Source organism: Myotis yumanensis, unplaced genomic scaffold (assembly GCF_028538775.1).
Source record: "Myotis yumanensis isolate MYYU_CA2020_CCGP unplaced genomic scaffold, mMyoYum1.0.hap1 SCAF_2, whole genome shotgun sequence".
In the NCBI taxonomy this organism is placed as follows: Eukaryota; Metazoa; Chordata; class Mammalia; order Chiroptera; family Vespertilionidae; genus Myotis; species Myotis yumanensis.
In genome coordinates, this window is record NW_027223753.1 from 9,313,375 (window position 1) to 9,375,175 (window position 61,801).

The following is a 61,801-nucleotide window of genomic DNA, read 5'->3' on the forward strand; positions in this document are numbered from 1 at the left end:
CTCAGGCCTGACCATGAACTGGATCTTCAGGACATAGTGACACTTGCCCAGGGGAGGCAGAGTTCTGGCCTGGACAGCAGAGGGGCAGGCGAGGAAGCTGGTCTCCCCGGAGCAGGTCCAGGCTGGCCCCGTGCATTGGGGGGTGGCTGGCGCTGGGCAGAACCTCAGCCGGGGGCCTGGATGCCAATCAGTGATTAGGGGAGCCAGCTGTGCAGCTTAAGGAAATGAAACAGGAAGGTAACTGGAAGAGAACATCCTGCCTGGATGGCAAGAAGTCTCCTGCATAGAAATAAGAAATGGAAATTTTTTTTTAAAAAGTCCCCTGCGATGGGGCCAGCTGCAGCCCTGAGCTTAGCTATGGGCCTTTGCAAGCTGCCGCACACCAGGCCACCATCCCACTTTGCCTCGCTCCTCTGCTCTCTGCTTCCCGGTCAGGGCACGTACCCCGTGGAACAAATATTTCCCAGCTTACCACGTGTCTCCCTTGTACTCTCTGGGCTCAGTTTTCTCATCTGTAAAATGGGTCTATAATGGTATTCCTCAGAGGTCCAATATTTTTCCATTGACTTTTAGAGAGAGGGAAGGGAGGGGGAGAGACACACAGAGAGAAACATCGATGTAAGAGAGACACATGGATTGGTTGCCTCCTGCACATGCCCCGACCAGGGAGATAGGGTCTGCAATTGAGCTAAGTGCCCTTGACCGGACTTGTACCTGGGACCCTTCAGTCCACAGGCTGACACTCTATCCACTGAGCCAAACCGTCTAGGGCCATGGTTGGCAAACCTCGGCTTGTGAGCCACATGCGGCTCTTTGGCCTCTTGAATGTGACTCTTCCACAAAATACGTGCGGGCGCACACGTACAGTGTGATTGAAACTTTGTGGCCCATGTGCAGAAGTCGGTATTTTGTGGAAGAGCCGGTATTTGAGTGTTGGCCTTCGGACTGAAGGGTCCTGGGTTCGATTCCAGTCAAGGGCACCTGCCTGGGTTGTGGGCTGGATCCCCAGTAGGGGGCAAGCACGAGGCAGCCGATCAATGAGTCTCTCTCATCATTGATGTATCTCTCTCTCCCTCTCCCTTCCTCTCTGAAATCAATAAAAAAATATTTAAAATAAAAATAAAAACAAGAGGTCACCACCCTGGCCGGGTCGGTCAGTTGGATGGAGCATCACCCTGTACACCAAAAGGTTGCGGTTTGATTGCCGGTCAGGGCACATACTTCTGTTTCAGGTTTGATCCCCAGTCTGGGCGTGTATGGGAGGCAACTGGTTAATGTCCCTCTCACATCAATCTCTCTCTCTCTTTCCCTTCCTGTCTCCCTAAAATCAATACAAACCTATCCTCAGGTGAGGATTAAAATTATTTTTTAAAAAAGAGAGAGAGAAGTCACCAACCTCCTCCGGGCACAGTCCTCTCTGGCCCAGAGGGGCTGCTGTGGGCCCAGGAGAGAAATCAGGCAGAGGAGGAAATCAGACGCCTGGTTCTGAGCAGGGGTCCAGAGCCCCCGTCCCCAGCGGTCCCTCCTGGTGCCCAAATCCAGCAGGGGGGCATCCGAGCACGGAATGCCCACTGGAGCCGGGCCGGGCCCGCCGGCTTCTCCTGGCGCACCTGGCCAGGCAGCAGGCAGCGCAGCCAAGAGCCAGCTCATCACTTGTGTGTAAACAGCAGCCCAGTGGGAAGTTGGCAGCGCCTCCTCGGCCCTCTCCCCTGCCCCCTCCCCAGGAGCCCTGCCCAGAGACAGAGGGTGTCCCAACTTGTTGGGGGAGAGTCCATCCCACACCTGTGCCCACTGGGTGAGCGTGTGCGTGTGGGGGTGACTGAAGGGGACCCACAGAGAATCTTTGTCTTTCAGACCCCCTCCCCCCCGCAGCCCCCACTGGTGCTGGGAAGGCGCCAGGGTTCTTGGAATGTGAGGCCCCCATCTCACCCTCCCCACCCAGATGCCTTTGCCACTCACTCCCAGGGCCCACGTCAGCAGAGCTGAGCCAGGGCAGCCTGGGAGCTGATCGTGCCCAGAAGGGGGCCCTCTTGGCTCTTCTTCCCACCAGCTCCAAGGTTTCCAGGAGGAAGAAAACCAATTTCCACCCAGCACTTAACCCCATGCCCTGCGCGCTCCAGTCATTATCCAGGAGGTGGGTATTGCCACCCCACTTTAAAGATGGGTAAACTAAGGCTAGACCAGCAGTTGAATGAGTGATTGGACCCTGTCTGTCTTGTCTGCCCCTGTCTCCTCAATGCCGGGCACACAGCGAGAGCTCAAGTTGCACTTGTGAAGTCGAGGAATGGGGTTCAGAGAGGGCGAGTGACCTGGCCCAGGTCACGCAGCCAGCAAGTCATCCGCCTGGGAAATGGCCCGGGCCCGTTTGAATCCTAGATGCAGGCCGTTTCTGAGACCCACCACCAAAGCTTAGGGGCATCCCACATGCACACGTGGATGTGTACCCACCTTGTTGTCGGGGTCCTGCCATGCTACACCCACCCACACACACAGCCCTCAGCCGAGAGCCCCCACCTGCCACACCACTCGGGCCCAGCAACCACCCCCAGCAGGTACACAAGCTTCTTTCTGTGCTGCTCTCACGCCCTCCTGTCACCATCCCTCCTCCACGCCAGGAGAAAGCAGGATGGTGCATGCCTCTGCCACCCCCACAGCCCTGGCACCCTGTCTGCCTCCCCTGGCCCCAGGAATCACATTGGCACCGCTCCTTTGGAGGCCAGGGAACCACAGGCTGCCAGTGCTGGGAGGGCACCCCACAGTGTCCAGATGGTCAGATTTGGGCCAAGGAATGGGCAGCACCCAGGCCACGGTGGTGGAGCGGGTACCTGGGCAGAGTCGGGGGGGGGGTTTGGCCACCTGCAGGGCAGCTCCAACATGTGGGGCCCCTCCCTGCTGTCACGTAGCTCAGCCACAGGAACAGCTGAAAGTCAGAGCAGGACCGCCGTGTGCTTTGTGCGACCGCGGAGGTGCCTGGGGGCCAGCTGGGTCTCAGGCCTCTGGGCAGGCGGGCGGGGACTCACCCTCCAATGCAGGCTGCACCCTCCTGCCTCCCCACTAATCAAGGGCCGCCAGGCAGGGCGGTCAGGGAGGCAGGGCCCCCTGGGACCTCTGGGTCAGCGATCCTGGGAGCTAGGCACGAATGTGTCTTAGGTACCCATATTACTCCCATTTTCCAGAGGAGTTAACTGAGTCCTGGAGAGTCCAGGCACTTGCCCAAGGCCCCCATCCCTAGCATGCGCTAGCTGTTTGCTTTGGGAATAAAGTTGCGGGGCGGGGGGCAGGGGGAGGGGTGTGTGTGTGACTTGTCCAAGAGCACGTGCGGCATCAGGATTTGCATCCAGGTCTGGCTCAGAGCCTCTCAGCTTCCCGGCCTCCGCTGAGCTTCCTCTGCGGCCTTGGGGCCGGCGGACAGGCCCGGTGGACGTGACCCTCATGGCGCCCTGTGTACGTGGCCAGCGCTCCAGGCGTGTGCTCCTGTTGGGCACAGCAGCTTCACGGGTCCCCAGCATCAGACAAGGCCACTCAGTGACCGTGACGGATCAGGGCAGAAAGCAAGACCACTGTGCGGTCCCGTCTGAACGCAGAGAAGAAATGAGCCTGTTCCAAACCACAGCGATGGCCGCACGGCCCTCTGTCCCGGCCAAGTGTGTGACAGCGGCTTCTTCGCCAATCACAGCTTCGGCTCCCATTTCTTCCTCTTCCCTTTCAGATTGAAATTAAGATATGCAATCACAGAATTACCCCTTTGTGACTGAGCGTCCAACCCAGGGCAAAGCTCCACTCCCAGCGCCTGCCCTATCGCCCAGAAGCAGCCCGAACCCTCCCCGGGCCCTTCCTAACCACCCTCACTGAGGCCACCGCTTGTCCCAGGCGTGCGCCGCCCCTCCCGCTCCGCTTGGCGCACCCGCTTTGCTCAGGTGTGTGCCTGGTGGTCTTTGGCTGGAAGGCGTTGACAAAGGCTTAGGACACCAAACAAGGCGTGCTTTGTTCAGCCCATTTTGCTGATGCCCCCGGAGCCGCAGGCCAGGAAAGTGTCAGCCTCCCTTGAAGCGTGACGGGTGGGAGAAGAGCTTTCATCTCCTCGGTTCCTAGGAGGCCGGGTTTCAGGCGCTGGGGCTGGAGAAGGGTGAACTCCTTGGTCAGCTCTCGGCACCTGGTGGCCCACCCACCACAGCCCAGTTGTGAGCCTTGAACCCCCACCGCCACCACGGCTGGGCATCAGGCTTCCTCGGGGAGGGGTCAGGAGACCTGGGTGCAGGTCTTGCCTCTCTCATTTGCCCTATGAGCTGAGCCTCAGTTTGTCCATTGGTTCCTGTATAGGAACAGGTGGGACTGAGTGGAATAAATGAGCAAAAGACACCGCCCCCCGCCTCCCCGCCCAAGCTAGAATGACCTACCCAGCTCCCTGCTAGTAACCCTTCAGGGGACAGAACAGAAATCAACTCCTGGTCTCCTGAGGATGAACTCACCTTCTCTTTTCCGGGTTGATGTTGGGGTGACCCGGGGAGCAGGTGAGGGGCCGGGGGTTCTGCCTGTCCCCAGTCACTGGAATCCTGGCTGGGTCGAGAGCAGCGCTACTTAGGACTCTGCCTGCGGGTTCAGGCCTCGGCGCCTCTGCACCCCATCCCACCCTGTTCCCTCGACCAGGGACCATGTCCAAGCCAAACAGGACGGGGAGGATGGCGCTGCAGGAAGGGCCTCGGGGCCTGGACGGTGGACACTCCGGCAGGGGCAGTTCAGAAAGGCAGTCTCTGTGGCTTTATTCAGCGCTACATCCTGCTTCTCCTGCGGCAAGGGGATGTGGCCATTCTCCACTCTGCCCCCGGAAGGACGGGAGGAAGGAGGTGAAGCTGAGGGATTGAGGCCGCCAAGGAGGGTGACCTTTACTGAGAGGAATTGTTTAGCGCCCAAGGGCAAGGAAGTTTGCTTTCCCTCCAGCGCAGGGTCCTCATTTCCGTGTGGCCTCACCTTTAGGAGGGGAAAGGGGACGAGGAGAACCCGTAAAGTCAGACAGGGGTGCTGGATCCACCTCCCAGCCTCGCCCCTCCACCCCCTCCTCCCTCGGAGCTCCATTCAGATCCACCAGCTCCACGCGGTGCCTTCACAGAGGATCTCCCCTCTGCCTGAAACGCCCTTCCCTCCCCCAGCCCTGTTTGCCGGGTTATTGCTACACATCCTTCAAGCCTTGGCTTAACGATGACTTCCTCTTGGAAGCCTCTTCTGTTGGGTCTCCTTGCAATGCTTCCCATGGCTCCCTCTGCTTCCCCCTCCCAACCTTGATCCCACTGGATTGCAACTGTCTATGACCCTTCTTGAGGGTAAGGGGCAGCCTCTGTGTTGTACACAGGTGGTCCCCAGTGCCCGGGGTGGACCTGGCATACTAAGGGAACCACGTAAATGTTTAATGGTGACTAAATGCAGCAACAGAGATGTGCACTCTAGGGACCAGGGCTGAGAGCAAGGGACCTGGAGTTGAGAGAGCTTCTGCTGGCAAATCGCTGTGAGTAGGGCTTTGAGTGTGTCTGAGATGAACAGAGAGGGGGTAGATCCTGGCCTGGGCACAGCCTGGGCAAAGGCAGGGAAATGCCAGTGGGAAATTATGGCTGTGCAGAGGCTTCCGCCTCCAGTGATGGTGGGATAGGTCATTTGGACCAACCCTCTTGCTGAAAACAATGAAGTCCCTAGATCCAATTTAAAAAGATCACCTTGGCACCAAGAGTGTCCACCTCAGGTAATTGGGGAGGCTGAGCCACTGGGCCCTATAGGACACCTACTACACAAAGCCACTCTACCAACACAGGGAAGCATAAAAAATGCGGAGACAAAGAAACAGGTCACAAATGACAGAAATGGAGGAAAGCAAATGACTGGATATAGAGTTCAAAACCATGGTTATAAGGTTTTTCAAGAATTTTCTGGAAACCGCCGATAAATTTAGTGAGACCCTGGAGGATATGAAAAAAGACCAACTAGAAATTAAGCATAAACTGACTGAAATAAAGAATAATATATAGAGATCCAACAGCAGACAAGAGGATCCCAAGAATCAAGTCAAAGATTTGAAATACGAAGAAGTAAAAAATACCCAACCGGAAAAGCAAAAAGAAAACAGAATCCAAAAATACGAAGACAGTGTAAGGAACCTCTGGGACAACTTCAAGCATACCAACATCCGAATTATAGGGGTGCCAGAAGAAGAGAGAGGGCAAGATATTGAAAACCTATTTGAAGAAATAATGACAGAAAACTTCCCCTACCTGGTGAAAGAAATAGACTTACAAGTCCAGGAAGTGCAGAGAACCCCAAACAAAAGGAATCCAAAGAGGACCACACCAAGACACATCATAATTAAAATGCCAAGAGCAAAAGACAAAGAGAGAATCTTAAAAGCAGCAAGAGAAAAAAAGTCAGTTACCTACAAGGGAGTACCCATATGACTGTCAGCTGAATTCTCAACAGAAACTATGCAGGCCAGAAGAGAGTAGCAAGAAATATTCAAAGTGATGAATAGCAAGATCCTACAACCAAGATTACTTTATCCAGCAAAGCTATCATTCAGAATTGAAGGTCAGATAAAGAGCTTCACAGATAAGAAAAAGCTAAAGGAGTTCATCACCACCAAACCAGCATTATATGAAATGCTGAAAGGTATTCTTTAAGAAGAGGAAGAAGAAAAAGGTAAAGATAAAAATTATGAACAGCAAATACATATCTATCAACAAGTGAATCTAAAAATCAAGTAAATAAAAAATCTGATGAACAGAGTAAAGTGGTGAATATAATAGAACCAGGGGCATGGAAAGGGAGTGGACTGACAATTCTTGCGGGGAAAGGGGTGTGGGGCTGCAGGAAGAAACTGGACAAAAATTGTACACCTATGGATGAGGACAGTGGGAGGGGTAAGGGCAGAGGGTGGGGTGGGAACTGGGTAGAGGAGAGCTATGGGGGGGGAAAAAAAGAGGAACACCTTAATAATCTGAACAATAAAGATTTAAGTTAAAAATAAAAAATAAAAAGATCATCTTGGGGTCGGCATGGCTCAGTGGTTGAGCATTGACCTATGAACCAGGAGGTCATAGTTTGATTCCCGGTCAGGGCACATGCTTGGGTTGCGGGCTCGATCCCCAGTGTGGAGTGTGCAGGAGGTAGCTAGTCAATGATTCTCTCTCATCATTGATGTTTATATCCTTCTGTCCCTCTCCCTTCCACTCTGAAATCAATAAAAATATATTAAAAAGAAAAAGATCATCTTAAGACAATCAAACAATTATTAAGGTGGTGAAGAATTCCCTAGCAAGAATGTAGGAGAAGGCCACATCCAGGGTGGAGAGCCTGTGTGGGAGGCCGCATTTGTCAAAGGGCATTTGTCAATCCGGAAGAAACAGCTTCCAGACTGAGCTGTGGTTTTGATGGCCTCATGGGGAGCTGGGGGGGAAGGAGGATAAAAGGTAAGCCCAGCCTTTTGTCCAAGATAGGGACAGGTCTTTGTCCAAGATACCTCAGATCTTTTTAAGCTAAGACATCCTCAGAGTAAGGTTGAACCAGAAGAAAACTAGGCCTTGAGCACAGGGACCTGGGTGACTCAAGAAACTCAAGCCTTGAACTTGAATTAAAGTATTTCTAGGTGCTTGGTAGATGCAAACAAAAAACACATCTGGAGGGAGGTGAGGTGTCATTATCTTAGGCCTTATATGCTTTTCACAAATAACTTTCAAATACAATGAGTAGAACACAGTCAAAAATAACCAGGCACCTAAGAAAACAAGACGCCATGGGCAAGAATCAGCACAAAACAAAAGACAACAGAAATAACAACTATGTAACCTAGCATATTGCAATATATGAATGTATTAAATCAACATGTGTACACTTTAAATTTACACAGTGTTATAATAGGTCAGTTATATTTCAATTTTTAAAAGATAACAGAAATAGACCACAGAAATAAACCACAATGACTTCAGGTATTGGAATGATCAAAGACTATGGCCTTAGAATCATAGGTTCAAAGATCCCCATGGACAAGCACATCCTAAAGTGCATATAGAAATGTAAGGAACCTAGAATACCCAAAACAATCTTGAAAAAGAAGAACAAAGTTGGAGGACTCACACTGCCTAATTTCAAAACCACAAAGCTATAGCAGTCAAGACAGGGTGGCACTGGCGTAAGGATAGACATAGATCAATGAAATAGAATGGAGAGTCCAGAAATAAACACACGCACTGTGGTTGAGTGATTTCTGACAAGGCTTTCAAGAAAATTCAATTGGGGGAAATAGTCTTTTCAACAAATACTGTCGGGAATAACTGGACTTTCACATGCAAATGAATGAAATTAGACCTTTATGGCACACCATTGTACACCACATATGCCACTAACTCAAAATGGATCAAAGTGCTAAATCTAAGAGCTAAAATTATAAAACCATTAGAAGAAAACAGGTAGATGGTTTTGTGATCTTGGATTAGGCAAGGGTATCTTTGATATGACATCGGAGCACAAGCAAAGAAAAAAATAGACAAATTCAAAAGTTCAAAACTTTTGTGTTTCAACAGACACTATAAAAAAGTAAAAAGTCACCCCACAGAATGGGGGAAACATTTGCAATTCAAATATCTGATGAGGGCCTAGAATTCAGAATCTATAAAGAGCTCTTTGCAGCCCTAACCGGTTTAGCTCAGTGGATAGAGCGTCGGCCTGCGGACTCAAGGGTCCCAGGTTTGATTCCAGTCAAGGGCATGTATCTTGGTTGCTGGCATATCCCCAGTAGGAGGTGTGCAGGAGGCGACTGATCGATGTTTCTCTCTCATCAATGTTTCTAACTCTCTATCCCTTTCCCTTCCTCTCTGTAAAAAATCAATAAAATATATATTTTTTAAAAAAAGAGCTCTTTGCAGCTCAATACTAAAATGGCAACTCAATTAAAAAATGGGCAAGAGATTTGAATAGACATTTATGCAAAGAAGATATATATGAATGGCCGACAAGCACAGGAAAAGATCCTCAACACCATTAGTCAATGGAAAATGCAAATCAAAACCACAATGAGATACCACTTCACACCCACAAGGATGGTTACAATAAAAAAGACACACATTAACAAGTGTTGGCAAGGGTGTGGAGAAATCGGAATCCTCATACCTTGCTGGTGGGAAGAGAAAATGGTGCAGCCACTTGGAAAAACACTTTGGCAGTTTCTCAAAGAGCTAAACCTGGTGGCGGGTCCCAGCCTGTGCCCTGCTGCCACGTCCCTGTGAGGGCTGCACAGAGTGGAATGGGTGCCTCTTGCTCTTGCTGCCCCTCCTCCGCCTGCCACTTGCCACCAGCATATGGGGTGCCAGGCTGCCCCCCTTGGGATCCCTGCCAGACCACCAGGCCTTTCAGGTCCTGACCCTTTGTGGCAGGACCTCTCAGAGTCCTCAAATTCCCTTGTGTGCCCCTGTTGGGCACAAAACTGCTGGCAGGTGTAGGAAGAAGTTTGGCTCTCTGGGTTTGATACTGGCCTGGCTCAACCCCGAGAGTGTGGCCCCGCATTCACATGACCCATGTCTGCCCCACTTGGAGGCCTGGGGGAGAAGAAGCAGCGATTAGCTTCTGAAGGAGGCCCCTGGCCTTTTGGGGTGACTTGTGGAGGCGCCCCTTTGCAGCCAGTATCTTCTGTCCAGTTCTCCTGGCCTCAGCCTCCTGTAACCTCTGATCCTTGTCGTATGGGACAGAGACTTCAAAGACCACGACTTATAATCAGGAGATTTTGTCCATTGGAGAAGACACCCTTTAAAAACTCTCTCCAACTTGGTTGGAAGGGACCTTATCAGGTGCCTGACCGGGAATGGACATTTGCCCTGGTCTCAGACACTCGCCTCCGCCTAAGGCAGCGGTTCTCAACCTGTGGGTCGCGACCCCTTTGGCGGTCGAACGACCCTTTCACAGGGGTCGCCTAAGACCATCCTGCATATCAGATAGTTACATGACGATTCATAACAGTAGCAACATTACAGTTATGAAGTAGCAACGAAAATAATTGTATGGTTGGGTCACAAGATGAGGAACTGTATTTAAAGGGCCAGAAGGTTGAGAACCACTGGCCTAAGGGGTCATCCAAGAGCCCTCGAGGTTGAGAAGCCACCAACATCAAGGTAAACAGCTTTCCCAAGACACCGAGAAGATCTGAACTTAAGAAACCATTTATTTTGTTGTCTTAACCTGACTAATACCATTAGTCATAATAGTTATACTTGCTCTTTGGGTTTTACTCAAAACTTGTTCTTATATAACCCAACTGTTAATGATTGCTGAAGGTGTATCAGATAACTTTTGTAATACCCATAATACTCTTTTTATGGTTTCTCTCTCTCTCTCTTTTTTTTATGGTTTCTCTTTTGAAGTTTAGAAAGAATGTTATTGCCGAAGAAAGGAAAGAGGGGTGTGTGTGTGTTTTTAGAGAAGTTAAAAGGAAGTAGTTTGTCCTCATAAATTGGCTATTTCTGAATGAGTGAAAAGAGACAAACTGAGAAGGACAAAGGAAGTTGTAGAAAGTTGGTGGAAAAGGAATCTTGAGAAATGAATTTGATGTACAAACGCCAGAACCCAATTATGGGAATGTGCTTACCCCCAGCCCAACAAGGATGACTGTTAATTCAGATGAAAGCCAAAGTGGCTGTAAATAAAAAATGGCTCTCTATTAGGCTGCTGAGGCACAGGACACTTACTTATGAAACTCTTACTGTCTTCCTGGCTTCTGGAAATGTTTTATGGTTATTATAATACTAATGGCCCGGTGCACAAAATTCATGCATGGGGGATGGGGTCCCTCAGCCTGCACCCTCTCCAATCTGGGACCCCTCGGGGGATGTCTGACTGCCAGTTTAGGCCCGATAAACCGGCAGTCGGACATCCCTCTCACAATCTGGGCCGCTGGCTCCTAACCGCTCACCTGCCTGCCTGCCTGATTGCCCCCTTACCGCTCCCCTGCCAGCCTGATTGACACCTAACTCCTCCCCTGCCAGCCCAATCGCCCCCAACTGCCAGCCTGATCGCCCCCAACTGCCCTCCCCTGCTGCTACCCGCCTCCTCTGCCAGGACCGGCCTCCTCTGTGCTGTGTGGAGCCGCGGGACTCCCACTATGTGGAGCAGCCCACAGGCCCCACCTCCACTGTGCGCGTGGCCATCTTGTGGTTGCCATCTTGTGGCGGCCATCTTATGATGACGTTGCATGTGAGGGTCACCTAGGCTTTAATTAGTATAGATACACCATTGTGTTCTTAAAGCTTTGGGCCTGACTAAACGTTGAAGTTACAGTTCCCAATTGTACAACTAGCAGGACTCAGATTAATAATGAGAGACACCTGAGTGCTTTCAGCAGGAAGTAGACGGGCCATAGTCCAGGGAACCCATCTCATGGTCAGATTGTGAAACCCGAAGAGGTGTACGGTTGTGCCCTCAAACTGCAGATGCAAAATACAGAAAAGTGACGCCGAAACCAGTTTGGCTCAGTGGATAGAGTGTCGGCCTGCGGACTGAAAGGTCCCGGGTTCGATTCCGGTCAAGGGCACGTACCTGGGTTGCGGGCACATCCCCAGTAGGAGATGTGCAGGAGGCAGCTGATCGATGTTTCTCTCTCATCGATGTTTCTAACTCTCTATCTCTCTCCCTTCCTCTCTGTAAAAAATCAATAAAATATATTTAAAAAAAAAAAAGAGAAAAAAAAATACAGAAAAGTGAGACGGACAGTGAAACGTGGATCCTGACAGCTTGCAGGTTAGAACGATCCAGTGTTTTTCTTAATGAAGGCCCGGAAGACCCGCCTGCCTCCCATGTGCCTGCCTTTCCTTTTTGAGAAAAGTTCAGCGTTGTCTCCCTCCCAAGGCCACGGTCTTGCCCCATCCCCAGCGGCCCACCCTTTCAGCAAGATAAACGCCGACACTGAGACTTCCTAGGAATGGGCCTTCCTAGCGCCGTGGGACCGCATTATCCAACCAAGCGGTTGGTCATCAATGCATCCTTCGGAAAGATTTATGACCAAAAAGGGGCCACCTCCTAAGTCCGACAAACTTAGGGGAGGCCTGCGTGGTGGTGTCTACAAACTCAGATTGAAAGTAACCACATTGGATGGTCTGGACGTAACAATTCTCAACTGAAAGTGGGTCATGGAGGCCTGTAGCTCCCTTGACAAAGGCCAGTCTTTAACTTAAGTGAACCTGTCTATGGTCTTTTTGCATCTAGGATAACAGACCTTTGAAACGTCAGAGGAATCCCCTTTCCCACACCCCTCAGGGCACAACCTCTGAGCCAGGGCAGGAGACCACAGACCCCCACATACCATCTCTATGTGCTGTAGAGTAACTGTCCTGTAAAAACCACTGATGTGAAAGAAGTATGTGTTTCTCTATTTTGCCTTTTTATCCAATTCAAGAATTTTCCTTGCGTTGTTTTCTCCCACCCCCACAACCTACCACCCATGGATTTCATGAACCCTCCTTTGATTCTAATGTATAAAGTAAGCTGCAAAACTGCTGTTCTCCAGGGCCTTCCTTCAATCCATTTAGATTGTGCTTCTGAGCAATTGTCATCCGTTTGGCTCAAATAAACTCATAAAAATTCTCCAAAAAAAAAAGAAAAAGAAAAAATTTAACCCTGAAAAAACCCTATGAGAAGGTACTATTATATCATTCACATTTTACAGATGTGAATAATGGAAACTCAGGCAGTCTACTCCAGAACCTAGGGTCTTAACCACTGTGTTAGAGCACTCTCTATACAATATAATTAGCAGGTCTATCTAAAATATATGTAAAGACTCATATAGCCAATAAGCAGAGAATACTCATGTTTTCCAAACACACTCAAAATATTTAGAAATATATTAACTGGCAAACTAGTACACCAAAAAAACTAACCATTTTTTTTTTTTTAAAAGAAGGAAACCATATGTTTGGAAACTAAAAACCAGTCTTAAATGACAGATGGTTAAAGCAGAAATCACAATAAAAATTACAAAGTATTTAGAATTGAATGACAACATAATACAACAGATCAACATCGTTGAGATGCAACTAAAGTGCTCATGAAAATAAATGTATGAATTCAAGTGAAAAGCCTTACATATCTGCATTTTAAATAACAAAGGTAAAAATAAACACTTAAATTTAGACATTGAAAGGAACAACAGAACAAAACTAAGAAATATTTAAAAGTAGAAGCTAAGTTCTGGCCCATGTAGCTCAGCAGTAGAGCATCGGCCCGTGCACCAAAGGGTCTCGGGTTTGATTCCAGGTCAAGGGCATGTACCTGGGTTGCAGCTTCGTTCCCTGGCCCAGGTGGGGCATGTGCACGAGACAACCAATCAATGTGTCTCTCTCATATTGATGTTTATCCCCCACCCCCCCACCCCTTCCTCCCTTCCACTCTCTCTGAAGGTCAGTGGGAAAAAAAAATCCTCAGGTGAGGATTAAAAAAAAAGTAGAAGCCAAGAAATATTTAAAATAGGGCCAGAAATTAATTAATAAAATAGAAGACAAAAAACTAGAAATGATCAAAACACCAGAGGCTGTTTCCTTGAAACAGACAAACTCATCTGAACAGATCATGAGAAAAAGAGAAGATACAGTATAGTACATAACATTGGAAATGAAAAATGAGTCATTGGTACAGAAACACTAGAGTAAAACGTTCGTTATGTCGTACACTAGAGTTAAATTTCTTTTATGTCATCTTTACCTTGATTGCAATTTCAATGGAAAAAAGTTTAGTTTAACCACCAAATATGATGATTAGAGTTTTTGAAGAGGTTGTTTTTTCTCAGATTAAAGAAGTTACTGTATAGTCCTAATTTTCTAAGAGTTGTTTGTTCTTTGTTTGATAATGAATGGGTATATAATTATATCAAATGCATCTATTGAGATGATCATATGATTTTTCTCCTTTTACTATAATAATTATAATGATTTTTTTTAAAAAAGGCTAGACATGGAGTTCTCATATGATCTGCCAATTCCACTCCAAGGAAGGTACCCAAGAAAATGAAAAGCATAGGTTCACACAAAAACATATACTTAATTGTTCATAACAGCGTTATTCATAACTAGAGGCCCGGTGCACAAAATTCATGCACTGGGGAGGGCATCCCTAGCCTGGCCTGCATCCTCTCACAGTCCAGGAGCCCTTGGGGGATGTACAACTGCCTCGGAGGCGGGAGAGGCTCCCACCACCACTGCTGCGCTCACCAGCCATGAGCCTGACTTCTGGCTGAACAGCGCTCCCCCTGTGGGAGCACACTGACCACCAGGGGGCAGCTCCTGTGTTGAGCATCTGCCCCCTGGTGGTCGGTGTGCATCATAGCGACTGGTCGTTCCACCATTCATTCAATTTGCATATTAGCCTTTTATTATATAGGATGGCCCTAAAGTGGAAACAACCCAATAGTTCATCAACAAATATGGTACACCTATCCATACAATGAAATATTATTCAGCCATAAAAAGGAATTAAATACTAATACATCATGGACAACCCTTTAAAACATTGTGCTAAGTGAAGGAAGCCAGACACAATATTGCATATTCCATTTTATATGAACTGTTCAAACTAAGGAAAGCCATAGAGACAGAAAGTAGATTAGTGGTTGCGGGGGTGGAGGGAGAATGGGGAGTGACTAATAGGCACAGGGCTTCATTTTGGGATGATGAAAATGACCTGGAATTAGATGGTGCTGATGGTTGAGGCAGGACAGTAAGAAGCTAGGAAAATTCCTGGGCAAGTGGAATGGGGAAATTGAGACAAGATAACTAAATAAGGCTAAATAATTTGACCAATTTACAGCCAGCTAGTGAATCGCAAGACCTTAAGTTCACTAACCGAGGACACTTGAGAGCAAATAGTTTCTACCTCTCCTCCCTAGCCAGAGAATACATAGCTTAAGTCACCCTGGTTGGGGAGATAGAGGACAGAGACCCAAGTAATGCCATTTGTGCCAGGCAAACCCAAGGATGGCTGAAGTCAGGGGGAACAAATAACAAAAACAAAACAAAACAAACAAACACAAATAGAGCCAGACAGACCCAAGATAAAAGTAAAATAGTAAAGCCGACCAAAATAATCCCAAACTCCCCAATACACTCATTTTGATGGGTCAACATATTAAAAATGTACCTAAAAGCTGATGAATATTCCACTGAAACCCTAAGAATCTCACCCGCAAAAGAGCGATAAAAACCCTCAAGACAAAGACCCCTCTCAGGCTCTCTCAGGGGCACACCTGTGCCTGTTCTGAGGCATCATGAACTTTTCATTTCTTTCTCCTAAACTCTCAGGGTCCCCATGAGACTTGCAACCAGGGGAGCAGCGGGCAGCAGCAGCTCATCCCAGGCTCACCCCCTGAACCTGTCTCCAAGGTCCCCTTCTTCTCAGACTTTCCGATGAGCTGACAGCAGCCCTGCCCAGGCTCATTTCTTTCCTACAAGGTTCTAGGGAGCCAGAGCACAGGCTCTCTCCTGTTGCTTTTACCCTAAGCCTTTCCTTACGTTCGCTGGCCCCAGCTCTAATAAACGTGCTCTCAAAATCGCCTGGACTCCTGCTGTGGAGTCTTTCCTGCATGAAGTCATGAACCCACACACTATGGCCGGCCTGAGGCAGACCCCCTCCGGCCCGGTCCCCCCATCCAGTCACATGGTCACACAGTCTTGTGAGTAAACTAAAAACGACTGAAGTGTATGTTTTAATATATTTTATTGATTTTTTACAGAGAGGAAAGGAGAGGGATAGAGAGTTAGAAACATCGATGAGCTGCCTCCTGCATACCCCCCACTGGGGATGTGCTCGCAACCAAGGTACATGCCCTTGACTGGAATTGAACCTAGGACCCTTGAGTCCACAGGCCGACACTCTATCCACTGAGCCAAACCAGTCAGGGCTGAAGTGTATGTTTTAAAAGGGTGAATTTTATGATATATAAATTATAGCTCAATTGGGAGAAAGACCCTCAGAGGTAATGTTAGCTAATAATAATGGCTAACACCTCTTGGGCATTGTGTGTCAGACTTGTTCTAAGCGCTTTATGCGCATTCATTCACTTCTTCCTCTCAGCATTCCTGCAGGTAGGTGCTCTTATTATGAAAACTAAGACAGAGAGAGGTCAGGTGCCTAAGGACATCCAAGCCAACCTGTCATTGTTCAGACAGGGAGCCTGAGATTCAGAGAGGGCCATTAACTTGCTCAGATCACACAGCAACCCAACGGCAAAGCCATGGCTGGAACCCTGGGCTCCTGCCTGGCTCGCATCAGGAGGCCTCCAGCATCAGGTCTTACTGGGGCTGAGGCTGCCATTAGGGGTCTGTGCATCCCTAGGGGCCCCAGGGAATTTTTTGTGGAGAATTTTTTTTAAAGGCTCCTTTGAATTAAACTCACCACAAACTGGGTGCTGTGCTCAATACTCTGCTTCCTCCCAGTGAAGTCTCTAAAACCCCTATTTACCTTCATCTTTTCTGTGGCAAAAACGGGGGACTCCAAGGATGATGGGACTTGCCCTAGATCACACAGCTGGTAAGTGGTGAAGCAAAATATTAACCCCGCCATATAGACTAGCATCCATGCTCTAACCACTGTGAATGAATGAATGAATGAATGAATGAGAACTATGGAGTTCCCAGCAGATCCCAGGTCCAGACTGTCATTTGATTGGCTCCACAGATGCTGGGAGAGAGGCCATGGCCAAGCAAAGAAGTTCTGGGGACACTGGGACAGGACCATGCAGCTGCTGGGTTAGTTGGGGGGTACCAGGCCTGGCAGGGAGGACCCTGGGATATGGAAGGAGGGGCGGTCAGTGGGTTCTGGACTGAGAGGGGACCCCTAGCCAGGAATCTGGGCAGCGAATAGCTTCGGGAAGCCTTCCAAGTTCCTCTCCCCACCCCCAGCAGACCAGGGCACCCACAGCTTCCTCCTGTGCCTGCTGCGAGGACCCCTCTGGGTTGTGATTCTTCTATAGGGGCTGCCGCTGTAGGAGGGAGGGGCCTCAGTTCGAGGCTCAGCGCAGCCCTCAGACTCACCCCTGCTCAGCCCACCCCGCCCTGCCAGGGAGGCACAAGGAAGGGGTGGGTCTCTGCCCCCGCGCCCAGGAGTGTCTGGGAAAGTCAACAGTGACTCAGGGTAGCAGTTGTGGCCCCGGTGCAGTGACTATGATGGGGGATCCCCAGGGTGAGGAGCCCTCATATCTGGGTCCCTGAGCCTCCTCCTTGTAGGGACCTGCCAACAAGGGCTTATCTCCCTGTGAACAACTTGGAGCAAGTATAAGGAACGCCCCGACCTCTCTTAGACATCTTAGCTCTACTGACAGCAGTGCCCCAGTTCTAGGTGGGGGACGAGGAGGCCAGGGTAGGGTAGGGGGAGGCTTTCTCATGGAGAAAGACAGGGGTCTGGGTTGTTGGGACATGAGTCCCGGTGACCAGGTCATATGTCCACTCCACTCACATGCAGGGAGACTGCGGTGTGGCACTGCTAAGGTCATGAACTCTGAAGCCAGCCTGCCTGGGTTTGAATTCCGGCTCAGGCACTGACTAGCCGTGTTACTTTGGACAAGTCACTTGACATCCTGAATCTCAGTTTCCCCATCTGTGAAATGGGCACAACAATGCCTAAACCTCATAGGCAGGACAGGAGTTAATATGTGCAAAGTGTTCCCGGCAAAGTGTTTAAAAGAGCCCCAGGCTGTTCTGAGTGAGCGCTTAATCTTAACACCAAGTACTTAGCATCTGAATATTGCTGAGAACTGGAGTCCCAGCCTTCCTGGAGCTCACAGCCAAGTGGAGGGTCGGCGAACTATAATAGGGATTTGAATAAATAAACAAGATTGTCCCGATGTGGAGATAAGTGCTGGGAGGGAAATAATCAGAGGTTTATGATGGAGAGGGAGGGAGGGATTACGGGTGTGGGGGGGGGGGGGGAAACTGCTCTCAAGGGGGCGATATTTGAGCCGATTCTGGGAGAATGAGAAGGCAGAAGCTGTGTGATGATCTGAAGAAAGCACATTCCAGGGAGTGCAAAGGCCCTGGGGCAGGGAGACCTTGGTGTGCTCTGGGGAAAGGAAGGCGGTGAGCACACTGCATTCTGCAGGAGCTGTCCTACACATTATAGGATGTTTAGCAACACCCCTGGCCTCGACCCTCTAGACACCAGAGCATATACCTCTCCAACTAGGACAGATAAAACCATCTCCAGACATTGCCCGTCGCTACAGTTGAGAACCACTGGGCTGGGGAGAGCAGGGTGGGAGAGGAGGCAGCAGGTGGCAGGGCTCTAAGCCACGGGAGGGGAGATGAATGATGGGAGGGTCACAGGGGCTGGGCCGTGGCTGGTGAGAACGGAGCCTGTCAGGGTGTGGGCCCTACCAGCTCTGTCCCAGCTTCTTTGCACACAGCAGCCTCCGCGGGGCCTCTCCATCTGAAGTCGCCCTCCCTGCCTCCTCCCACCCCCGTGCTCTCAGCGCATAACCCAGCACTACCCCCTGGGCTCTCCAGCCTCTGAGCGTTGGCTCCTTCAAGTAGACCTCACTCCTAGGAGGCGCATGTAACAGGTCCTCATAACATGGCCTTAGGGATGGGTGATCTCGGATCCCCTGCCCAGGACAGAAAACATACATGAGGGGTCTCCCCTCAGCCCCCTGTCAGGGGGTGCCCGAGTAGGAAACCCCTTAGACCGAAGTCCCCTCCCCTCCAGGGCTGCCCCACCCTGCTCTCTGGCTCCCTCTTTCTCAAACCCCTGACTCTACGTCTTCCGTCATCATGTCTGTCTGTCTGCCCCTGCCCCACCTTGTCCCTCTGTCTCTTTGTCTCTGTCTTTTGCTCTCTCTCTCCTCTCTGCCTTGGTCTCTTTCCCTCCCTCAGTCCCTGGCACTCCCTCTCCCTCCCCCCACCCAGTCTGTCTCTCTTTCCCCCAGTGGCTCCAGTGGTTTGGACAAGCTCAGCTCCCTTCTGCCCAGATGACCTCACTTCCCCACCGCACACATGCGCACACACACTGCCTGTCACACTCAAGTACTCACACACACAGGTCTCTGGCTGGCTTTCATCCTGAATCTGAGGACCCCACCCCCACCCCCCTGCCCCAGCCCCGGTCTACCTGGCCAGGTCCCAGGGAGGGGAAGGCCCAGGCCAGGCTTGCAGAAGGCACACTGTGCCCGGTCTCTGCACAGCAGCTCCTCACCCCTTCCATCTCCTCCTGGAGTTGAGGGGGCCGGCTCACGGGTCGGGGTCCCCCTTCCCCTTCCGCCAGCCGTCACCACGGTCCCACCCTCCCTTCGGCCTTCTGCTAAGGCTGCGGCCCTGGCCTGGGAGCTGCGGACCTGGGTCCAGCTGGCTCAGCCACCAACACCCCGGGTGACCTTGGGCTCTGGCCTCAGTTTCCTCCTCTGTGAAAGGGAATCTTGACGTCAGTCTAGCTGTTCTGCGGGAAGGGTCAGAGGGGCTAATTCAGCCTGGTGCCTGGCACGCAGCAGGCACTTGGCAGTAACAGGCATGAAGAGTTTGTGGCCAGTCACCCGCCTGCCCAGCCCCTCAGGCCCCCCAGTCGGAGCCCTGGGCACCTCTGTAGTTAGCCCCCCACTGGCGGCCTGTCTCCAGGAGAACTTCCCGGCAGACTTGGGGGGTCAGAGGGAAGGGGGAGCCGGCCTCCTGCCTTCTAATTTAGATTCCTGGGTTTATGGCAGGAAGTACAGCTAGGCGGACGCTGTAATTAAGGCGATTCCTGAGGCCGCGGGAGGAGGCCCGGAGAGGAGCCCACCGCAGGGCTGGCCCCCGCTTCTCTCTACCCTCTGCCAGTCTCAGCCTCAGCCCTCAGCAGCTCCTGCTCCACTTCGCAGCCCAGGCAACCGAGCCGGGCAGTTGCATACCAAGTCACATGGCAAGTAGGGACACATGCCTGAGCCACCCTTGGGGGCTCCCCTTTGCCAGCTGTGGTCCAGCCCAGGGGTGCAGGGAGAGTCCAGACACGTGGCTTTTTTGTTCCGTCCACCCCTAGACCCCAGGTTCCATCATCCCTGAGTCACCCCCCCTACATTCCTGAGGTGTCTGGGCGGAGTCTGGCCGGGGCTATGGCAGGAGGAGCAGATCCCACCCAGGGGTCAAGACCAGGGCAGCAAGCAGCCTGGGCCTGAGCACTCTCCTCCAGGTGGCCAGGGAGGGGACCCCGGGGGGCTCAGCATCCCTGGGGACCCAGGGCTGACGCTCAAATCCTTGCTCTGCTCCTCACTGGGCGACCTCGGTCTCTGTTCTCTGAGCCTCAGTGTTCTCATCTGTACACAGGGTACAACCATCACCAGGAAGGCCACGTCTCCCTGCCCCTGGCTAGGATCCAATGAGATCCCACCAGAGCCTGTGCGTGCCTGGCACCAGCCCCACCCTCCCCCTGGAGCCAGCGCACAAGGCCCTGTGGCCCCGGTTAAGCCTCACCCCCCCTGGACCTGCACCGTCCCCTGTAAGAGTGAGGGGCTTGAGCCGCCAGGCTCGACTCTGCGATTGCACAGGCCTCTATCAGTTCAAAAGTGGGGCAGGTGTGGGTGGGGCTGTGACTTCGCTCTGCCAAGTTCGGGTATTTTTAAAAACACCTTCCAGCACAAAGTCACGAGAACAGCTAAGGTGAGGCAGGGCCCCGACTGCAGCTTCTCCCTTCCCAGCTGGTGGCCTCCGATGCTGGGCTGGGCTCAGGGCTGTGACCTGAGGGCTGATGGGAGGACGAGTGTGCATGTGTGCACTGTGTGCACATGTGCGTGTGGTGGGCAGGGGGAGCTACTGAGAGGCAGGGATGCATCCATAAAGGGGCAGGGCTACCTTATAGGCTCAGGGCAGAGCCAGGGCCCAGCCTAGCCCCGCCCCCTGCAGTGAACACTGGGGGCTATCTGGGTCTGGGTAGCAGATATGGATCGGGGTTGGGGTGGGAGGGGGTGCCAGGCATTCCTCAAGCTGGGGAGAAAGGGGACTTTGTTGCCTGAAACTGAGCCGCCCCCGGCCTCCTCGAATGCCCGGGCACTCTGCCACGGATGGAGAAACCCACTTGGGTGACAGTGGCCTTTCCTGAAGCGCCCCTTGCCCCCACCCAGCTGTCCCCAATCAGCTGAGCCTCCTCCCAGCCTCACCAGGCCCTTCAAAGGAGCCCAAGAACAGATGGAGGTTGGGATGGTGTTAGGACTGGGCATACCCTGCCCCCACCCCCAGCTGGGATGGGGTGAGGGGAGGGCTAATGACTTGGAGCAGCATCGGGGCCCCTCTCACCATCTCGTCCAGCCCTCACAACAATCCTGCGAGGGGCTACTGTTAATCCCGTTTTATGGACCAATAAACAGAGGCTCAGCGAGGGGAGGGCATGCAGGTTGGTGGCAAAGGAGGAACTGCAAATCACGCCACCTGACCTCAGAGCTTGAGCCTTGGGGAGTCCTGCTCCCGCCTCCCTTAGGGACCCTGGGAGGAGGGGCCCCCTGGCCATCCCCAAGCCAGGCCTCCCTCTCTGAGTGCCTGCCCAGAGTGGCCAGGTCTGGGGTTGCTGCAGGCCACCACCTTCCAGGTGTCAAGATCAGACGGCCCACAGCGTAGACCAGGTGGCTCTCAGGAGGTGCCTAATACGTGCTCACCGAGGCATCGCGACAAGTCCTGTCCCTCTCTAGGCTCAGCCCCCATCGGCGCCCTGAGGCCTTTGCTCCCAGCTCTGTCTCTCAGGGCCTTTGCCTTCTCTGGCTCCAACTGGGTCTGCTGCCTCCCCGCAAGGCCCTTAGGTCTCCCGGGTCTCTCTTCCTCATCTCAGGCTGACGGTCAGGGTTCTGCCTGCAGCCCCTCATCACAGGCACTGCCCGTGATCTGAGGGTGACGGTGGGGGTGGAGGGGTGAAAAGGTAGGGAGGGGGGAGCATGGTGCTTGGAACCCTTTTATCTCTGTTGTCCCACTGGCTGGGAGCCCAGAGAGGAGGGCTGGGAACATGGGGGCAGTGACTGTGGGGGCAGCCGGGCTTCTCGCCTGACCTAGGGCCCAGCTGGCGGAGATGGCGGGCTCTGGAATGCACGACCTCTGGCTGTCCCCTCCCTCTGCCGCCTGTCATTCGCTTCAGACAGGGCTAAAACACAAAGCGGCCGCCTTTGTCCCTAGCCCATGCTTAACAGGATTGGGCGGGGGTGGGGAACGGGCCTCTGGCGGGGCACTTCCCTCTCTGAGGCCACAGAGGCGCCCGGTGACATCACGCTGCCCCCTGCTGTGATGTCAGAGGCCACCACAATGGGCCTTTCCAGACAGATGGCTAGGCCTGGGGTGGGTGGGGGCGGGGCAGGAGCACCTGCATCCTTGGTGGAGGGCCAGGCGAGCAGTGGCTCGGTCTCACAGATGGCCGGCAACACTCAGATAACACTTAGCGAATTAGAAGTCAGCACTTAGATAACTTTTTTTTTTTACAAGGGGACAGCACAATTTTGCAAAAAATGGAAGTTGACATTTTCTTGCCCATCCTCCCCTCCCCGTAGTGAAGAACCATGGAGCTGCCCCTGGTGCCCGCCCTTAGGCTAAAAATAAAATCCTTAGCATTGCAACAAGGCCCTCTGGTTCAGACCCTGACCCACCCCTGCAGCCTTGACCGTCCCTGCTGTCTGGGTCCTGCTCTCAAATCTGCAGCTACGCTGGCCTTCCTTCAGCTTCCAAGCTGAGCATCCTTCATCCTTCCCCTATCGCCTCATCCTTCAAGTCAGCTCAGACACCACCTCCTCCAGGAAGCCTTCCCTGATCTGCCCAGGCTGAGTTGCTCTTTCTCCGGGTCCCACAGTCCTCATGCTGCTCAAGGCACGGCATTTATCTTTTGAGTAATCCCCATGTTCCCATGGGCCTCTCTCCCTGGCAGACTGGGCAGGTCAATCTGTGGGTTCTCTCACTCCCCACCCTCTCTCTGGCACCAAGCATCATGCGTTGGTTCCATCTTCAAATAGGTGGGGGCACCCCTTGTTAGGTCTGGGGATCCAGGAGCCACGAAACAGGTCTGTCCTTGCCCTCAGGGAACTGGCCACCAGCAGAAGGCCAAGGGGTCAAGGACAGACAGTTATCTCATGTGAGCCCTTAGCTGCAAAAGTGCACGAAGGACACATGGTAGGGTCAGGGGTGCCCTTGAGACGGGTGGTGGGCGGACCCTCTCAGGCTGTGACGCAGGAGCTGAAAGGCAGGGGGAAGCTGGTGGGCTGTGCCGAGGGTGTGGAGGCTGTGGTGGCACACAAGGCCCTAGGTGCCCAGGCTCATTCACTTCAGAAGCCCGTCCGTGTGGAGGGGGGCTCTGGGGCTAGGTGCCAGGTTCAAATCCTGCCTCTGCCACTCCAGCTTCGGGGCTTTGGGGCAAGCCCTTCCCTTCTCTAGGCCTCCTGGTCGGGTGACCAAATAGAATGTCATCCCAAATAGAATGGGACAGAGAGTGAAAGGGGATATGCTTACTGAGTACACAGAACAAGGGACCTAAACCAGGTACTGAGCCAACGGGGTACATAGACAGTCCCCCCACCCAAGGGATGGACAATAAGCATGCCCGTCCATACAGTGCTTTATTATTATTATTTATTGTTATTGATTTCAGAGAGGAAGGGAGAGGGAGAGAGAGATAGAAACATCCATGATGAGAGTCATTGATCAGCTGCCTCCTGCACACCCGCTACCAGGGACCTAGCCCGCAACCCAGGCATGTGCCCTTGGCCGGAATCGAACCTGGGACCCTTCAGTCCACAGGCCGATGCTCTATCCACTGAGCCAAACTGGCTAGGGCCGTAGAGTTCTTGAAGAAAGTTGTAGGGAGAAGAGAACTGGGGCTGCTCAGGGGAGTGAGAGGGACAGACGGACACACCTCTGCTCCAGCCCTGAGGGTCCGGTGCTGGAATGGGGCATGGGGAGTGGGGTTGATTTTCCCAAACCAGTGGCAGCAGGGGTGGTTCTGGGGGTTCTTGGAGGGGGGGAGGTTTGAGCTGGGCCTGGAAGGGTGAGTATATTTTCTACAGGAGAACTGAGGGCAGGTGTGGGGGGGTGGGAGGGCTCAGATGGGAAGTGAAGGCAGGTTTGGGGGAGTCTGGATGGAACAGAGTGAAATGGGAGGCGTGTGGAGTTTGGGCAGTGGGCAGGGTAGCTGTATCTCAGGGATTTGGGGGTGTAACTGCTCATGCCCGGATGCTGAGATTGGTCTGCCTGGCCCCTGAGGCCTGGTCCTGGGGGGACCCCTCCCCCCAGCAGGAGACCTGGCTGCCTAGCTATGCCAGACCAATGTGGAAACTGCATCTGTCTGTCCAGGCTGCCGAGGCTGCTGGGGAATGTGATGAGGCTGCTGAAATGGGGTCCAGGCCCAGAGGGAGAGGGGCCCCCACCCCTGGCAGGGCGGGGTGTGCCACAGCTTCCCAGAAACCCGGTCTGGTTCTGCCGACAGAGACTGGCTGACAAGGCTTGCCTGGAAACCAGACCCCGAGGGGCTGGAGTGGGGCCTGCTGCCTGGGGAGAGGGCGTCAGGAGTGGGGAGCAGGCGCATCTGTGTGGGGGCAGGAGTCCCTCATGCTGCCAGGATGGACTTCCTCGAGCCTCCATGTTACGAAGGGATACACTGAGCGCCAGAGACACCGAGGGTCCCACAGCAACGTCAACAGGAGGTACCCAATAAAGCCTGCCCGCCTCCCAAGGGTCTTCCTGCTGCCCTGCTTCCCGAGAACCCCCAGGACCCCCATATGCCACAGCAGCAGGCAGAGCCGCTCGGTCACCTTCTGGCCGTGGCATCTTGCTCTGATACCGTAACCACACAGCCTCAGGGTCCCCATCTGTAAAACAAGGATAAATCCATGTCTTGCAGGGTCATTATGATCCTTCAATAAGACAACGTGGGTGTTGGGCTTGGCACGCTGACTGGCACATAGTGGGTATTCAGAAACACTGGGTCCCTTCTCCCTCACTGTCTGTGCGGTGCCAGCCAGCCAGTGGGAGCAGGGTGTCAGCGTAGCAAGTGCCCCCAACACCACCAGCGTCTTGGGACACTAAACAATCTGGCTTCATGTGGCCCCACTGGGCCCTCAGGCTCCCCTCATTCATTTGTCTATGGAGGGCCTACTGGGTGTCAGACACTGTTCGGGGAGAGGGCGATGGAGAGGTAAAGCAGGCACCCGTTCATTCACCCTCTGCTCTAGCAGCACCCACTGTGTGCCCGGCCTTATCCTCCCACCTGGGCCGCAGCTAGAAGTGGGGGAGGGGCAGGGAGCTTGCCCACTCCTCCAGGATTTGCTAATTAAATAGGAAATCCAAGGCTGCTGCCCGGTGATACTGTTTTAACTTGCCACCCAGACTGGGAGCAGCGGATAAAGGGGCGACTCCCGACCAGGCACCCTCCTAATTGCTGCCTTCATCTCCTTCGGGGCTTTGTTGGTGCATCAAAGGGCTGCCAAGGCCCCCGCAGCTCAGGGCCCAGGGAGGACTGTGGGCTGCAGGCCCACTTCTCAGCTCAGACGACTGAGGTCAGAGATGAAGGTTCTGCTTGGGGTGGGAACGAGAGCAAGGCTGGTGTCACGGGGCTGCTCAGGACATGACAGTCAGGGCCAGGGCGGCTTTGGGCTTGTCCTGGTCAAACGGGGGGACTCAGGCCCTATCCCCGGAGGTCTGGAGTATGGGGGGCAGCGACAGGCTCTTCTGGGGACACCTACTTGACGTTGGCCTCAGCTTGGATGGCTCCTCTTCCTACAGGAAGCCCACCTGAACCTTCCAGGCTGAATCAGGTGTCCTCTGGCTCCTATAACACCCTCCCCCTCTTAGCCTGGGTCCCGTTGCCACTGTCGCCCCCACCCACCTCAGAGCTCCAGGAGGGCAGAGGGAGCCTTTTTAATCTCTGTGGCCCCAGTGCCCACCTGGCGCGGAGCAGACGCCCACTGCGGAAAGGAGTCAAGCAGCAAATTCGCCTCCATCCTCTCCGCCCCCTCCCCAATCTGGGGGCCTGGGTCATGGGGCACCGTGGCATCTGGAGACCTCAGGCAGGGTACAGGGCCTAGGTTCCCCCAGAACCAGCGCTTCTCAGACCGCATCTAGGGAGGCGTCCCGGAGAGAGAGGACAGCATGTCCTGCCTTGGCCGCGGAGAGCGGCAGGTGGAAAACCATTTTGTTTGGGCCTCTGCGGCCCAGGGCTCCTGCCCCTGCCTTGCGTGAGCTGGGTGGCTCCGTCAAGTTATTTAACCTCTGGGTGCCTCAGTGTTCAAATCTGTAAAATGCTAACCATGGTGCCGCCTGGAAGGGCTGTTGGAAGGATTAAGTGAGTAAACACGGTAAGCACTTAGAGCCGTGGGTGGCGCCCAGGAAGGCCTGTGTAAGTGTTTGCTGATACCCGACCTTCAATTCAAGCAACACATTCCTGCTGCTCTGGGTTTGTTTGCTGGGTTTTTTTCATGTTAACTTGGTTACTAGTACTGTGGCGTTGGCCAGGTTTCTCCAATGTGGGACACACACACACACACACACACACACTTTGTAACCCTTTCTGCACTTCCCTTCTTCGGAAGGGTATCGCTAGGTTCAGCCTACACTCGAAGCAGCGGGGAATTCACCTGCTGCAGGGGGCACCCCCGTGGGTTATTTAGAATTATTGTGAAAGGATGACTTGTCTGGTCTCCCCATTTATTTCTTCAATCACTATGTATAGCAGCATGGACGTGTGGCAATTTATTTCCTACTTTGGGTTATAATCTAATTCCATGTCATCTGTTGTTCAATCTGGTCTCGGTTTGGCCATGTGGGATCGCCTCCAGGTTGCCTCCTGAGTCTGACATCCCCCCAACGGCTTATTTTTTCAGTGTTTCCTTCCTCTCTAGAACTACAAGATGCTCTAGACTCCTTTTCTCTTTCCTCTGCCTCGGTGGTAGGATCAGTCATTTCTCTAAGGAGCCGTGGTTCCTTGTATGGAGAGTGGCGTTTAGGAAGCAAGATCTGCTACCTGGGTGTTACTGCTTCTAGGGAACAGAGCTAGGTTTGTTCTAATTTTTTTTTTAAATTAAGCTTCCCCTCTTGGCAATTGTGGGGTCTGTTGGAAGCTCCAGACAGCTGCCTGGCCTTTGAATACAGACCCCGTCTGCAGCTCACAGGCCTGAGCAATCTCACGTGCCCTAGGCGGGCCTTATGGCTACCGGGGCCCTGAGGGAGGAGCACATGCGGTCACCTTCCCCCTGCTGAGCCCCTGCCTGTGTCCACTCCTGCTCACCAGCGGGGCCACTGGGTGGCTGAGTTGCCTTGGCAGTGGGTCTCAGGCCTGGCCTTGCAGCCCAGGCTTGCTCTCTGCTAAAATGACAGCTCTGTCAGCAGTGGTGGCAGCAGCCACAGCCCAGTAACAGAGCCACGGTCTCACACGGAGCAGGCCCGGCAATTTAGGTCCCAGGAAGGCCTGACTCAGCCCCAGGCCCAGCGCACCCCTGTGGCCCAGCGCTAACGGGAGGAAGGCCTGGCGAGCTGGTCCCTGCACTCCTTCACTTTCCCCAACCCCTGCCCTGCCGGACACTGCACGACTCGTTGATGCTCAGTGGGCCAGGACCAAGAGCTGGCTCCCCACGGAGGCAGCCCCCCTGCAGTGGCCGGGTGGCCGGTAGTCTCTTGAGACCCCAAGGCAAGCTGAGGGAGGGCCCAGAATGTCTCCTCTGTCTCCCCGCTGGTGGGAGTCAGGCCTCTACCAGTGACTTCTGTCTGGGCGCAGTAACGGTGCCTCACCCTGTTTAAAATCTTCCGTGGCTCCCCATTGCCCTCAGCTTAAAAGTCCCGCTCCTAGATCTGCCTTACAAGGCCCTGGAGATCCCTTAGGCTCCCACGTCTACTCTAATAATAACAAATTGTTTGTGCTTCCCTTGCACAATCACATGGTTTCACACAGCCATAATTTACTTTGCCTGCGTTGCCCTCTTCACTGGTGAATTCCTCATTGTCCCTGAGGTCTCAGCTCTGGGTCACCTCCTCCAGGAAGCCTTCCTCCTGTGCCCCAGGCCATCTCTGCTCACTGGGTCGTGTCCTTGGTCACCTGTGGGCCACAACTTCCTAAGGTGTGAACAACCTCTGGCATTCAGGGCAGCAACCTAGTAGAGAGGGCTCAGGATTTGAAATCGGGTCTCTGGCTTCCCTCAAGGCCTCTGCTCCTTCCCGCTGTGCGATTAAAGCGAGTCACTGCACGTCTCTGAGCCTTCGTCTCCTCTTCTGTGAGAAAAGCCTCTAGTTGGGATTTCCGGCCCTGCTTTCAATTTTGGCTTCTGTCTCCAACTTGCTGGGTGGCCCTGGGCGAGCCCTGTCACTGGACCCAGCCTTACTTTTCCTCTTCTGTAAAATGGGGCTACCCATAAAACTCCAAGTGCCGAGGCTCCAACAAGCCACCACTTGTGAAAATCCTTTGTAAACCTCAGAGCCCAACATGGACAGTTGAAGAATGTATTTCAACAGCTCCGTGGAGATGTGTAGGAGGGGGCCCATGGCTGTTCTCGCGTCTCCCAGCCCCCAACAAGCCTGCAGATCAAAGGTGACAGAGGCCTGTTGGCATGGAGGCTGGGCTTGGCTGGGCCTGCTCCCTGGCTCCCTGCCCACCCCCCACCCACCCCCACTCCCAGGGTTACATGACATGTGTGCCTTGCAAAAGAAGCTGTTTAAATGCTCAGCGTGGGGGTGACCCTTCACCCCCCCCCACTTCCAACACAGAAGGCCTCTCTGCCCCTCTGAAACTCAAAAACCAAGGTCAGTTTGATCCATCTGCAACTTTATTCCAGAGCAGAAATAAGTCATTTCCTAACAATAAATATAAAAAAATAATAATAAATTAAGGTTCAAAAAAACAAACAAAAACTCCCCACAAAACAGAATCGTTAACACTGACGGAGTCATGAATGTTGTCTAAGGAGGCGAGAGATGGATGGACCAGCCCCCCGCCTGGGAATGTCTGACACACCGTCCTCGGCCCCAAGCCCTAGCCGGGCCCCCTGTCACACACACATTCTCTCCACAAAGTACAAAATACATATTTTAAAAAACCTCAACACAACCGAGCATCCTGTGAGGGCCCTGGGGAAGCAAGGGTTTGGCCCCTGGGGGCTGAGGACAGGGCCTGCAGAAGGCACCGTGGTTGGCAAACTGCGGCTCACGAGCCATATGCGGCTCTTTGGCTCCTTGAGTGTGGATCTTCCACAAAATACCACGTAGAGTGTGATTGAAACTTCGTGGCCCATGCGCAGAAGTCGGTATTTTGTGGAAGAGCCACACTCAAGGGGCCAAAGAGCCGCATGTGGCTCGCGAGCCGCAGTTTGCTGACCACTGCAGAAGATGGGGAACAACTCTGGGCCTCTCCCAGCTGAGTGTGCTGTCTGTCCTCTTCTCGTGAGTGGGTGGAGCTTGAGGTACCCTGTTCCCGCGGCCACTCACCTCCCGAGACAGCGAAAGGGAGGCTGGTTTGGAAATGCCCCACGTGTATGTCCCAAGGCCTTGGCGGGGCTCCTGCCCAGGAGGCTGGGACCACGGCGGTGCCTGCTAAGTGCTTGGCTGCTGTCCTTTCTGGGCGAAGCACCCTCGGCCCGGATCCCTGAGCGTCTCCTCAGTTCAGTTCAGGCCAAGCTGTCCTCTAGACACCTGCCCTGCCCCCCAGCAGAGGCCTCAGGGTGGCATCCATCAGAAACAACTGGAAATAAATAAGGTCCTTCGTGCCAGGCGCAGAGCTGGCAGGGAGGCCACTGTTTCTTCAAGTATTCTTGGCCGAGGGGGGCGCGAGGCCCCGTCGGAGCTCAGATGGGGATCCCCACTGTGTTCACTTGCTCCTTGAGTCCCAGCAGGCTGTAGGCGATGCGCTTCTGGTGGCCGGGCAGCCGCACCCCAATCTTCTTGATGTCACTGTGGGTGGGAGGGAGAGAGGGTGGGTCAGGGGCTGGGAGAGGTGGGCAGCTGTGGGAGGGGGGCTGAGGTGGGAGAGAAGAGGGGGCCTTGGGGACCTGGCGGGGCAGAGGCCTGACGGAAGGATCTACATCCTGAAAGCATGCTGACTTTGACAAAAATAAAAAAAATGACAGAAAAGCCAACTCTGTGAAGTTTTTTTTCTTTAAGTCAAATCTGCAGGATTATCTGTGAAGTACTAGTAGGTGCTCTTTTCAGGCTCATCTGGTAGATTGGAAAACTGAGGCTCAGAGAGGGAAAGTGACTTGCCCAAAGTCACACAGCTGGGAGGTGGAAGGGCTGGGAACCAAACCAGCTGTGAACTCTGCATTCCCTCCCCCACCTCGGGTCTGTCCCGAGTGTCCCCAGCTAAGCCCTCTTGCCCAGGCAGCGCTGATGCCGTCCCCAGAGACAGGGACGCTCGAAGGCTATTGCTCAAAGGTCTCTTCCCAGCTCCCACCTCCTTTCACCCCACTCCCTCCAAGTCCTCCCTGCTGCTAACTGATCACGGAAATACTTGCTGAGGGACCACCAAGGGTTAAAGCCCTGCTGGTCTCTAATAGGAGGGGCTTACGGGTCACCTGAGGCAGATGTTTCCCCTGTAGGACGCTCAATTTCCCACTGGTAAAATGAAATAATAGTGTCCAACTGGGGGTGGGAGACCCCGAAACCGGTGGCGGCATGGGTGCCAGATAGAAAGGTGTGCCCAGGAGCCCACAGTCCCCCTCCCCCACCGCCCTTCCCATGCAGCCTCCATCCCCTTGTAAAACCACTTCTGCTCCCGAGCCCTGCTCCCTGGAGCAGGATGGTTCTTGCTCACTCTGGGAGTTTTCTCCTCCGCCGTCCTCACCCACCAGCCCAAACCCATGAAAACACCCAGGTTTTTATGGGCCGTCTCCCGGCTGTAACTGGAGCTAATTATATGGTGCAAGTTCCTATTTGCAATTCCGGAGACGTGACTTTCCCACTGGCGCTGGGAACCCTCAGAGGAGTGCTGAGTAGGGAGCGCAGACCCAGGTGGGTGGAGAGGGTGGCTCAGGGACTGGCGGCTCCCACTGCAGCAGGAAGGCCAGGAGTCAGACAACTGGGAGAACTTCCTACCCTTTCACCCTACTGTGCACCAGGCGTGTCATATGCATGGTACCCATGCAGTCCCCACAGTGGGGAACCCAAAACCGAGACTCAAAGACGAAACCTAATTTGAACAAAGTCTCCTGCTAGGAAGTGGCAAATGTGGGACTGGAGCCCAGGTGTGACGGCGGAGCCCAAGCTGGGGACCCTGCAGCTGGCTGGCAACAGGAGGCACCCCGGGACCCGTCTCCTCTCTCCACATCTCCGTGCCTCCCTCTGGTCAGTCTGTCCTCCCCTGGCTCCCAGCCCCTGGCTCCCGTTTCTAATCTAAACAGTTGAGGGGTGTCACAAACAAGAGCTGTTTTCCCCACCCCTGTAGGTTTCACAGTGTGGCTCCCGGAGAAACATCTGCACCGCTGGGGAAAGAGGTGGGGGCCTGGGCCCACCTCCAGACTCCCTGGCCTTGCAGCTCTGCCCTGGGGCCGGGAGCCTGTATTTTGCCAGCCCTCAGAGACCCTGGTGCATGGTTTAAAAACCAGGGGGTTGCTTTTCGTCCGACATCTCATCGAGGCAGCAGTGGTAGCCGTTGCTCCCGCCCAAGACGGTAAGAAGCAGAAAGGTTCCGGAAAGTCGGCCAAGACAGACAGAGACCAGAGAACAAATCTGGGGCAAGGCCAAAAAGAAGACATGGGCCAAGGGCAAAGTGCAGGACAAGCTCAACAACCTGGTCTTGTTTGACAAAGCAACTACGACAAACTTAGCAGGGAAGTTCCCAACGACCAGCTGTGCCCCAGCTGCTGCCTCTGAGACGGAGACCCCGCTCCTTGGCCAGGGCAGCCTGCAGGGATCCTTAGTACAGGATTCACTAAACTAGTCCCAAGGACAGAGCTCAAGTAAAGTGCCCTAGCAACTCCAGGAGAGGGGGTGCCCCAGCTGCTGGTGAAGATGCAGGAGCAGCAGGTCCCGCCAGCTAGGCATTTTGAAAAATAAAACTTATTAAATTAAAAAAAAGAACCAGTGAGGCATGGAAGCTGTAGGAGGGCAATGGCTGGGCCCATCCCCTCATCCCCATGCCCTCCTGAGGTCTAGGATAGGCCTGGTACACAGTAGGTCCTTAAGGAAGGAGTGTCTGATGGATGGATGGATGGATGGATGGATGGATGGATGGATGGATGGATGAATACTTTAGTGGATGCTGAGTCACTGCCCAAGCTGCCTTGGGCCTGTCTCCCACATTGGTGTGTGGTCCATGGGACAGGGTGGGAGCTGAGGTTGCTTCCGAGGCCCGTCTAGGAGGCAAAAGCCCTGGGCTGGGAGGCAGGAGGCCCAATTCCGGTTCAGGACTCCACCCAAGCCCTGGGCCATCCTGTCCTGTCCTGCCTTCGCCCTCAGCTTCTTTACATGTAAATGGGAGGCTCTGATTAGATGCTTCTGAGCCCCCTGCCCCAGCCCCATTCTCTTTCAACACAACGCCCCCAAGCATCCCTCCCCTGCCTCCTTCCCTAAGTGGAGACACACCAGCTTCGGTTTCCCCCTCAGGGACCCAGGGCAGTCACTTCCATCACTGGGACGGGGACACACAGGGCCGAGGCCACCTTTTTCCTGAGCACTCGCAATGCCAGCCGTGGCCCTGGACAATTCAAAGGCCACACCTCCCCAGGAAATACCTACTACGTGCCGCCTGGACACAAGGAGCGGGGAATGAGAAATGGCCTCACACCCTGATTAGTCATTCACGCAGCAGACATCCCATTAGCACCAGGCCTAGGCTGAGGGCACGCGGAGACCATAAGACCCTCACAGGACGCTGTGTGCAGCAGCCTCAGACACTGGGCAGGGCCTTTTGTAAGGATGAACATTTTTCTGGGGTGCAAAGCCACCACCTCATTAGCTCCTCAAAGCCATTTAGAGCCACTGGTCTAGCTGGAAACTCAGTGGCTCCCAAATAACAACGCGATGAGTGCTCAAGCTGAGGGAAGGCGGTCACCATGGGACCACGGAAACGTGCAGCCAGCCCCTTGGGACAGACAGGCCTAGGAAGCAGGGAGGCCAAAGGACCAGGGACGACCTTGAGGCCTAAATCCAGACCCCATGGAGAAAGAGCGGAATTCTCCCAAGACCAGCTCAGAGCCTCCCACCGGGATCCACGCATGTGCAGACACAGCCTTCAGGTTGAGAAAGTGCTTGCGATCCCCATCTGTCTCGTTTATTTGAAAGGAAGAAGGAGGCAGTGGTGCTGTGAGTCACGCAGACCCCAGCTCTGAGCACCAACGGGTTGGTGGGAGGGGGAAGGAGTGTGGAATGACTTCCTGCCTTTATCCAGGCCTTTTCAAAACACAGCACACACGCACACACACACAGCCTCCGTCCATCCAAGATAGCCGTGTCCCGGCTCGTGGGAAAGGAATTGGCCGAGGAGCACCCCGGGCTATTTCGGGAAGCCTTTGAGAGCATGTTTCCTGTAAGCACTTCTCTTGCCCTCGGCCCTGCTCACCCAGAAGAGAAGCTGTGCTGTCCTCTGTCCTCGGGGGGAGCCCCTGGAGGGGTAAAGGGGGCTGTTCCAGGTTCCCAGGGAAAAGGCGGGGACCCGGAACCCGGGCATCTGCCCACGGGCTGGGGCGGAAAGCAAAGGACTAGAGGATTGAGCCCCTACTGTGCACCAGGCGTGTCATATGCATGGTACCCATGCAGTCCCCACAGTGGGGAACCCAAAACCGAGACTCAAAGACGAAACCTAATTTGAACAAAGTCTCCTGCTAGGAAGTGGCAAATGTGGGACTTGAGCCCAGATGTGACGGCGGAGCCCAAGCTGGGGACCCTGCAGCTGGCTGGCAACAGGAGGCACCCCGGACCCGTCTCCTCTCTCCACATCTCCATTCCCCCCTCTGGTCAGTCTGTCCTCCCCTGGCTCCCATCCCCAGCCGTCCCCTGGGATGGGCCATGGACTGGTCTGAGAGGCCTTGATTAGCAGTTTGGAAGCCCAGCTGAGCAGTTTTCAGAGGCCCTGGAAAGTGTTTATGCACAGGCCCAAATCCCAGAACCTCTGTGACCCAGAACCGTGAGAGGCTGGGGTCATCCCCTCTATGTGGTTCCCAAAACCTCCCAGCCCCAGCGCCCATTCCTGCCGTGACCTTGAACCCTGTACATGTGAGGCTGTGGGGGACATCACACTATTTTTAGAAGCACAAAAGGCTGAGAGGATAGTGTCTTCTCCCTCCCGGGGTGGGAGGAGGTATCCCTGCCAAGGCCCTGCTGGGAAAGGTCCCTGATGCTGGAGCTGGGAGGAGAGATGAGCTCCCATAGGACAGCCTGACCAAGGGCAGGACAGGGCAGGGCTGGGCAAGGGAAACGGGCGCTCTCTGCCAGGCTGGACCACAGGCTGACAGTCACCATGAGGGAGAGGTGCCTGGGAGGGGCTGGCCCAGGCCCTTTCTCCTGGGCATCAGCCAAGCTGTCCCAGGGCTCTGCCCGCTTCTTCTTGGCATCCTGGAGAGGAAGGCTGCCCCTAACTGGCTGTGACCCCAGGCAAGCGTTGTAACCTCTGGGCCTCAGTTTCCCTGTTTGTAAAACGGGGAAGTGATAATAGCATCTATTCCAAAAGCAAACGGAACTCAATCAGCGATGGCGATGAAGGGAAGAAATTGTTTTCCCAGAGTCCCAGCTATAAACTGTGTGGCCTGAAGTAAGCCCGTAATCTCGGAGCCTCAGTTTCTCCACTAATGACCTCCATGGTCCCTGAGCTCCGGACCTGGACTGACCAGGGCTGGAGTCCTAACTCTGTCCCTAGCGGCTGCAGGACCCTAGACAGGTCACTGCACTTCTCTGCACCCACTTCTCACCTGTCCAGTGAGAACACTGACGGGCCCCATCTGCTGAGTTAGCACGAGGACTGATTCCAGGTGCTCGTGCACAGAGCCGGCCCACAGGCTCCCTCGAGAAATGCAACTGCGAATGTGACTATTACTCTCCCACTCTGGACAAAAGGCACCGGAAGAAGAGGGAGCCAAGCAGCATTGCTGGCTGCCGGCCTGGCTCTGCCCTTCCTCCCCAAGCAGAGGGCGAGAGGAGAGAGGAGGGTGGGGAGGAGAGAGGAAGGGTGGTGGAACCAGGGGCAGGTGGCGGTGGGCAGCACGGGCAGAGCCCAAACTCACTCGTTGGTCATCTGTACCACCTTCTCGATGGCCGTGTAGCCTGCCGCCAGGAAGTGCTCTGTGTACTGCTGCATCTTGATGGACTCGAGCCATTCGGACACTGTGCGGAAGGGCACCCCCTCGGAGCCGCTGGTGCTGGGCAGCCGGATGGACACTCTGCAACATGAACGCCCGCCCTCGGGTCAGGGTTGCACACCCAGCCCGCCCTAGGCCCCCAGCCTGTGGCTCCCTAACCTGGGCAATTCACCCAGCTGCCGGGGCCTCAGTTCCCTCACCCGGGCAACGGGAAAGCCAAGTCAGGCGGATTCAGGGAGGCAGCCTGGCATGCTGGGAACACTCAGTGTTTGAAGTTTACTGCTGCCCCCCTCTGCCTCTACTGACAAGACCACCACCAATAACCACAAAATAGCGAAACCTTAACAGAGAGACTCAGGTTCCTAGCGTCACAGTCCCCGCCTGGCCATGTGCCCGCACGTAAGATACTTAATTGCCCTCCCAAGTTCCTCATCTACAAAATGGGGAGGATTATAGGACCCACCTGTAGGTTGCTTAAATGAGTTAAAACATGTAAGGGCTGAGAGCAGTGCCCGGCACACTTCCCACATGTGCTGGTGGCTTTCATTATTGTTACCCACGCCGGCCCTGTCCAGTCTAAGTAAAGCCCGTGCGGGACTCCGAGCCCCTCGCCCACTAGCCCTGACCAGCCACTACGCTGGGGGCTGTCGCGGGTGGAGGGCACGGGACTCACCGGGGGTCAAAGTCAGCCAGGGTCTTGAGGGAGTCGGGAGCGCGGATGAGCTTGTCCAGGATGCTGACGATGTCGGCGAACTTGGGGCGGCGGGCGCGCTCCTGCTGCCAGCACTGCATCATGAGCTGGTAGATGGCCGAGGGGCACTCCATGGGCGTGGGCAGCCGGAAGCCGTCGTTGATGGCTTTCATCACCTGGTGGGGCAAGGGAGGCAGGTGGGCAGGGTGCCTTCACAGCCCTCAACCCACGCAGGTTCCGGGGAGCACCAGTACATGGAGGTGGGCAGAGGAGGAACGAACGGGGAGTCGTCCCAGAAACAGACAGGATGGGCCTCCTTTCCTGAGCCGAGAGGACAAACAGCAAGTGTCGAGGGGCTGTCTCCGTACTTCCCCGGAGGAAGGGACTCTGCCCCTGATCCCTCACAGGCCCCAGGCAGCAGCCATGCTGTGAGCCTGCAGCCAGCCTCCCTCCAGTCTCTGGGCGAAGACATCTATACAAGCTGCCCCCTTCGCCTAGGCCAGCGTGTCAAACTCGCGGCATGCGGCCCACCAGCCGCAAATTTGACATGGTTGGCCTAGACTGCAGTGGTCGGCAAACTCATTAGTCAACAGAGCCAAATATCAACAGTACAACGATTGAAATTTCTTCTGAGAGCCAAATTTTTTAAACTTAAACTACATAGGTAGGTACATTGTTATTAACTTAACTAGGGTACTCCTAAGGCTTAGGAAGAGCCACACTCAAGGGGCCAAAGAGCCGCATGTGGCTCACGAGCCGCAGTTTGCCGACCACGGGCCTAGAGCACTCTTCGCCTCCTTGTGTTCGCCTGGCTACTTTACTGTCTTTTGTCTCAGCAGAGATGTGACCTCCTCTGAGAAGCCTTTCAGACCTTCAGGCCGGGGGGAGGCATCAGGCATGTGCACACACACCCATGCGCACAGGCACACATGCATCCACAGGTGCACACACACATGAATGTACGTGCAGACACACACCCACAAACATGCACACACACCACTAACTGGCTTCCTTGTCTTTCCACTGACTGTAGTAAGAGACTGGATCTGAAACCCAGCACAAGGCCTGGCACATAGTAGGCCCTCAATAAACCTAAATGAACAAACCCACGAAAGGTCTATACCAGATGAAGATTGGCACCCAAGACTCTTCTCTGCCCAGCCTTGGGGTTCAGGAATGAGTAGAGTTTAAGTTCAGGTCCAGGGCAGGCCAGGCTGGGTAGGATGAGGGGGCCTACCTCGTGGTTTGACAGCTCCCAGTAGGGCCGCTCGCCATACGTCATCACTTCCCACATGACGATCCCGTAACTCCACACGTCGCTGGCCGAGGTGAACTTGCGGTAGGAGATGGCCTCTGGGGCTGTCCAGCGGATGGGGATCTTGCCACCCTGCAGGGGACCCAGGCCCAGTCACCACTGTCCTCGCTGATCAGCCTCAGGACTATTGCAGCCAGACCAGATGCTGCAGTCAGGGCCCCTCCTCCATGCTCCCTACAGGTGCTCTTGCCTCCTGAGGCCCGTGGCCCAGGTGTGCAGGTATGAGGACCCCACCGAAGGCAAAGGCTGCTGCACCCTCCAGCCATGGACCCCGATGGCGACAGCCCCCTGGCACTCACACTGGTGGTGTAGGTGGCCTCGGGGTCGTCCTCCAGCACGCGGGACAAGCCGAAGTCGGACACCTTGCAGACCAGGTTGCTGTTGACGAGGATGTTGCGGGCGGCCAGGTCGCGGTGGACGTAGTTCATGTTGGCCAGGTACTTCATGCCGGCCGCGATGCCCCGTAGCATGCCCACCAGCTGCAGCACGCAGAACTCGCCATCCTTCTCCTGCCAGAGCACAGGCCTCAACCACCAGCCGGCCCGGAGCCCAGGAGGGCACCCCCAAGCCTGCCGCCAAGGGTCCCGGCCCACCCCAGTTCACATACGTACCCGAAGGAACTTGTCCAGGGCCCCGTTCTCCATGTATTCAGTGATGATCATCATGGGCTTGTCTGCAGGGGGTGGGCACAGGTGTAAGGGGATGGCACAGATGGGGGGTACAGCTATGGACGGAGCTCCTGTATGATAGCCCTAGTGGGCAGCCCCTCTCCACCCCCTGTAGGTCAGGCTCCCCCAAGGGTCCCCCCCCACCCCCCACCACTGGTGACAAGCCTCACATTTGGAGACGACACCCTCCAGGCGGATGATGTTGTGATGGCTGAACTGGCCCATGATGCTGGCCTCGCTGAGGAAGTCCACCCGCTGCTTCTCGGTGTAGCCGGCTTTTAGCGTCTTGATGGCCACAGGTACCTCCTTCTTCCCCGACGCCTTCAGCGTCCCCTTGTACACCTCCCCAAACTCTCCTGCAGGCAGGCAAGGGTGGGGGAGTTTCCCCAGTCAGCTGGGACCGGGCACTCCCAGCCCGTACCAGGCCCCTCCGCAGGCGCGCCAGCCTCACCTGCTCCGATCACCTTCTGCCGTGTGACACAGGACGGGTGGATCTCGGTGGTGAACTTGAGCACGGCCTGGTTGGGGTCCTCATAAGTGTGGGGGTCTACATATGTCTTCAAGGGCTTCAGTTGTTCTGGAAGGGGGAGGAGGGGCTGGTCACAGACAGGCCAGGGAGGGTCCCGGGGAAGGGTTGCCCTCAAGGAGGAAGCGGAAGCTACAGGATCAGGGGCCAGGAGACCGGGACCAGGCCATTGGACATGGAGCTTCTGGCTCAGCCCCTCAGAGGAGTGCCCGGGCTGCGGGCTGAGATGGGGCCGGGGGCCTGTGGGGACAGGGGGAGGGCCCGGAGGGGGCGGCATCTCACCTGACTTGGAGAAGTAAACATCCTCCGGGGACTGGCGGGCCCGCTGGCTCTTCCTCCTGAGAACCCACAGGAACCAAGCACAGGGGGTCAGCGGCTGCTCTGGCCAGGAGCCTCCTGACCCCGCTGTGGCCCCGAGAGGGGACTGAGTGTGCTCAGCGCCCTGCTCTGCGGGCAGAGGGCGGAGGGCAGGCTGGGGCGGGGCAGACAGGAAGCGACAAGTGGGCTCACTCCTTGGGATCTGCGCCCTGTCACGGCCCAAAGGAGGGCTTTCCTCATTAGCCCTCCCTGGCGCTTCCTGCCTGTGAGTCCAGAGGAAGTGTGGACACACCGTTAACAACAAGGGCAGAGACGATGACCGCCGTGTCCCAGGCCCCACTGTCCCAGGCCCCACGGCGCGCCAGGCGCTGTGCTGAGCACTTTGCAGCTCATTGCATCTTCACACACCCGCCAGGGGCAGGGGGAGATCACTATCAGCCCATTTTCCAGACAGGAAACCGAGGTTCCCACCCCTCTGCGTCCCACCACGAACCTGCGATGGAGGAGGAAGCCGATTCCTGCCAGCACCAGGAGCAAGACAATGACCACGGCCACTCCGCCAATCACCGCCACGTTGGCAGATCCTTCCGTGGCTGTTGGGGAGACCAATTGATGACAAGGAAGCCCCCCCGCCACCAACTCCACATCCCCTGTTGCACCCAATTTAGGGACCCGAAACACGTGCTGGGTATTTTTACGTGTGATGGTCATAATGCTCTTTATTCCCATTTCACAGGTGGGCAATCAGAGGCCGACCCCCGGGAATGCAGCCGGCACTCCCCGGTGTGGGACTCTTCCTATGATGCAGGATTTGACCTGTGTCTGCCAATGCCAGAGCTCAGATCCTCCCTTCTGCTCTGAACGAATGTCGCTGGGTCCCCTTCCCCAGCTCCCAATTCAGGCCCCTCCCCAGGCCATCAACCCACACGGCTGTCCTAGAAGCAGGCTGACCAGAAGGGTGGATTTCTGAATCTGTTGACCCTTTCCTCCTCTCAGGATGTCCTAGCTGCTCCAGGTCAGGGCCCTGGCCTGGCTCACGCCCCGGTCCCCGACTCACACAGCGTCTGGAACTCGTGCACCTTGCTGCTGGCCCCCTGGCCCTCCTGTGTCAGCGCCTGCACTTGGACCAGGTAGGTGGTGTCCGGAGTCAGGTCGTTCAGGGTCACAGAGAAGTCCTCGGTGCGGTGCACATTGTAGGTGTTGGAGTCCCCCTGGGAGTGGCCAGCGGGTGCAGAGGCAGATGTTGAGGGCAGGCAGGGGCATCAGCTCAGCCCACAGAGACCACCCCTGCTTAGCTCACTTATGCGGCAAACTCAACGCTCTCCTTACGGAGGGGGAAACTGAGGCTCAGAGAAGTCAAGTGGCTGGCTCAAGGTCACAGGCAGCAAATGTATGACCCGGACTCCAACCCAGGTCTGCTCGATCCCCAAGACCTGGATTTTCCCCCAACTATCTCGTCTGGGAATTCCAGAACACTGTGTCTCCTCTCCCCCAAATCTCTGCTGTGCTGGCCTGGGACAGGTGACCAGGAAGAGCCCAGACCTCAGTTTCCCCATCTGAAGAATGGGAGCTTCTTCAGACGGCTGTGTCGTGTGGTGGTTATCTATGACACCCCTCCCTGACCCCCTGCAAAGTTACCTTCTTGCGGTAGGTGACCTCGTACTTCCACACACGGCTCTGCTGTGGCACGGGGATGCTCCAGGACACGCTCAGCGAGGTGGTGCTCCGGCTCTCCAGCTTCACCTTGGGGGGCTCTGGGCAGAACAGCAGGTGGGGGAGGGGTGTGATGAGCCACTCAGGGGTGGGAGGCAAGTGTCCCCAGACCCGGATCTATCCACAGTCCAGCTCTTTAAACCTCCATCTGGGATTCTTAACTTCCAGCTCTAGAGCACAGAGCCCCAGACCCTGGTCCCACACAGCTAGCTCCTCAGAAGAGCCCTGAGAGCATTTGTGAGTGCGTAAATAATAAAAACAAAGTCACAGCCACCTCCTGCTATAGCCTTTCTATGGACCAGGCACTGTTCTAAGAGCTTCATATAGAAGAATTTATTAAACCCTCTCAATAGCCCTGTTACCCGTTTTACAGGTGAGGAAACCGAGGCTCAGAAAGGTTGGGTAACTTGCCCACAGTCACAGAGCTGGGGAGTGACTCCAGAGACTGTGCTTTTTTTTTTTTTTTTTTTTTAAATATATTTTATTGATTTTTTTACAGAGAGGAAGGGAGAGGGATAGAGAGTTAGAAACATCGATGAGAGAGAAACATCGATCAGCTGCCTCCTGCACATCCCCCACCGGGGATGTGCCCGAAACCCAGGTACATGCCCTTGACCGGAATCGAACCTGGGACCTTTCAGTCCGCAGGCCGACGCTCCATCCACTGAGCCAAACCGGTTTCGGGCAGAGAGAGACTGTGTTTTTAACTACTGGCTGCTGCTCTCTCTCTGAACACAGCTGAGCCCTGGGTGGCGGTCCTCTGGAAGCCCCACCCGGGGGGCCGCCACCACCACCAGGCCCTCACCTGTCTGGTTGATGCTGACGCTGGCCGTGCGGAAGCTGCGGCTGGCCACCAGGTCCGAGACGCCGTTGCGGGCCTCCACGGCGAAGGTGTAGTTCATGTGGGGCTCCAGGTCGCTGACTATCACGCTGGTGCGGGTCAGCTCGTTTGGGAGCTCGGAGTAGCGCACACTGGCCTCGCAAGGTCTGCACTCGCCTGACTCGGGCAGGCACTGTTTGCAAGTGACCCTGTAGGTGATGTCTTCACGGCCCCCGTTGTCCAGGGGCGCCATCCAGCGCAGCTCCACTTTGGCACCCATGCCCACGGCCGTGAGGTAGCTTGGGGCAGAGGGCGGGCCTGCACAGAGGGCAGAGGGCAGAGCTCGAACCCAAGTAGCCCTGGACATGGCAACCACCAGACCCTGGCCACCTGTCAACCTCCCTGACCCGCGGCACACTCACCTGTGCAGGGCATCGACAGCGAGTCCTGCGGGGCCCGGAAGTAGCCTTCCTCACACTCACAGAACGTGGCCCCCTCGGAGGACGGCAGGGTGTGTGCGGGGCACTCCAAACAGGCACTCTCGGACGCCTCCGATTTGAAGAATCCAGATGAGCAGGCTGGTGGGCACAGGGACAGACATCGGTCAGTTCAACCAGTTCCCACGGCAACGGCTTTTCCACTCCCTGGCCACGGGACCCCGGGCAAGTCGCTCAGCCGCCATGGGCCTGTTTTCTCACCATAAAATGTCTTGTGACGTGAACATGCATGGCAAGCACCTAGCTCACACTGGACACTCAGGACATACCTCATCTGCACGCCCCAAGCCTGTGCATCCCTCCCCACTGGCTCTTGCAAGAAGCGCCATGGCCCTGAGCTCGGCATTCAAGGCCCACGTCTCGCCCTTCGGCTTCCTTAGCATCCTCTCTCACACCTGCTCAGCACTGGACAGAGCTTGCTGTACCTCCTTTCATTTGTGCCAACCAGCCTGACGGGTCCCCACCTGGACGTCGGGCTGCCCAGGGCAATAACTGTGTCTTCTTCACTGTTTGTTTTGATGACTATCGCCACCACCTCAACTGGACGGCCAGGCACACCAGCTCAGGATGCCACCCTTGCAGGTGCTCCCCCCACGCCCAGATCCGACCGTCTTTCCGCTCTAGGGCTGGCCGACCAGAAAGCAGGAAAAGCCAGGCCCCCAGCATTTTCTCTGGGTCTGTTTCCAGGCCCGAGTCATTTCCGACACTCACAAAGGCAGCCAGGAAGCAGTTCTTCCTCCCCCGATTGGTAGGTCCCGTCCTGGCAAGGCCGGCGAGGGGCTCAGGCACCTGACTCCAAGGCCTTTTTTCTCACACTGGCCTATCCTGCCCCTGCCTCAAGCCCCTTCCCGGCCCCACAGACAGGAAGCTGCCCAGACACAAGGCCCACTGTGCGGGGCTACCCAGGGCTTGAAGTGGACAGAGTGGAGAGGGGTCACCCTAGGGACACCTTCCAGAGCCCTACGATTACCGATACCCTCCTTCGGCTTAATCTGTGGATCCAACACTCACTGACCCTGGGCGGGCATGGGCCCGAGGTGTGACAAAGCCCCTGACTCAGGGAGCAGGAGCATGTGACCGTGTCTGCCATAAAGGAGTGGGCAAAGGGCTAAGGGGCTGGACGCAACCTTGGCCAGAGGTCCGAGGAATCATGGAGGAGATATTTCAGCTGGGGTTTAAAGGCTGAGTAGGAGCTCGGTAGGGCAGAAATATGGGGAGGAGTTAGGGGTGAGAAACAGCAAGACTAACAGAAAGCATGAGTGGTTTGTGGGCACAAATGGTGGGGGGCATCAGGCAATAAAGGCTGGGAGGTCTCCAGGAACCAGAATGAGAAAGGCCTTTAATGCCAGGCCCAGGAGCTGGGGCCTTATCCTAAGGCAACGAGACCATTGAAGGTTTGATGCAGAGAACAGTGGCACAGTCAGATCTACACGGTCAAGATAAGCCCTGGACAAAGTCTCCCTCCTGTCCTGTCCCCTATGTGACAGAGGTGGGACGGGGACGGGAGTCAGGGGACAGGACTCAAAGGACACCCAGTTCCTTAAGATCCTGGACAATGACTTCCTGCTAACGACTCTTCTTACAGGGGGGCCCTGGTGACCGTCCGTCCCAGCAGCCTCTCCCACCCCCTCCGCTGGCCCTGCCCTGTCAGAACCTCAGCACGTGCTGTAGGAAAGGGGACTTGTCCAGGACAGAGGGGGCCTGGAGCCCCAATAATGAACACTGACCACTGGTTAAACCACGACTGGGTGCAGCTCCTGGTCCAAGCGCCTGGCATTCATTTAGTTCTCACAATAAGCCCGTTAAACCTGGGCACTGCGACCACTCACTCCGCTTTGGAGGCGGGGACATGGCTGTGCAGAGAGGCCAGACAACTTGTCCAAGTTCAGCAAGCTCCCGAGACACAAAAACAGGACCTAAACCCAGGATTGCTGGACTTTGAGCCCCTCTCCTTTCCCACCAGCATCTCAATGCGGAGCAAAGAGGGATCCATGTTCTGGAACAAGCCCGAAGCGGAGATGGCCTGCTTCAACAGCCAGACGATCCCAAGACTGACGTCAGAGCAGCTGGGAAAGGGGGTGGGGGTGGAGGGTCCTAACATAGGTCTTCTCACACTGGGCACATTTATGTCCTATGGCAGCGGTTCTCAACCTGTGGGTCGCGACCCCTTTGGGGGTCAAACGACCCTTTCACAGGGGTCGCCTGAGACCATCGGAAAACACATATATAATTACATATTGTTTTTGTGATGAATCACTATGCTTTAATTATGTTCAATTTGTAACAATGAAATTGGGGGTCACCACAACATGAGGAACTGTATTAAAGGGTCGTGGCATTAGGAAGGTTGAGAACCACTGTCCTATGGGAAGAAAAGGGTGGACTCAAACCCAGGGTGGGGTGGCCAAAGTCTCCTTCCAGTGTCCCAATGTATTTAAGAAACTCCTGGGTGTTATGCATTCGTCCTCATATCTCATAGAAGACAAAATAGCTCTCTCCTCTCCCAAATCTTCGGGTAAAAATGAGACTCCAGAAAGCTGGGCCATGTTTATCCTGGGATTTCAGTTCCCCCAGACGCTCGGACTTGTCTGCCAGGGGTCTGCCCCCCGGGTGAGTGGTGCTGCAGGAGGTCTCGTCCCAGCAGGGTGGGGTGCACCAGGGCCCCTAGAATCTCTATCGCACCTTTCCCGTCCAGGCTCTCAGGCTGCGGAGGGGACCGTGAGCCTCCACGAGCGCGGGCTTGGCTCTGCTTAAGGCTTTTATCCACCTGCAAACCCCCCACCGTGCCCCCACCCCACAACCACGCGGCTGCGCCCCAGCCCCCCAGCCCTATGCCAACAGGAGGAAGTGGGGGAAGAGTCGGGTTCCATTCTCTGGCCCCAGAGCCTGGGGGTGGCCCGCCTGCTGCCGGCAGGAAAGAGGGAATTTGGAGAGATTTCCGCTGCGGATGTGCCAGATAACACAGTGGAGAGGCAGCATCCACAGGGCATGTGCTTGCCTGACGAGAATGTGCTGCCCCCTCCTCCAACCACAGAACTGCAAGGGGCTCTCCCCGGGGCCACGCCAGAGCGTGCCCGTGCGCAGGGGCCTCCGAGTTCATGGGTAGGACACCAGCAGGCTCCCGTGTCTTCCTCTCTTTGCCTGACGGGATTTCCTGCCATTCTGGGCAGGCAAGCGGGGACAGGGGCCACACACTGGGTGTTCACACACACTCAGACACAGTCACACACCAAAATACTCCCTGTCCCTTAGCCAGCCAGCAAATTCTTCTACATCCTTCCATAGCCCAGCTTGGCTATTATAGAGCTCCTCTACACAGCCCTTCCAAACTGCCCAATTTCTGGCTCCCTTCTTGCCCCATTAGGGCATCTGTTACTCAGTTTCATATTTACCAAGTAGAAATTGAGCGCTCCCTACACTGGCACAGTGCTGGGTGCTGGGATACGACGGTGAGATAGATAAACGCCATTTCTGCTCCAGGGGAATTCACAGCCTGGCCGTAATGCTCCATCCGAAATTATTTCCACACATGTTAGGAGCCGCTATGAGACTGGCAGCTCCTGGAGAGCAGGAAGGGAGTCCAATTTATCTGTGTCTGATGGCCCAGCAGAGGAGCTGGCACACAATAGGTGCTTAGCTACTATTTGTGGGCTGGATGGATACATAGATGAATGAATGAATGAATGAATGAATGTGTGAGTAAATGGCAAAACTTACAACATGCACATTAAACACATGCTCTAGGACCAAGAAGTGAGCAGTGTTTCAATGCCCAGGGAGACCCTGTGGGGATGGCGTGCCAGGGCATCCACCTGCCTACCTGCCTGGCACGCACCTGGCATTGGCACACCTGTGGAGATCTTCTCTGGCCCCACTCACCTGGCAGGCCTGTATCACTCTGAGCAGGGGAACTGGGGCACGGTGGCTGCACCCTGGGCTGTACCCCAGTTTTTCCAGTTCCTGGTACCCGCCCCTCAGGTGGCAGCGTGGGGTGACTCAGGGACAGACACCCTCTGGCATGATGCAAATCCAGCCTCTGGCAGAGCTCCTCTCCTCAGGCCCAACCGCCTCTCGGGCCAGTGGTGGGGAGGTCACAGGGGCAGGAGGTCATAGTAGCAATTCACCTGGGGCCAGCCACCTCCTCAAGCCCTGCCCAGCTGGTGTGCAGCACCTCAGCCCAAGAATGCAGAGTGTGGACTTTGTCTCCTGCCCTCACAGGCAGCCAGTGGCAACTCATAGTTACTGACCCAGCAAATGAGGGACATTGATAGCTCCGGGCCTGGGGGCTCCTCGCTCCCTGGCAGGCCCTGTGGTCCCCACAGAAGCCGGTGTCTCCATGGCCCCGATTGCCAAGGTGATTGCTGCCAGCACCCTGACGCTCTCACGCACGCACGAGTTCTGGGGAATTATCTTGGGGGCATTCCTCCACAAGCCATGATAAGTGAGGCTCCCCCCACCCCCAGCCTCCCCGCTTCCTGCTCTCTCCCTACCACCAGCCTTTTATCTTCTGTTTGCTTTCCCTCGCCTCCTTCCTTCCTTCCTTCCGTTCTGGGGACCCACTCACCTCCGGTGAGGGAGGGAGGGGCCTCCCCAAGGAGCTGCCAGCACCTGAATTTGCCCCAGTGTGAGCTGAGGGTGGGGCAGACAGGGTATGGGGGGGGGGGGGGGGGAGGGGGCGGGGAGCCAAGGGCAACTCCACAGAACTGAGTCCCGGTGGCACCCAGAGCCCCCAGCCGTGTCCTGACAAAGCAGGGGTCCTGCCAAGGCCCAGGGGCACCTGCCTGAGACCCACCTCAACCAGAGCCTCTCCTGCCCAGGGCGTGCCTCCCGTCAGCTATGGACCCTGGACTAGGCTGGGGCCCCTCGGGATGCCAGTGCTAGGACCTGCTCCTTGGCACATGGTGAGGTCTCACGGTCAGCAGTCTGGCAGAGCAGCCCAGGTTCTGGACTGAGCCACAGCACAAAGTCACAGGCCCAGAGGGGACTCCCCAAGGTCACCCAGCTATAGATGGAAGGACACATGCCAGGGGCAGCTGGGGACAACGTACTGCCCTCCTCATTACAGGCCCCAGCTCTTTAGGTCACTGTTTCCATTCTCTGGGCCTCAGTGTCCTCTGTAAAATGGGAATAAAATCCTCAGCCCCTCTGGGTTGTCTGTGAAGATGGAAGAAAACCTTGCTTCTGAAATGCTTAGCATGGTGTCTGGAATGGGGCGTCCCTGTGAACCGGGAAAAGAGAAACTAAGGTAGAGGGGGGACATTCCCGAGGTCCTGAGCCCCTTCAGGGAGCAGGAGTCGCCAAGGAGGGACTTCCCAAACCCCCACCTCCAGCTCTGGCCTCCCAGCTGCTGGGCTGAGCCTCTGGCCAAAGCCGCTGGCCACCTGCTCACCTGGCCAGCAGTCCCATGGCTGAGGCGCCAGCCGGGGGGCCCCGCCAGCTCAGCGGCCGATGCCAGCACAGGAAGCGGAGCCGAGAGGGAGACAAAGCCGCCCCAGGGGAGATGACGGTCAGCCTGTCAGCCTGAGTGACTCCACTGTCCTCCCAGCGGGGCCGGGGGTGGGGGTGCCGGAGTGAAGCTGGCTCATTCCTGACATAGCTCACGAGAGTTCTCCGGGCAGCGTGCCCACCTGTCCAACACAACACCTGGGAGTGCCTCCCTTCCGCTGGCCACTTAACTCTTTCCTGAGCTCGGAGCTTCCTGGGGAAAGAACCCTGAGGAGAAACAAACTTTGGGAATAACCTGGACCAGGTGCTGGGTGACCTCGGGGTACCCACGCCCCTTTTCTGGGCTGGGCACAGTTTGTCATCAATACAAGCCCCAATGGGAGAATCCAGGTAGCCAGGGTTCTCCCATTAGGAACCGGGCGGGGGGGGGGGGGGGGGGGGGCCAGACCCTATGCCTCCCTCAATTTCCCCCTCAACGTGCACAGCAAACACCCCCCTCATCACCCCACCTCCTGCACGAGGACCTGCCAGCCTGGGGTTGCCCTGAGAGCTGGTCCCAAGGCCAAGAGCTGAGTCAGGGATTCCAAAGGAACTGGTCATTTCCCGCCCCATTTCCTGACCCATCCTCTAGCCTGGAGGCCGCTGCGTCGCCTGCATTCAAATCCTGATGCAGCCACAGCTCAGCTGTGTGCTCTAGGCAAGTCTCTGAGCCTCAAGGCTCAGTGGTTGAGCATCGACCTATGAACCAGGAGATCACGGTTCAATTCCCAGTCAGGATACATGCCCTAGGTTGCAGGCTTGGTTGCCAGTGTAGGGGGCGTGCGGGAGGTAGCCAGTCAATGATTCTCTCTCATCATTGATGTTTCTATCTCTCCCCCCCTTCCTTCCTTCCTCTCTGAAATCAATAAAAATACATATTTTTTAAAAAAGGAATGGCAGAAAGGTGGTGCGAACTCGGCAGGAGCGTCCGGGTAAGTGCTTGCCTAGCTGTGTGCCTGCCCTTGGAGAGCTCTTGTCTATGAAAGTTGCTGTTATTCTCTCCATCGGCATCATGGTCAGGGGCTGCTGGGAAAAGCCTGGAGGGATACAGGGAAGCCAGGCTGGAGGCTCGCAGCCATACAGAGGGCCCCTGAGCACTGAAGGGAATTTTGGTAGAAGGATCCTGAGGAGGGAAAAGCAGGCAACAGGTGGCTGGCAGTTGAGAGGGTCCCACCGACGGAGTCAAAAGACTTCGCTCTCGGAAACCAGTCCTCCCTACCCGGGGCTTGCTAGCTCTTCTCAAACAAAGCCTGCCAGAATCCTGACCCCCCACCTCCGGGGGAGGGAAGGCGGCCCTGCTTGCTGGAGGACCCTCCCCCCCGCCCCCCCGCCCTGCACCCCAGTCCCAACCGTCCACTTATCTCTACAGGGCCTGAATCACCAGCCTGTGGAAAGTTTTCAGCTGCCCCTCACCCCCACCCCCGCATTCTTGTGTGAGGATGTCATGTGGGAGGAGTCCGCTCAACCCACTGGGCTGCCTCAGCCCCCCCACCCCACCCCCTCGTCATTGTCTGAAACTGGGAGTGTGCACTTGAGGTCACCTAAATCGGGGGCCGCCTCGCGCAGCAAAGGGGAGCTGCGAGGACAGCAAGGTGGTAAGAATGGCCGGAACAGAGACTGCACCGCAGGCTTATGGCCTGAAAGGCTCTTAGGGAACTTCCCGTCCAGGGTTTTGCAGACTGTGTTAGGCAAGGTTCTGAGGATTCGTTTTAGGAGGCAAGTGGGGCCTATCAGAAAGGGCTTCAGCCTCCTCCAATGCTTCCACCCACTTCCTAGGTTGTAGGATCCACGGCTAAAAACCAAGTATAAAGTCAGCTGTAACACTTGAACTTCGCATTTTATTGACACCTAAGGCCAGAGATGAATAGAGATGTACCCAAGGTCACCCAGTGGGTATGTGCAACTGCACGGACTAACTCCCCAATTTCTCAACACCCCGCTTATCTTAGCAAAGAAGCTCCCAGAGAAAGGGGATGAGCTGGCCTTCCAAAGGTCGGCCTGCATTCCACAAATGCCCTGCCCCACAGCCGTTTCCAGAAAAAAAAAAAAAAAACACCCAATAAAAAAAGTCCATGTTGCTGCAGCGATTTCCGCTGTCACAGGCCCTGGCCGTGCCAAGCCACAGCCTCCCCACGTGAGCTCACCAATGCCCAGAGAGAGTCTGATTTAACTGGCCCCCTCTCTGGTTTGATTTGTCGTCAGAAGAAGCCCCTAGGAGAGAATCTGGGTCTGTGGCCCGTGGAGGGTCAGGTGAGGAGAGGGGGCGGACAAATCCTCTATCTTCCTTCCACCTTTTCCCCAACACAGGCATTTTTCAAAAGCTCCCAGATAATTTTCCTGGGAAGCCAGGGGATGTGAATCCAGGGTCCAACTCACTTACCTCCTCGTACAGAAAAGGAGCTCAAGACCCAGAGAGATTAAGTGACTTGCCTAAGGTCACACAGTGAGTTAACAGAGATGGAACTAGTTCCTGGGACTGGACCAGATGTCCACAGTGCTGGTATATATGTAGTAGATACCCAAGCTATTCTCGTGGGATGAATCAAAAATAACAATCACACTTAAGAGCACTTATGTGTCAGACACTGACCTAATCAGTTTATGAGCATTAAGTCATTTAATTATCATAACAACTCTACAAGATGGGCACTATGTTCATCTCCACTTTACCGATGAGAAAACCCAGGCACAGAGAGGTTAAGGAACCGGCTTAAAGTCACAGAGCTAAGTATAGAGCTGGGATTTGCAGCCAGGCATTCTTGTCCTGGAGTCCTTGCTTATAACCTCGATACTAGACTCCATTCATTCATTTCACAATTCATTCATTCTCAATGGAATAAAAAACCTGAAGTCTAGGAAGACTTTGCGGTTTCCACTAAGAGAACCACGTCAGCGCAGGGATGACCTTACCAAGATCCCACAGTCCTGGGAACACAGGCTCCACCCCAGAACCCCTACCCCAGGCCACCCCTGCACCATTACTCACCCTGGCAGGCGTCCTCCACCTTCTCGTAGCCCTCCTGGCACAGGCACTGACCGATGGGCACCAGCCACTCGCCGTCGACTGCACAGTGCATGCGGGGCTCTTCGCCCCCAGGGGGAACCACAGCATGGTCCACACAAGTGCCCACCACGGTGGCCAGGGAGGGCGCGTCGGAGCCGGCGATGGTCTCGGGGAAGCGGGCCAGGCCCTGCAGCAGCTCGGGGCACTTCTTGTAGTAGACGCGGACGGAGAGCAGCGCCACGCAGGCGCCGATGTCCTGGAAGGCCAGGTAGAAGCCCTTGTGGGTGAGCGGCCCTACGGAGCGCTCCTCCACGTTCAGCTTCACGTGGCGGGCCTCGAAGTCGCTGCTGACTGTGATCTCGTCGGGCGCGATGGTATCGATCTTCTTGAACTGGCGCTTCTGGAAGTTGGTGCCGTAGTCCACGTCCGACTCGGCGTAGTAGAGGTTGAAGGTCTCCTTGCAGGAGCTGGCGCCCCCCGGGAAGCTGTTGCAGTCCCGCACCGTGAACTTGAGCTCGATGAAGATGCGCTCGGCCTCGCCGCGGTACACCCAGTTGGTGCGCAGCCAGTTATCCTGGTCGCCCGCCACCACGTTGCACACGGAGTACATGTAGATGGGCGCGTTGTCCATGATGCTCTGCATCAGATCCCACTGTGGGGGCCAACAAGTTAGTGTGGGTGGGCCCCCGGGGGGGAAACTGAGGCCCAGAGGCAATGCCCAGGCGGCAGCCCTGGGCACCAGGAAGACACTTTTCAGTTCTTGCTATCCTCATTCTACAGGGAAGGAAACTGAGGCCCAGAGAGGTGCTTCGTGTCACCCCCACACCCTAGAAGTACCAAGTGAGCCGGGAGTCGTCCCCTGTTGTTTCTGATCCCGATGTCAGGGTGCTGAACCTCTCTATTAGACTGCGGTCTGGGGCGGGGAGGAGGACGGACTCCGTGTGACCGCAGGTGGAGCACTGAAGCTCTCCAGGCCTCCACCTCTACATCTGCAGGCTGGGGACAAGATCTAGCCCACAGAATTGCTGTCAGGATAAATGACAGAATGTCTACAAACTGCTGAGCACACTGCCTGGCAGGGTAAGATGAAAGAGCTGTCATACAACAGCTGGTGTCATCAGCATGATCACCATCATCATCATCGTCATTATTATTATTATTCACTGTGTGCGCATGCGAGCGGCAGGGGAAGAGGCTAGGTCAGAAACAATGGGTGATCTCCCATCATTTAGATTTTGGCTTTGGGACAGAGGAGCACATCTTCTTCCCTCCTCAGAACATAGCTTGGCCTCCTCCAGGAAGACTTCCCAGGTTGGGCCAAGGTTGGGCCACATGCCCCTCTCTGGCCCCCAGGCTCATGTGTCGTCCCCCCCCCGTCGAAGTACTTGGCACCTACATGGTAACACCTACATCTGGCTCCCACACTAGATTCTGAGCTCCTTGGGGTAGGGACTGGGCCTAATGCATTTCTGTATGCACAGGGCCTGCCGGGAACAGAGTAGGTACTCAGGAAAGTATTTGTTGAATGAATGAGTGCGCGCATGAATGAAAGCAGAGGGGCTGAGGAAAGAAGCCTGGGCCGCACTGTGTGACAAAATCCAAAGCCTCGAATGCCCTTGGGCCTCAGTTTCCCACTCTGTATAATGACTGGGTTAGATGAAATGATCTGAGATGCCTCCCAGCTGGACATTCCAGGATCCAGGAAATCCGCTAGAACTGTCATCCAGGCCTCCTCGGAGCTAAGGTAACCAGGGACAAGCACCTAACTCACGCAGATCTTTCCAGCAGTGGGAGCTGTCCCAACGAGCCCCTTAGAGACACACTTCTCCATGGCTCAGGGCCCCAGGACAAACTCAGCAAGGCAAACTGAGGCCCAGTGAGCAGCAATATCTTCCTCAAGGCCACATGGTAGTGACGCACAAAGCTGGAGAAAGGACCCCAGCATCTTGCCCTCCAGACTGGGTCATAACAGGCCAGGGCAGAGGGGAGACAACTTGGATGGGGATGAGGCAAAACAAACTCAGCCCCGAGCAGGAAGGGGAAGCAACAGCTGGGGGAGCAGAGAGGAACTTGATCCTTTTCCCAGGCTGGGGGCTGCGGGCTCCTGGGGGCTGCGGGCTCCTGGGAGCCACTGTTCCCTGTCTCTCCCTCACCCCGCACCTCCTGGGCTGGGACCTGGAAGACAGGGGGAGCCTTTAACCCCTTCCCTCCTAAGATAGTCCCCCTGACCACCAGCCCCTGGGGGTATCCAAGCCCAGGGTGGCTGCCACCACCCCTCCCAACCTTAGGCTAAAGGGTCCCTGCTCTGCCAGGGCCTTCAGCTGTCTCCCAGCTCCTTCCACCTTTCAGGTCCCTCCCTACCACCTCCTAATCCCCAGCCCATCCTGGGATGTCTACCTGTAAGCTGGGGTGAGAAGCAGGACACTAAGTATGAACCCTGGCTGAGCTGTTTGATCTAGACTGGCCCCATCCTCCCCGGGTCTCAGCACCGCCATTCCCATGCCCCCGCCCGACCCCGAAGGCTTACCCCTTTGCCATATGGGTGCGTGAGCCAGCCAAGTTCCCCGTTCGATGCAGCAAAGTCCAGCAAAACAACTGGAAGAGACAGGAGAGGAGGCCAGTAAGCTTGGGGGCATCTCCGGGGGTCAGGCCATGGTGGAAAAGTGAGAGTCCTCCAGGAACCCCAAGAGTCCTTGTCGGCTTCTTCAGCCCAGAGACCTCACTGTACGGGGTCACCGTATCCATGAGACCCGTCCCTCAACACGTAGGGAAACAGAGGCCCAGGGAAGGGACGGGATCCAGTCAAAGCTACACAGCGGGTTGGGTGAGGACGAGGCCTCCTGTCTCGTAGGCCACGACTCCAGCCACGCCACCCTCTCAGTCAGCCTCCAGCTGGGCAGAGCAGGACAGCTCAGCCCAGCGGGGAGACAGCAGCTGGGCAGAGAGCTGGGGCTGTCAGGGCTGAGCTGTTAAGTGACACCACGCGGCCCTGTCTGCTTCCTGGGACAAGGCCTCTGGACAGCACTTCACAGGCACGTGGGCCTTGGGGGCCCTGGTGCCTATTCCTGCCCCATCCTCAACCCCACCAAACTACGTAGCACACATAGATGCTCACACATATGTGCACACACGTCTCGTGGTCCTGCAAGGAGAGAGGGCTGCTAACAGGTGGGAACGGCTCCAGGGAGTGGAGGGGGAACCGGTAGGGGGTGTCTGGAAACCGATCTTCCCACCACAAAAGCCACAGAGCAGGCGGGATAAAGCCCTGAACCCGCGGGGCCTCTAGGAGGGGCCCAAAGATACACACAGCTGGCGAGGTCCCCTCCTTGGGAAAGTCGCTCCGGCTGCCCTGTCCCTCACCCCCCTGGCCACTGCCCTGCAGAGGTGCCTGTGGGACCAGGGATGGAAACCCATGGAGGGGACTTCCAGGCCCCGAGGGACCAGGTTCCAGGACCAACGATGGCCCCAGAGAGGCACCTGGAGCCTGAGGGAGGGACTCACCACCAGGGGCTTCCCTACATCCAACCTTGCCCTCGGGCAGCTCCCACCCATCCACCCTGGCTCTCTGCCAGGCTCAACGGCTGCAGCCAAGACCCAATAGGTACTGCTCCACCTCCATTTCCAAGTAAAGCCCAGGTAGCTGCCAACACGTGCCTCCCACCCTGGAGGGCAAGGACATTGGGGAGGCTGAGGCATGGGACCTAAGAAGGGTCCACAAATTCAGAGGATAAAGCCCTAAGGTGAGAGGTAAGGGACCAAGTACCCGTTCCTTTGGGCCCTGGAGCATGAGGAGTAGGACCTCAGGAAGCAGCATTGCTCGGGGCCAGGACCTGGGAGAAGGGCTCCGAGGAGGGCGGAACTCCAGGCAGCAGGGAACAGAGAGGGGCCTGGTTCAGAGATGGGGGCTGGGGGTGGGCCAAGCCAGGGACCTGATGTCTTAGAAATCCTTCCCCAAGATAAGACCGCCAGGCTCCCCTGAACTTAAGCCCTGGGTGTGAGGCACTGCCATCTGACCGATGGCCAGGACCACCTCTCTCTAGGAAGAGCCCAGCAGCCCAGACAGGGGCGGGGGAATATGAGGTGGCACCTGCCCCAAGACCGTAAGGGTAGGGTAGGGGGGCTGGAGGGTGGATGGGGCAGGAATTTGTTCAGACATGCCCAGGGCCCAGGCTTGGAAAATTCACTAACTCCTCTAGCAAATGGAATGTTTGGGCTACACAGGAAGAAATCTGGAGGTTCCTGGCGGCAGCCTGGGGGGAGGTGTGTGGGAGTGGGGGGGGGGGGGCGGGGGGGCGGGTGCGCCAGGACAATGGTGAGTGCCTCCACAGACAGGTAGGAAGCCAAAGGAGGGGGCTCGTGACTCCCAGGCTCTGAAGGGTTCATCTGACACAGCGGGAACCCCACAACCCCTGCCAGAGCGGGGCTCCCCTTCCAACCCTCAGGCCTGCCTCTGGAAGTATCACAGGGCTCAATCTGAGAAGGAAAAAAGCCTTCACACAGGAAGGAGCCCCCTCCCGGGAAATTCCCTCGAACCGATCACCAGGAACAGGAGCCCAGCCCCGGCTGCCCCTCCACCCTGCTCTTCCAGGGCCTGAGGCACCTGCTTCCCTGGAAGGGGTGGTGGGGGCTGGGAGCCCCTCAGCTGCCCCCAAAGGCTTCACAGAGAGGCCTGGGCTGGGCAGGGCTCATCCAGGAGCCCTGGGTCCCTCGCTCCACCCCCAGGAAAGCCTCCTCCAACTTAAGTTCCATCATCAGTGTCACCCTTTGCAGGTCCCAGTGCAATACTACCTCCCACTCCCCTAGCGTCACCTCCCTGTTCCCCATCTCTGCAACCAAGACTGGTTAAAGGGAGAAGCAAGAGACTGTGTGAGTGTGTGTGTGGGGGGGGGGGGCGGGGGGGGCAGGGGGAGATGAAGAAAAAAGAGGAGATAGAGCTGGACTCTTACAGAATCAAGAAGCCAAGGGCTTTCCAGGCCTCCTGAGCACTCCAGGCCTTTTTCCATCAGCACCTCAAGCCAGCAACCCCTGCACCTCTGCCCAGCTATTCCCACTTCCCAGGAAAATCCACCATGAAACCACAAGGCAAGGGGCCCCGAGCTCTGGCAGCCCAAGAAGCCAGATGCTCAGATCTGACCCACGCTGTGCACAGGGCCCTGCCTGGTGAGGGCTTGGCCCTCCCTCAGTTTCCCTGTTGTAAAGATTCAATGTCTTTTGAGAATCTAACAGGTTCCATCTGAGTCTCCAAATACAGCCTGGCTCCTCTACCCTCGGGGAGGGGGGTGAGAAAGAAGAATGGAACTGAGCAGCAGCCTGGGTTAAGGGAGAAAGGGACATGTGTGTCCTTCTCTCGCCCCCAACCCACCCCTAGGCAGATCCACCACATCAGCCTGAATCCCAAAAACATAACAAACTAGCAGCTGCCATCCGGGCCATCACTGCCCCCACCCCACCCCATCCCAAGGCTCCACTCCCTCTGGGAGTCGTTCAAAGGGACTCCGGGAGCCTCCATATAAATAGTCCCCCATCCCAGGACTCTGCCCGACGCGCCCATTTCCTCCCCCATCCCATGGAAGTCACCAGGGCTGGGCAGGGCTCCACGTGGGAACTCGGGGACCAGGCCGCTGCAGGTAACAATCACCCAGCAGCGTCCGTGCAGCCTAATCCCCCAGCCCCCACGGGCAGCCTTTGAAAAGGGCCTGCAGTGATTCCAGCTGTCTCCCCCCTTCGCTCCAACCACAGTCCCGAAGGAAGGAGGAGGACCAAAAGCTGAGGGGGTGGGGGTACTGAGGGCCACGGAAATCCCTGCCATCCATTCCCCCTGCGAGCTGCAACCAGCAGCCGTGGCTGCCCCAGAGGCTGGCACAGAATGCCACCCCACACCTCCACCCCCGAGGGCTCCAGCTCCGGCGTGAGCTCCCAACACGCAGGAGCAACACCCCCGACCTCCGTTCGGGAGGCGGAAAACGAAGGCCAGGCGCAAGGAAACTTCTCACCGGACAGGGCTTCCTCCGCCCTTCCCCCTGGTGGAGCCTGCGGAAGCCTCTGCCCAGGCCCCGCGCACAACACGCGTTCTCACCATTGGACACTGAAGCCGGCCTCTGCGGGGTGGACAGGCAGGTCCGGGGCCACGGGCAAGAGCCCCCTCCCCTCCCCGACCCTAGCTGAGGAGCAACGCCCCCGTCCGCACACTCCCCCGGCCCGGGCCGCCTCCCCAAGTGCGGCGCAGGGAGCGCCGGGGCGGGGGTGGGTGATTCAGTCCCCAGCCTCGGGTGCCCGGCCTCCCTGGTGGCCCCGGGGTGATGGCTCCACACCTCGAGGCCGCGCCCCCACCTGCCGCATTTCCCCGTTCTGAGTCACCCCTGGCTTGCTCAGAACGCTTGACTTTGGGACTTCCTGTCGGCACCGGCGGCTGCGAACCTGTGCCCCGCGCCTGGGAGTGCGGGGTGGGAAGGAGGACAGGCTACGCGTGGGCACACTGACCCGAAACTCCCCTCACGCTCTCTTCCCAGACTGGAGGCAGAACAGGGGGCGAGGGGGGGCGAGGAGTGGAGAAAATCTCAGGGAGCAGGGACTTCGGCAGTGTGCGCCCCGCCAGCCCAGGAGCCCCCTCCTCAAAATGAGGGGCCTTCACAGAAATGCCTTCTCCGCAAAATCGGAGCAAACGGGTTAGTGAATTCAGATCACCAAGAGGCTGAGTCCGCGCACCGAGAGCCCTTCCGACACCCCGTTTTCCAAGGGACGCCCCGCGCCCCCGCCGGGATGCGTTCCTGAGTCGGCGCCGGGGCTGCAACCGCGTGGCCCGCGTCTAGTTCCCTTCTCCGCGGCCTCCGAGCCCCGCGCTCCCGGGCCGCTACTCCTCAGCCTCTGAAACCCCGGGTGTGGGAAGCGGGTGGGGGGGTCCCAGGTTTGTCCCAGTCGCGGTCCGCGCGCCTCCCAACCCCAGCGGAGGCTCCGGGGCTGGGCGGCGCCAGGTCGGTTTCCAAAGTTGCGCGCGGCGAAGCGCACGGAGCTCGAGGAGGCGCCGAGGTTCGGGAACCGGCAGCCCGGGCTGGGGCGCCGCCGCGCACACAAACTCACCTTCCTTGCCCTGCGCCGCGGTGGCGACCAGCGTGCAGCCCCACAGCAGGGCGAGGCAGGTACGGGGCCTCCGACGCTCCATGCCACGCTCCTTGCTCTCGGCCTGATCCCTGCCCGGCTCCCGCACGCCCGCAAGCCGGCTCCGGTGTTCCGCTCCCGCCCGCTGCCCGCGCGCAACTTCAGCACCTCCTGCCCCAATCCTTAATGGAAGTTGGGTGAGAACCGGCTCCTGTTCATTCATGCCCCAAGCTGACGTCACCTAAGCCACGCCCCCAGGAATGTCTTTAAAGGGGCCGGGCTAGTTTCAGGAGAGAAGGGAGAGGAAGTCCCCAGACGTTTGGAAAGGACTAAGGGGCCCTCTGGACTCGCTGGCGCCCCCCAAGGCCTTCCCAAGTTTGAGTGCCTCAAAGTGCCAGTGCCTGCAGGGCTAGTCCTAGGTAATCTCTGAGCCTGGATTCTCGCCCCACGCACCGGGATGGTCTTGCTCTGAGCCATCCCCGCTCTCACCCTTTGCCCTCTGGGACCCTGCTGAACAGTGTGGCCCGAGACCTGAGCTGAAATGGGCCGGGGTGGGATGGAGGGCAAGAAGCAGTTGCCTCTTTAGCCGCACGCCTAGGAGGGGAGCTGCAAAATCGACCCAGGTGCCCTTTTCTCTGGACCTCTGAAGCTGGGGAGAGCATCTCTGCTTAGGAGCCTCTACGAATACAGCAGCCTTCATCTCGAACCTGAGTCTTGGCCCCTTGCCTTCCTCCCTGAACTACATGAGCTTCAGCACCAGCTCCAGCTTCCCCACCAACTACCGGACCTTGGGCTCCGTGCAGCCAGCCAGCAGCACAGCCAGTGTCGATGCGGGCGCCAGGAGCTCTGGCTCTCCGATTTCCGTGTCCCCCTCCACCAGTGTGGAGTGGCTGAGGCATCCAGAGCAAGAAGGAGACTATGCAATGCCTCAGTGACAGCCTGGCCTCCTGCCCGGAGAGGGTGAGGAGCCTGGAGGCTGATAATCAGTGATAAAGGCTGGAGCGCAAAATGGGAAGAACCCCAGGTCAGAGACCAGGGGCATTGCTTCAAGACCAGAGACAGAGAGCAAGGCTTTCAGGGAGGAGCTGCTGTTCATGAAGAAGAACCACGCAGAGGAAGTAAACTGTCAGATTGCCAACTCTTTCTTGACTGGGGGGTTGGATGCCCCCAAATCTCAGGACCTCAGCAAGATCATTGCCCTGACCGGTTTGGCTCAGTGGATAGAGTGTCGGCCTGCAGACTGAAGGGTTCTGGGTTCGATTCCGGTCAGGGGCATGTGCCTTGGTTGCAGGCACATCCCTAGTGGGGGGCGTGCAGGAGGCAGCTGATCGATGTTTCTCTCTCATCGATATTTCTGACTCTCTATCTCTCTCCCTTCCTCTCTGTAAAAAATCAATCTACACTAATAAAAGAGAAACATGGTAATTAGCGTACGACCGCTACCCTTCCCATTGGCTAATCAGCATATCCTTATGCAAATTAACTGTCAGCCAAGATGGCAGCGGGCAGCCAGGCAGCTGGAAGCGAACATGAGGCTTGCTTGCTCCAGTGACTACAGACTGCAACGTTCCCCACCTGACTTGCCGGCCTCTGAGCTGGCAGTTTGAAACATTCTAACAAATATAGGCCCGGGATCTCAGAGCTGGAGTTATACATTGTTTCGATTATAGAACCGAAACAAACCAGATACCTGCTCTCAGAGCTAGAGCCAGAGCTAAAGCTGGCCCAGAATAAAATTTAAAAAAGGAGTGGTTGGGAGCTTCAATCAACAACCGCCAGCCTGAAAGCAGCCCTCAGCCCCTCACCCAGACTCAGGCTGGCCAGGCACCTCAGTGGGGACCCCCACCCTGAAGGGTGTGTGACCAGCTGCAAACAGCCATCATCCCCTCATCCAGGCTGGCCAGGCACCCCAGTGGGGACCCCCACCCTGATCCAGGGCACCCTTCAGGGCAAACCAGCCAGCCCCCACCCGTGCACCAGGCCTCTATCCTATATAGTAAAAGGGTAATATGCCTCCCAGCACCGGGATCAGCGGAGCCGCGAGGCCTCCTGGCACCAGATCAGCGTGACAGGGGGCAGCGCCCAAACCCCCTGATCGCCCTGTGGCTCTGTGTGTGACAGGGTGCGGCGCCCCAACACCCCACCACCACCACCACCACCACAGGCCCTGCTCTGTGTGTGACAGGGTAGAGCCATAACCTCCCCATCGGCTCTGCCCTGAGTGTGACAGTGGCGGCGCCCCAACCCCCTGATAGGCCCTGCTCTGTGGGTGATAGAGGGTGGCGCCCCAACCCCCCCTTCCCATGGGCCCTGCTCTGTGTGTGACGGGGTAGAGCCATAACCTCCCCATCGGCCCTGCCCTGAGTGTGACAGTGGCGGCGCCCCAACCCCCTGATTCGGCCCTGCTCTGTGGGTGATAGAGGGCGGTGCCCTAACTCCCCTATCGGCCCTACTCTGTGCGTGACAGGGGGGAGCTCCCCTACCCCCTGATGGGCCCTGTTCTGTGCATGACAGGGTGGAGCTCCTCATCCCCCTGATCGGCCCTGCTCTGTGCGTGACAGGGGGCAGCGCCCAACCCCCTGATTGGCCCTGCTCTGTGTGTGACAGAGTATGGAGCCCCAACCCCCCTGATGGTCCCTGCTCTGTGCGTGACAGGGGGTGGCGCCGCAACCTCCCCATCGACCCTGCCTTGAGTGTGATAGGGGGCGGTGTCCCAACCCCCCAGTCAGCCATACCCTGAGCGTGACTGAGGGTGGCATCGCAACCTCCCGATCTGCCCTGCTCTGTGCATGACGGGGCGGCTCCCCAACTCCCCAATCAGCCCTGCTCTGAGCCTGACCAGGGGCTGCACTTAGGGATTGGGCCTGCCCTCTGCCACCCGGAAGCAGGCCTAAGCCAGCAGGTCGTTATCTCCCGAGGGGGTCCCAGACTGCGAGAGGGCACAGGCTGGGCTGAGGGTCCACCCCTTCCCCCCTCCCCCCCGAGTGCACAAATTTTTGTGCACTGGGCCTCTAGTAAAATATATTTTTTAAAAAAAGATCATAGCGGACAACTGGGCCCAGGATGACAAGCTGGCTCAGAAGAACCAAGAGGAGCTAGACGAGTACTGGTCCCAGCAGACTGAGGAGGACATCACAGTGGTCACCTCGGAGACCGCTGAGATAGGGGCTGCTGAGAGGACACAGAGCTGAGACGTACGGTCCAGTCCTTGGCGATCGACCTGGACTGGATGAGAAATCTGGGAGAACAGCCTGGGGGAGGTGGAGATGCGCTATGCCATGCAGATGAAACAGCTCCACGGGATCCTGCTGCACCTGGGGTCAGAGCTGACCCAGACCCCAGCAAACGGGCAGTGTCAAGCCCAGGAGTACGTACGAGACCCTGCTGAACATTAAGGTCAAGCTGGCTGCTGAGATCACCACCTACCAGCACTTGCCGGAAGAAGGGCACCTCTTTGAGGGGCAGGAGGCCAATAAAAAGTCCAAAGATCATTGAACATAAAACAAGGAAAGAAAGAGAAGACAGCAACTTTAGAGCAGCCACCTCTAGAGATGAGTCTGACATGCATTATCTCATTTAATTCTCATCTGGGAAGTAGGAATTATTATACCCATTTTACAGAAGAGGAAATGGGTCCCACGGGCTTAAACAACATGCCCAAAGGTTGCACAGCCCAAAGGTAGTAGAGCCAGGATTTGAATCTGGGTAGTTGCTGCTTTAACCACTGCCCCATCCAGGGGAAGGGTGGGCAAGGTGCTGTTGTGCAGGGCACCTACCCCCTGATCCTGGCAAGGACAGAATCAGTTGGTCTGTGTGACACTTTGGAGGACACCTGCTTCCCACCGGCCCCTTCAAAGGGCCTCTCCCCAAAGGTTCCTCAGACATGAGCTCACCTTCCCCCCTGACGGAAGCGGCTGGCATTACTGAAACAAACGGGAAATGTCCTCTCACCTGCTTGCCTGGCCGCCCACAGCTGCTGTTGCCCAATTGCCTTTTGGCCAGTCTGGGAGGAGCAGCTGTAGCAAACCTGATTTCCTGGGAAGATCCAGCCCCTTCCGCCCGCCTCCTTCTCTCAGGTCCCATCCTCTCCTTGACTCCCCTGGACATTGGCCCAAGAGCTGCTCTGGGCTACTCTTGTACCCAGGTCCTCCCTGCCAGATGTGGACTTCTTGGCCTCTTGGCCTTGATGCCTACCCTTGAGAAGCGGGTCCAGGCATCTCCCCTAGAGAGGGGAAGGCTAATTACAAGTGTCAGGGGTAGTGTAATTAAAGCCTTTGACCAAGATTGTGGGAGGAGAGTCTTGTTCTTCCGAGAGTGTGTGCAAGTGCCCGTGAGAGTGAGTGTGTGAGTATGTGGGCGTATTGGTGTGTGTGTGCATGTGTGTGTGAGCATGTGTGGACAGGAGAGGGTTTGGGTATGAGTGTGAGGGTGCCATACTTGGCAGTGGTAGCAAACATAGACTAAGGAGTCAGCCTAAAG

General features: G+C 56.1%; 1 protein-coding gene across 1 annotated transcript; it reads right to left on the minus strand.

The window, feature by feature from the left end:
- Window positions 1-28,713: 28,713 nt before the first annotated feature.
- On the minus strand, window positions 28,714-57,493 carry EPHA2 (EPH receptor A2). Its single transcript, XM_070404179.1, has 17 exons — window positions 57,305-57,493; window positions 52,755-52,822; window positions 50,210-50,879; window positions 41,665-41,820; window positions 41,228-41,560; window positions 40,348-40,463; window positions 39,767-39,920; window positions 39,203-39,302; window positions 38,674-38,729; window positions 38,317-38,442; window positions 38,036-38,221; window positions 37,809-37,870; window positions 37,497-37,706; window positions 37,120-37,269; window positions 35,865-36,058; window positions 35,117-35,272; window positions 28,714-29,855 (listed from the first exon to the last, which is right to left on the minus strand). The coding sequence occupies exons 1-17, from the start codon at window positions 57,384-57,386 to the stop codon at window positions 29,750-29,752; spliced, it is 2,925 nt and encodes a 974-aa protein (XP_070260280.1). The 5' UTR covers window positions 57,387-57,493; the 3' UTR covers window positions 28,714-29,749.
- Between the last annotated feature and the right edge of the window lie 4,308 nt (window positions 57,494-61,801).

What these genes read in the sequence shown, in the direction of transcription:
- EPHA2 (XM_070404179.1), bottom strand. Translation starts at nt 57,386, where the DNA reads ATGGAGCGTCGGAGGCCCCGTACCTGCCTCGCCCTGCTGTGGGGCTGC. An exon ending in GGTGGAGGACGCCTGCCAGG is followed by an intron (nt 41,821 to 50,209) that starts GTGAGTAATGGT and finishes TGTGCCCACCAG; the next exon opens with CCTGCTCATCTGGATTCTTC. An exon ending in GCAGAAGGTGATCGGAGCAG is followed by an intron (nt 38,222 to 38,316) that starts GTGAGGCTGGCG and finishes GCCTGCCTGCAG; the next exon opens with GAGAGTTTGGGGAGGTGTAC.